Raw genomic sequence first — 72089 nt, 5'->3', positions numbered from 1 at the left:
TATATTTAATATTTTATTTAGAAGCTAATAAAATGTAATAAGTTTCAGGACCCCTCACTGGCACAGTCCCTCATCAGTAGGTGATACTTGTGGTGTTTCTCAGCTTGTCAGCTGTATCATTTGCTATGATTTACTTATCATCCTAAATAAATGTTCACTTTAGCACCTAATTTGTAGTCATACATTGATATTCTTTAAGAGGGCCCTGCAAATTGTGTAAACTTTACTCCTCTCTCAAAACCTATAACTACTCTTATCTATGGGTAAAAACTATGAACAACTCTGGCTTGCAGATGATGAAACTGAGACTCAGAGAGGTTAAGTTTCTTGCCCAAGAACACACAGCCAGCTAGTGGTGGAATACAGATTTGAACACAGGCAGTCTGGCCCCACTTGGAATGCTCTTTAACCATATATTTAATTGCTTTTTATTATTTTTACATAGAGCTCCTAGCAAACTTTTTGGGACAGTATGGACCTTTAATAATTAATGATTATTATTTTATAAATTAAAAACTGCTTTGGTAATAACAGGAATGTAGCGTTATCCTTATTTAAAGAAACTATATCAATTTGAAACTTACAAAACAGGTAAATTTGTAGCAGGCTGATTTTAGACAAGAGACTTCCATTTTAATATTAATTTCTGAAGGAGTCTGAAAGCAGCATTATTCTAAGTGTGGTCCACAGATCACCAGCATCAGGATCAGGATCATCTGGGCCCCACCCAAACCTAAGGGATCTAAACTGATGGGAGTAGAGGTCTCAGAAATGTGAATAGAGTGTCTTTTTGCACACCAAAGTTTGAAAAACACTGCTCACAGTAGTCCTACTATAGGTGATATTCTTCACAGATGAGGTGGAGGGAAAGTGAGAAAGGAATCTGAATCCAACGTGTTACTAGTAATACCTCCAAGTAAAGGTAAATGACAAATAAGAGAACTTCTTGGAGTGGGGTTTGAGGACGGATAAGTGAGTCCAGCTTAATGTAAAGGACTGCTACGTTAGCCTGCTTGTAGAATGTGGCTGGCCTGGCTCATTGGTTGAGCGTCACCAATTTGTAGCAGGCTGATTTTATACAAGAGATTTCTTTTTTAATACTAATTTCTGAAAGAGTCTGAAAGCAGCATTATTCTAAGTGTGGTCCACAGATCACCAGCATTCAGTTACATAAGACAAATTAAATTTACATAGAACTTTGAAGACCATAATTCTGAGAATAGAGCACAAACTACATTTTTAGGTACTGTTCTCAGTTTTAAGTATACTATTAATTCTATCAACTTTCAAAATCCTTTTTATTAAGTCATTTCATCATCCACATTCTAGAGATGGGGCAATCAAAGCTCAGATGTTAACACTCAGAAAGTCTGATTCTGGAGCCCGTGCTCTTAAATCCTATATAACAATAAATAAATAACCAATAAATATTTTAGAAGAGTAGTGATAGAGAGGTAAAATTGCTAATTTTCACAGGACCCTATATCTTGGTGTGTGTTTTCTGAGTCATTATCAAGATGAATGAATAGGACCATGGCTTGAAGACAGCATGAAATCACTAAAACGGGCCAAACCCATGTTATTTTACGAGGGAGAGTTTAGAGTGGTAAAAGCCTACTTGGATTTGCAGATGTTAGAGATTTAATCCCTCCTCCTAGTTCATAAACAGAAGCTTTGTTTCAGTTCTTCCCACACTCTCCTTCCTCCATCCTCCCAGAAAACATTTTAAGATCTTTACCCCAAATTCCTTTCCTCAGCACTTCAGCTGCCCAAGCCTACCAGCCAGCGCCAACATTAAGTTCTGACATTGTTCCAAGCACTTTAAGTCTGTCAGCTATTCAATCCTTACCACCCTATTCTTCCCTACATTTTACAGAATTGGAAATTGAGGCCCCAAGTAAGGTGCCTAGTGTCCCAGAGCTGGTAAGTGACAGGATCAGGAATCAAATCCAAGCAGCCTGGAACCAAGCCCACTCCCTTAACCACTTACTAAAACATTACCATTTATTAAGTGCCCACTGTATACCTTTACACAGATCAGCAGCTGGATACTTTGGAGTATTCTCAAAAGGAGATCTACCGCCTGTTGTGGTCAACAGGAAAGAAAGGGGCAGAGGGGTTCAACCACTTGTCCAGGCCACACAACTATAAATGGCCAAGACCAGCCTTTCTTTCTGGAACCCAGCCTGCACTTTCCCCACTCCATGCACAGCCTCCAGGAAATTTTATGGGTTATTTCTCCTGACAACCCTACAAGAGAATGACCATTTCTCCCACTTTTCAGGAAGCACATCCATGAGGCAGAGTCCACGTGAACGTAATCATCTGATGGTTAGGCAGATTCCATCTGGATCTTCTCAGCAAACCAAGGTGCTAGAAAAGGGGGAGGAGGAATATGCCTACCTGTCTCTTTCTCCCATCATGGGAAAACATGCTCCACACGAAACAACTTAAAACTTTAAGTGATATATGTGTAAACAGCACCAGGAGGTGTAGATCTGCACTGTCTGCTTGAGACGGAGCCATTTCTCCTTAGAAGGTCTTTACACTGATACTCATGTGAACTTGTTTTATATTTTTTCAAAAAAGCTTTTCTGGTCATCAGTCACTATATTGAGGTTTCATGCTTGCCAAGTTGTATCCACCTGTGGGGTTAGGCCATTTAAACGCGAACCCTGGCAGATGCACAGAATATTAACCAGGAGACCTGAGGCCCTTTGGTTCCCGGTCCCCGGCCACCTGCTGGGATGTCATGTTCTCCCGGTTTTCACATTGGAAAGCAGGGGCTTCCGGGAGCTTGAACTTTCCCTAGATTGGGCTTTCTCTCCCAACAGCTAGGAGCAACAGTAACAGCACACTACCCCACAGAGCCTCTTAAAGAAGATCCTTGTCATTCATTAACTTAGGATTCTGGCTCAGAAATGGCAACAAAAAACTAGCAGAAATCTGCGCAGATAACAGGAGCCAAGACGATTTGGTTCTGCAGGACCCTGAAGTCCCACGCACAGTTCTGCAGGAAACTTCGCCGTCCAGGCTCTTGCACAAGTCACCCTTAGATGGGGAAGCTCCCTCGCAGAAGGTTGGGGAACGGATAAGAAAAGGGGGGGACAATGTGCCAGGATATGGAGTGGTCCCTCCCTTCTTGGCGTCCAGGACTCGTCCAAGGAGCCTGTCCAGCGGCCACGCGCCCAAAGGAGGCAGTGGGAAGGGACAACAGCCAGCGCCCTCCCTGGGTCCCCCAGATTTCCACTTACTTGCTCCGAAGTGTCACCCCAGCTCCGCGCCTCTCCCAGCGACCCCGCACAGAGCGGCAGCCCCCAGCACAGCGCCAGCAGCAGGAGCATGGCGGCACTCGCCCGTGGGACTTGCGCGGGGACCGTGGGGATCCGGCAGCGGACGCGCTCAGGGGACCGACTCCTGCAGCGGAGGCGCCCGGCCCTGCCTCCCTGCGCCCCGGCCAACCCTCAGCCCCGCCACCCGCGCGCCACGCCCCCGGCCCGCCCAGCGCCTCCCGGGGTCCCTCCAGGCGGCGTCCCCTCAGCTCCAGGGAGGAGACCCTGCCGACCCGCCAGCAGCGCGCACAGCTTGCCCCAAGGGTCCCCTCCCCGTCCGCCTTCAGCCCGGTCCCCTAACTCTTGGACCCCGGGAGCTCACCCCGACTCCTTCGCCTGACTTCCTCGCAGCCTTCTCCTTCCAGCGCCCGTGACACCCCCATCCCCCCAACTCTTCGTTTCCTTCAAAGTGTGAAATGTTTCTTCATGGACTCACTTCATTTCTGCAGGAGGAAACTGGAAGGGCCAGACTGACCACCGTAGCCCACCTCCCTCATCTGCTATAGATATGGCTGCTCTCACCCCACCCCCCACCACATACCCCCCAACCCCTGCTCCCGCACCTGCCCACCTGTTACAATTCCCACCCGCCCCCCACCCGCTGGACTAAAGACAACAGCAGTCCTTCTTCCCTCTGCCAGGAGAACAGTACATTCCTCTTGGCCTCAGGCACTGATGCTTAGAAGCCAAATTAAGAGATGCTAATTAGTAGCCTAATGCAAAAAGTACTAGCAGTGTTGTCCCCATGTATGCAGTTCTGCCATAAGGGGACAGGAAAGAGGAAGCTAGAAGTGGCACCATGTAGTATTTCTAATTTTTTTGGTCATTAATCATGGAAATGAATGTCATTGTTATCTTAGTTACAAACTATTGGTGCTCTGTCCATCCTGTCATAGGAATAATTATTATCTACCAACCATCTACACATGGCCTTGTAGAGACTGGACCAGTGCACCATCTTTTTATCTGGCAGACACCGTGTAGCTGAAGCTGCTTGTTTATTTCATCTTCCAAAACACAATTACTCAAAAGACATGTTTATGTGCAGTAACAATTGCATCTACATCAATGAGCTGAATGACAGTGAGAGGTCAATGACGATCTCAAAGGCAAACAACAGAGCAATGGCTAACTCAAATAATGGAGCGTCCATTGTGTGGAATATTATGCAGCCATTAAATAATAATCATGAGGTCTATGGAAACATGAAAAATGTTTGTAATATAAAATAAAGGACAGGGGGTGAGGGCATGAGTGGGGGGGTGGGGGTAATGTGGGGATAAGTGTAATAACTTAATCAATAAAAAAATAAAATAAAATAAAATGAAGGATAAAATCAAATTATATAATAGTATCAACAGAATGGTTGTAATTAGGCAAAAATACATATGCATGGACATACAAACTAGGGGAAAACCAGAAAAATGAAAACAGTGGGTGTGCTAGTTTGTGGTGATAACTCTTGTTAAAATATTGTATTTATTCTTGTAATGATTTCTGTTCAACAGAGACATCAGGAGAGGGAAAAACAAATATGTTGCTACTGTTAAATAAAGGAAAGGAAAATCCCTGTAATTAGCAGTTAATCATTTAATAGCTTAACCACAGACTAATTTAAAAAACATGCAGCCAACAAGAAGCGACAGTAGCTGTTCCCACAAGATTTCTACAACAAAACCACAGATAAAGGAGAGCTTAAAACTAAGTCAAAGGATTTTTATTTTTAGAATCTGACCATGAGTTTTGAATGTGTCTCATGCCCCAGGCAGACTCAGAGGAGAGACCCAAATCTTCTGAACTCAGTTTGCCTATTCCCTCCCTTCTCAAAAGAAAAATACCTACTTGTGAACCAAAAGTTGAATTTGGGGAAAGCCAGGTTATTTGAAAGAGAACAACAGCTGTCTTATGTCAGTCCTCCAACACAACTGGGAGCACATCTTTGTCCTCCCTTCCTACCACCCCTCTCCCACTCCTCTCTATTTTTGGCCTTATATCTGTTCCATGTCCAATTTGTCCCAACTGGTTTCTGCAGAGGTCCAACATTAAGAAAAGTGAGTTTTATTTTCATCATCTTGCAGGACTCTCCAATTCTACTCTAGGCTATGGTGCTCCTGCCTTGTTAATGTTTGTTTTAAGGCCAGTTTCTCCCATTGGAACAGAAGTCTCCTGAGGACAAGGATTTTCCACAACTTGTAGCACTGTGCTAAATATAAGGTTATCACTCAATGAAAATTTGATGAACAGCATTAAGCCTTAGAGTGGGAGGATGGAGAAGAGACTGTTCTGTGACTGCTGTGTCCCACATGTTGGACCATGGCCAGAATGGAGGATGCTTTGTGCAAGCCCCACTTAGAGACCGTCGGATTGTACTTGGTATTCCTTCTGACATAAACCAATACCGCTCCCTTGTTTCCTGCTGTGTGCTGCTTCTTGGAACAGGTTGTTGACCTGGCCAATCATTAAAGTGATGAACAGTACCTGGGAGCATTCATGTATTAGTACTTGTGACTATTCCTTTTGCCCTATATCATTCTTTGGCACCTGCCAAGTGGCACAGGGATTCATTTTGTCTTGCAGCTGCCTCATATGTAAGTTCCCTTTAATAATCTTCATTAATCACCAGGTTGGAGTGGCCAGCCTCTTTTGGGGGTCTTTCCCTGCCCTCTGCTTAGGGAGGTGATTTTCAATCTTGGGCTTTTCCTGAGTCTGCATGTATGAACAAGGGGGCCTGGGCTCACTGTGCTGGGCAAGAGGAGGACCGGGCTAGTGTGTGAACTGGACCACTATCTAGCTACATAATTTGAGAGGATTTCTGAGCTTTCTAGGACTTGCAAATTGTAATAGCCTAGTCTTCTATGTGACATCTGAGCATCTGTATGACCAAACAGAAATGATCTTTAGAAACTGGATAGATGTAATAAAAATAAGACCCAGTAAGAATTTTCCAAGACTGTTGACTAACTTGGGCAATAATTTATATGGCCTTGTAAATAAGGATGAAAAAGTTAACTGTCCCTCGGGAAAGGGCACTGAAGTGTCTCCACACACACTGGTCCTTTGATGCCATGTTTTTCTCATTTCACCTCCAGGGGGAGCTGATTTTCCAATTTGAAACTTCTGAACTATGACTTAAAGATGGGAAAGACCCTGAAGGATATCTCACCCAATCCTAATTTTTCCAACAAAATACCTCAAGGGGCTTGCCCAGGACCACATATCAGTCAGAGACAAGTCACCAGCAAGGGCCCAGGGGTTCATTGACAGAATCTAAGCCCAGGGTTCAGCAGCAAGTGCAAGAATGAAGAGGAACTGCTCTGCCTGGGTCAGAGAGACCCTCTGTGCCAGCTCTTTCAAGGAAACATCTCCTCAAGTAACTGAAGGATGGGCCAACGATCCCAAAATTTTAGAACCAGACTCATTAGAGTTACCAGCTGTATCCTGGTCTCCCACTTGAGACTGCCAACTGATGGGCCCAAAGCCATGGCTACTCTAGCCAAGGCAGAGATTGATGAGGAAAAAGTAGCTGTCCAGCTGTTTTCTTTTTCTCCCCCTTAAATTTAAACCCTGACACCCCCTGGTTTCTATATCCAGATGCTCTGAAATTGAAGCCCTCCTCAAGTCCTCTGGGCCCCCTTCAGTCCCACCCTCACCCCCACTCTACCTCCTTTCTGAGTGTCTGTCAGGTCATTGTTCTATTTTGGGCCAGCTCTTTTTCGCCTTCTTGGTCTCATCTTTTTATCTACTTATATGACCTTGTGCTTCTCTTAGACTCCTGACAACTTTACATAATTGCTCTAGTTTCTTACAACCATAGTGGGGGGGGGGGGGGTTTCTTCCTTCTAAATAAAAGATATTAGAGAGCAAAGGGAATGCATTTGGCTTTGACTCTATGATTTCTCAGGAGTCCACAATATCTTGGGAGTCTAGTTATACCCACTTTTAATCTACTTTATCAACCATTGAGTTTTATCCAGAGACTAGAGGCCCGGTGTACAAATTCGTGCACAGATGGGATCCCTCGACCTGGCTGGCGATCAGGGCCGATTGGGGGGGGGGGAACGGCCTGGGGGAAGGGACTGCAGGAGGTTGGCCAGCACAGGAGGTTGGCCAGCTGCGAGAGGTTGGCTATGGGAGCACACTGACCACCAGGGGACAGCTCCTGCATTGAGCATCTGCCCCCTGGTTGTCAGTGTGCGTCAAAGCAACCTGTTGACCAGTCGTTCGGTCATTCGGTCATTCAGTCTTTTGGTCATTCAGTCACTTAGGCCTTTATATATATAGACAAGATCTGTGGAAGAGGAAATCCTATATAATAAAAGGCCAATATGCAAATTGATGGAACAGCAGAACAACCAGTCGCTATGTCGTGCACTGACCACCAGGAGCAGATGCTCAACGCAGGAGTTGCCCCCTGGTGATCAGTGCGCTCCCACAGGGGGAGCACCACTCAGCCAAAAGCCAGGCTCACAGCTGGCAAGTGCAGTGGTGGTGGCAGGAATCTCTCCTGCCTCTGCAGCAGCGCTAAGGATGTCCAACTGACAGCTTAGGCCTGCTCCCTTAAGGAGAGTGGGACTAAGCCATCAGTCAGACATCCCCCAAGGGCTCCCGGACTGCGAGAAGGCTCAGGCCAAGCTGAGGGACCCCCCTCCCATGTTCATGAATGTCATGCACCGGGTCTCTAGTAGAGAATAAAGTTTTCTAAAATCTTCTGACTGGTGATCTGCTGAGTTTATCAGCTCTTCACAAATGGTAGTGCATCATATTTTACTTTAATTATCTGCTGACAGATTTGAAACCCAAATTAGGTTTTGATTTCCTTATGGGCAAGGATTATCTCAAGCTCATTTTTATATCTCCAGTCTCTGGCACATGATCTGGAATATAGTTGGCATGCAGTATGTTTGATGGATGAATAAGAGAATGTGTGTCTGCCATTATTCTGTCCCATAATTGTATATGATCTAACTCAAGTTGTAGACATGGTCTATGACCTGGAAGAATTTACCATTTATATCTGAAGGTGAAACTAATAAACTTGTGAGAGAAGAGGGTGAGATTGTAATTGTGGAGTAGAATAGTTAGGGAAATCTTTCTGACGGAAGCGTACATTATTCTTTGCATGAATCAGATTTTGAAAGCTTGATGGAGAAGAAAGAACATTAAGGAGATAAGGGAAGGACAGGGCACAATATCAGAAAAGGCTTTGACATTGGCAAAATGACAACATAAAATACTGGGGAAAGGTTCAAATTTGGGGAGTTACCTATAGAATTATCTTGAGCTAAAAGGTGGGAAAGGAGAATGTAGAGGCCCCCAAATGCCAAGCTGCCATCCATATTGCTTCATGACAGTGTTTTCCCCAACTCCTTGCAAAAGGAGAAAAATGAAGTCATTGTGGTATATTTTTTCATAAAGCTTTTTTATTTTTTTATTTTGAAGAACTCTTCTTTACTCTAAGGTTTTTATCACTCCCATTAATGACAGTGTCTCACTGTGAGCCCTTGGGTGGAAGAGTGAAAGGGGGTTATGTCCCCAGGGAAAAGTGTATGTTGGGGGTGAGAGGAAGGAAGTCACTGGGAGTGACACATATCATTTGAAAAACCTCCCAGATGATTTAGAAATCCTGCCCACACACCCTACAAACATTGTGCCATACATCTGGAAATGATAGAAAGTATTACTATTTCTGTTACCCATGCTTGTTCCCCTTATCAATACTGTAAAGTGAATAGATGAATGCAAGTGCTTTTAAAAATATATTTTTTATATTGATTTCAGAGATGAAGGGAGAGAAACATCAATGATGAGAGATAATCATTGATTGGCTGCACCCTGCACGCCCCACAATGGGGATAGAGCCTGCCATCCGGTCATGTGCCCCCACCAGGAATTGAACCATGACCTCCTGGTTCATGGGTCTACACTCAACCACTGAGCCATGCCAGTTGGGCACAAGTACTTTTTAATGACATCAGTGCTATGGACTATGCACCCAGGGTTCATCTGGGCTGAGTGACTGTCTATAATTGTATATGTAGAAAGCTCTACAGATTAATGTAATGTTCCTAATAAGCAACGTAAACCTCTGGCAGCAATCTTTATCAAATCTGCACATACATCTGCCCTTTGGCCCATCAAATCCATTTTGGGAAATTTATCATACAAATAAACCTGCTCACATACAAAATGATGTAGGTAACACTTATTCATTACAGCATTGTTTCTAGTGCCCAGAGATTAAAAACAATCCAAAAGTTCATTAACAAGAGTCTGATCAAATTTAATGGGACATCATGATACTGGAAGAAATAATGAGGAAACTGTCTATGGATTGGTAGAAAGCATCCAAAATACTACATTATTAAGAAAAAAGAGCAAGTGTAGTACATACTGCAGGCTGTCTTTAATGTAAGAAAGGAAGAATATTTTTTAAAAGTATATTCAAAATTATATGTATTTGCATGAAGAAATCCCAGGAAACATGAACAATGAAGGAAAGAGGGAAGGTGGAGTGATGAGAGGATGAGTACAAGCACCATCCAGCAGAGGAAAGGAGGGATAGCTGGTTTTTGAGTACTGTGAATGTGCTACTTGCTCAGGATTAATCTCTTTGCTTACCTGTCTGTCTTTCTCACTAAACCAAGACCCAGTAGAGGACAGGTACCATGTTCTATTTATCTTTGCACATTTTGTCAGCATCCACCCCATCAGCCGAGCTTGAGAAATGTTTTTTGAATAAGTAAGGAAGACTCGGATGGTTAGCTTTCCATGTTGTGCTTTTCATTGGGAATTCCTAGAACACCAGTCTGCATGACCACTGAGTGATGCAAGACCTTAGATATAAAAAGGTTTTGCCTCTCTGGAGGTGCATATTTTCAAAGAAAAACAAAATATTGACTCCGCAACTGCCAAAGCATTTTAACCCACAATTATCCCTCTTTATTATTTATTCATCTTTGTAAAAGTTATAAAAACTGGAGAAAGACCACTGAATTTTAGACCCTCAATACAGGGTGTCCCAAAAACATGTATACACACTTTAACAGCCGGTAACTCAATTGATGTTTCTTTCTTTCTTTTTTAAATTAAATCTTTATTGTTGAAAATATTACATATGTCCCCCTTTTCCCCTCATTGACCCCTTCTAGCCCACCCCCATCCCCTGCCCCAGGCCTTCATGATGTTTCTTTCTTTTCAACCAGACTAAGTTTTGAACAAAGGAAATTCATCCTAAAGTGCTACTGGAAGTTGGAAAACGCAGTTGAAATACAAACAGTGCCTTTATAATTATTCAAAGTGTGTGTATTAACAGGTTAAATTTCACTCCTTTTCAGATTTAACTGATTTGAAATAATGGGTGAAGCCAGACTAAGCTTTGAACAAAAAACATTTATCTACCAGACTTTTTTTATGGGGATTCATAAAAGGTAAAGTTTACCATACAAAACCGGCAACAGTTGAGGAATTGAGGACGCACAAATACTGAATGAAATGACTCTTGATGTTTGTGATTCCATTGCTCTGCATTATCAGCAGTGCCTGGACCAGGATGGTCATCAGCTTGAAAACAGGCGTTGACAAAGCATATATATGTATATAAATTTCTGTAGATTCTTTTAAATTTTGAAAATGAACTGTATGTTAATAAACTCTGACTTTAATACCATTCAAAGTGTGCATACATTTTTTGGATACCCTATATAATACTCCATCTGGTTCTTAATCTTCTCTTAGAGTATTAAATTTTGATAGACTTGAATTCTACATGGTGAGAGATGCAAGTTCTAATCCACCAATTTCCCCACTCCTACCTCTGTTTATCTATTGCCCCTTCAAGGTTCTCCCCCCCGCCCGCCGCCGCCCCCCCCCCATATCTGCACACAGAAACTGCTACAATCATTCTCCAAACACACACTAAGAGCACTTCTCACTCTGAAACATGTTTAAAGTTTATAATATGCAATATTATAATGTTAATATTTCTGTGGTCATCAGAAGGTACAATGAGCATTAATTTTGCCTGATTTCCTAAAGGTGCACACACACAAAATCACAGCCAGTCCTTCACTCTCTCTCGGCATAAGCTGTGGATAGCTGTCTTTACTCATCTGCATCTGCATTGATGTGTAATGCAAAGCCAGGTAAATAGTGCTGAAGACATATTTGCCAGTGAATGATGGTTTGTCCCTACAGAAATGCTCATTAAACACTGAACTGTCTCAGTGCAAAGTTAAGAATCATTTTTCTTTTCTCCTTTTTTAAACTTTTGTAAATTAAATTTTTTATTTTTACTCATCTTTATTTTCTTTTGGAAGGATGCCTAGACCAACAAGTGGTGTCCTGGTTTTCTGGGTGTTAACCTGGGACCACAGGAAACCTGGCATAGCACAGAGGCTTCGCTGATGCTCTGATAGCGAGGGAGGTTCCGTGCAACCTGCTTCATGCCCACATCACTGCCCCACCCTGCTACCTTCTTTGACTCCCAGGCATGAAGACAGAAGCCAGAAAAGCCTGGAGTTGATCGACAGGGTGTGTTTTGTCCCTGAAGACTTGCCAAATCTTTTCCAGATGTTGAGAGATGGCCAGAGAGCTTTTGCAGAAAGCCACAGGTATGTCTTTGGAAGGGTTTGACTGAGGCAAAGGTGTTGGCTTTGTGGTTGATGCCAAGAGCTATATTGCAGTCCATGAAATCAAGACCTAGCAACAGAGCTGTCATCAGGTTGTTTTATGGTGCTCAGGGGCTTGTTGCCTGGCTGGCAGGGAGAGAGCCTCTTGCCTGTGTAACAGATAGCAGGCTTGGATCGCACAGGTGCAGACTTGCTGAACAAAAATATGTAATCCTTTTTTTTAACATCTCAAGGTTATCTTCATACTGAATTCCCGTGTAGAATGAACTTTACTCTTGCCAATTCATGATAAACCACCCATATACTTTTTAACCCAAAGATATGTTCTTATTGATTTTTAGAGAGGGAAGAAGAAGAAGAAGAAGAAGAAGAAGAGAGAGAGAGAGAGAGAGAGAGAGAGAGAGAGAGAGAGAGAGAGAGAGAGGAGAAACATTGATCAGTTGCTTTCCTTCCACACCCTAACCATGGATTGAACCCCAAACCCTACAGGATGATGCTCCAACCAACTGAGCCACATGGCCAGGACAACCACCCATATATTTTTTTAATCAAATAATTGTTTTCCATTTAAGTTTTTTGTCTTTCCATGTATTTGTCAATTGGTTCTAAGTTCCATAATCCATGAGGGAATGAGCAAGGAACCACTGGCCCTTGGTCATCACCTGCATTATGGACTAAATGTTTGTGTGTCCCCAAAATTTGTATATTGAAGTTCCTAACTCCCAATGTGATAGTATTTGGGGTCTTTGATATATTAAAAAACTCTCCAAACCCAACTGGAAATAAACAATCTGATTAGAAAATGAACAAAAACCACAGAAAGACATTTCATCAACAGGTTATATGGATGGCAAACAGATGTGAAAAGACAGTCGATATTGTTAGTTATCAGTGAAATGTAAATTAAACTGCAATGAAATATCACTACACACCTATTAGAACCACTAAAATTTTTAAAATGCTGGCAAAAATACAAAAAAATAGTTCTCTCAGAATTGAGAGTGGACATATAAAAATGGTACAGCCACTTTGGGAAACAGTTTGGCAATTGAAAAAAAACCACACTAAACATACATTTACCATATGATCCAAGAATCCCACTCCCAGGCATTGATCCCAGAGAAATAAAAACTTATGTCTACACAAAAGTGTGCATGAATATTCATAGCTGCTTTATTTATAAAAACCCAAATTGGAAACACCTCAACTATTCTTTAAGGGGTAAATTATGAAACAAACTATGGTACATTCAGCCTATGGAATATTACTTGGCAATAAACAGGAAGAAAGTGGTGATACATGAAGCAACTTGGATGGATGCCAGGGCATTATGCTGAGTGAAAGAAAAAAGCCAGTCCCCAAAGGTCACATACTGTATGATTGTTCATATAACATTCGCAAAAGAAAAAAATTATAAAAATAGAGAAGAGACTAGTGTTTGCCAGCGTTTGGGGACATGGTGAGAGGCTGAAGGAGGCAGGGACTGGATGTAATGTATAAAGGGTTTATAGCTGGAGGGACATCTTTATGGTGATGGAACAACGACAATTTCCCTGGTTTTGATATTGTGCGATAGTTACATCAGATGTGACCAGTAGGGAAACTGAATGAAGAGTACATGAAACCTGATGTATTATTTGAAGTATCCATCTTATATAAAAACTGCTGTTTGAAATTTTAACCCTGATAGTATGGCTTCTGTCTTAAATAATAAGGAAAATAAGACTACTCCCATTCCAGAGAGGCCGTAAACTATGCCCCAGACAGAGTTGTCAGTGCTGACACCCAGACAGTTGCCAGGCCTTGAGATATGGTCTCATGGCCCCTTCCCAGCACGCAGGCCTTCTTTCTCAGAAGGCCCGGAAGTCTCATTCCAAATTTGGGAGACAAAGGACTGGAAAAAATATAAATAAAGAGAGTTTCCTCCATATTGGGGGCCCAGAATTTGAAAGACACATTTTTCTCTGGGCCTCCACAGAATTTAATAATAAAATGTAACTCCTGTAGTCAGCACTGCAGTTCAGCCTTTGCTTCAGCAGGGTGCTGTAACTGTAGTCACTGGCCAGCTTAATAAAGGCTCCTAAATCTTGATCTGAGTCCCTGGTGGTCGTCTCCCTGGTCACCCCATTACATTATTGTTACAACTTTTGTGAATCTATAATCATTTCAAAATTAAAAATAAAGTTTATTATATCTTACATCCTGTGGGAAATAGGACTCCAGGTGGAGGAGGGGGCAAGGAGAGGAGGGAAGGGTGTTTTCCTGAAGTCTTCCAGACCTTGTGTGTGTCACCTTCTACCTTCTCTATTACATAGTCATCACCTTTCCTTATTATCTGCCTTAAAAAAGTAGGGAATAAAAAGGAAGTCATTCTATCTTGGCTCTTTTTATCAATTAGGCATGAAAAAACCCCTAGCAGAAACTGTTGGCCAATGAAAATCTGCTATATGGGGTCATGTCTCAGTTCTGCCACTGATTACATAACTTGACTTTCTAATGACGTATCTTTTTAAAAAATATTGGTTTCACTACCATTTAAAGAGAAATGCCAGTATATGCCTCCTTCTATCAAGAGTCTTCCTAAGACAATTTTATAAATATGAGAGACAGATGATTTGTTTCTCTTAATTCAACCCTATGCCAACATTACGCTAAGTGGTTTACATGCCATATCTTATTTTCTCCTCAGGCAATCTCCATCACACAGATAAAAATACAACTTCAGAATGATGAAGTAACTTCTCCAGGTTTTGAAATGCTGCAGCTGGGATTTATAAATCCATATCTGAACCTCAAAAAAGCTTATATTTCCTCATAAGGCTGCTGTGCTTTTATTGAATATTTGGTCTGTGATATTCTTCATTCTAATGTTTTTAAGTCATTAAATATGTCGCTGATACCTGGCCAGCATGGCTCAGTGGTTGAATGTCGACTTATGAATCAGGAGGTCACGGTTCAATTCCTGGTCAGGACTTAGGCCCTGGTTGCAAGCTCAATCCCCAGTAGGGGGTGTGCAGGAGGCAGCTGATCAATGATTCCCTCTCATCATTGATGATTCCATCTCTTTCTCCCTCCCCCTTCCTCTCTCAAATCAATAAAAATATTTTTTTAAAAAAGAAAAAGAAAATGTCACTGACTATGTAATTGAAACTTGTAATGGAGTATCTTTTCTAGATAATCAAGATAATTTTATGGCCTAACCAGTTTGGCTCAGTGGATAGAGCATCGGTCTGCAGACTGAAGGGTCACAGGTTCGATTCCGGCCAAGGGCATGTACCTTGGTTGCGGGCACATCCCCAGTAGGAGGTGTGCAGGAGGCAGCTGATCGATGTTTCTCTCTCATCGATGTTTCTAACTCTCTATCCCCTCTCCCTTCCTCTCTGTAAAAAATCAATAAAAAATATATTTTAAAAAAAAGATAATTTTATGATCACAACAGGGAAATACTCTCTTCTACACTTATGCCATGCATGCATGATATATTTTTAGTGGCAGATGTCCTGAGAGAACATCTGTATTAGTCTCCTGTGGCTGCTGTAACAAATGACCACAAATGTAGTGGTTTATAACAACCCACCTATATTCGCTCACAGCTCCTTCCTCCTGAAGGCTAAAGATGGTTTCGCAGGGCCGTGTTGCTTCTGGAGGCTCTAGGAAGGAATCATTTACTTGTCTTTTCCAGTTTCTGGAGTCCAACTATGTTGGCTCATGACCCCGCATCATTCCAACCTCTGCTTCCATCATCACATCTCCTCTCTGACTCTGACCCTTCGGTCACCCTCTTTTTTTTACAGGGATCCTCATGATTACATTGGGCCCACCCACATAATCCAGAATAGTTTCCTCATCTTAAAAATCCTTACTCGCATGTGCAAAATCCCTTTTGCCCTGTAAAGTAGCATATTCACAGGTTATGGGGATCAGGACGTAGAAATCTTGTGGGGTTGTTATTCAGCCTACCACACCCTCTGAATATTTACTTGGTGCCCTTCCCTAAAGCCTGCACCTTGCACATCTGAGGACAGAGGAAAGAGAAATACATTATATAGGGACTCTTTCAAAGATCAAGGACAAAATGACACATCATGCCACATTGCAAAATGAGTGCTACCCTCACTCTCCATGCAGGTCTTGAACAGATGTGTCCCCAAGTCAGTTTTGTGCCTCTTCACCCACCACCTTCCTCAAAAGCTGATGCTGGGAGGACTGAGGTAAGGGACCCCTTTGGAAAAGGTTGTCTGGCACACTCTGGTGTCTCCCCTCCCTACGAGGCTGGCTGAGCCATCTGTGAGGGGGAAAGGCAATCTGAGGAGTGAACTGCACACTGCCCGCGGTGTGTGAGGGAGATGCAATGGGGTCACCTGGTTTCCCCGCATGAGGACTGCAAGGAGACACTCAACATGACACCAGCAGAGGTGAGTAGATAACAAGAAGCCAGTGGCTGAGGGAGACACTCTGAGCAACTGCAGAACAGACACGGCCACTGCTGAGGGATTTGCAGTTGGAGATTCCTCCATCGGAGAACGTGTCCCGGGAGTCTGTTCAGGAGAGAAACAAAATCAGCCCCACTCACAGGACACCTGTCTTAATCAGGGTTCTCCAGATAAAGAGGAGTTGTACACATAAGAAAGAGACTTATTTTAAGGAATTGGCTCACGTGCTTGTGGAGGCTTGGTGAGTCCAAAATCTGCAAGGTGAGACTCAGGCAACTGTTGCAGTTTGAGTCCAGAACTCTCTCCGTTGGAGGGAGGGTGAGTCTTTTGTTTTATTCAGGCCTCAATTGATTGGATGAGGCCCACCCACGTTAGGGAGGGCAATTTGCTTTACTCAAAGTCTGCCAATTTACCGGTACATGTTAATCTCATACAAAACAGCCTCACAGAATAATGATTTTACTGGATAGAATGTGTCCGTCTGCATACAACAAAATACCCAATGAACGGTGGCCAACTTCTGTATTTATTTTTCATTTAGCGAGAATTCCAAACAGGTTGAGTAGCTTTTCAAGGTCATAGCTAATAAGTGGTAGAAACTAAAGTACAAACTCAGAGCCCCAAAGATCTGCTCTTCACCACTCCCCTAGATGGCTGCACGTGCCAGGAACAGTCTCAAGGCAGGCTTCGCATATAGAAGTATTCAGGTATATTGGTAGCTTGAGTGGACGATTAGTTTATTATAAATAAATAGCCACATCTCCTGTTTTATAAGTACAGTTAATCCATGATATTTATACATGATTCGCTCATGTATTCATTATGTGTTATGTGTCAGAATCAATCAATATTTTTTAATATGTGATTATTTAAATATGTTTTTGAAGAGGAAAACCACATAATCAAGCTCTAGAAATACTAGGTTATACTCATTTAATGCACTATAATAAGGCTTCTTATTATAGAAGTTCATACCCCCAATTGTATGATCGATATTTTGCTTTGAAGTTCTTCATCCCCTACTTTGCACCGGTCCTTGAGATCAGTTCAAAATTGGTGAGCACCTTTCGCCATCTAGTGGGGACACGTTTTGAAAAACATCTCAAGTGAATTTTATATTCATCTCATGCAAATGCCACTTCGAATAGACTTATACAAAAATAAAAGCAGAAACGTGGAATAAAACTGGGCTCTTTCTCCCCCATAAACTGTGGCTCCAAAAACCTTCTTTCAGCTTCTCCCAGATTGTTTTATTCACACGGCTTCTCCCAGATTGTTGTCCCCTTTTCCTGATTCCACACAGCAGCTTCCGACTGAAAACACTCCCAGTGTTTCCGAGAAGAGATCAGTCTCCTAATCAGTTGATCCCAAAGGTCTATTTCTTTCACAATATGTTGAAGGGGCTCCTGGCTAAGTCAGTATTGCTCAGGAAGAGGGAGTGCAGGGTCTATGGAAAGTGAAAATTTGTGATTGCAGTAACCCTTTGTCAGTTATTCACCGTTGCTGTTTAAGTAAATGTTGTTTGAATGTGCTATTCTCTGCTTGGTGGGAAGTTCAAGGGCCTCCCTGATATTTTCAAAAATTCTAGCCCGGTTGGTGTTGCTCAGTGGTTGAGCATCCACCCATGAACCAGGAGGTCATGGTTCAATTCCAAGTAAGGGCACATGCCTGGGTTATGGCCTCAATTCCCAGTAGGGGGTGTGCAGGAGGCAGCCAATCAATGATTTTCTCTCATTGATGTTTTCATCTCCCTTTCCCTTCCTCTCTGAAAACAATACATATATATAAAAATTCTGGAGCTAATTCTTGTTAACATTCATTTCTCAGTTCCAGCTTTCCATCAGTGGTAGACATTACTCTATACCAAAATCCAAATTCCCTATCCTATCCAGCATAGGAAAAGATTGCAATTTCTTTTCCCCCACCCCCTGCCCTTGAAATTAAGTATAGCCATGTGCCTTACTCTGACCATAGACCTATGAATGGAAATGACACATGTCACTTCCAGGTAGAAGCAATATACTCCTCTCCATTTTTTTTCTTCCTTCTCTGAGCCTGGACCTCTGAGTGAGGGCAATAGGTAGTATGTCCAAGAATCAGGCAAAATGTTTGTTGTTTTAAAGCCACACTTTCTAATTTTGTATTTTTGACTTGTAGTACATCTATCCAATTTTTAACATTTTTCTTTTGAAATTTCTTTATGTCTGGCCCCAAATTACATTAATCCCCACCTGTGCTTAAGAGGGAAGAAAAAGGATTTAGCAGAATAATAGAATATCCTCTTGAAAAATTAAAACAAATAATCCTTTAAAAATCTAAAGCAAAATGTCTTAACTTCACTATGAGAGGAAGCCATCAGAATTCAAATATGTGTTGAAAACTGACATTCTCCAGATTATGTCTCATCTGAACTAATGAACAAGCAGTAGAGGGTCAGATACAGTTATTTGTAAATTAGTTCACCTTTGACATTGGACTTTTAAAACTATACTTGCACAATGATTGAACTAGAACTGAATTTTATAAGTCTCTGATGGCTATTGCCACACTGTTAGCTAAGTCACAGTGACATACTCAGAGTCATGAACCTCAAGTTTATTGATATTCCTTAGAATTCTCATTGAGTACTAAATGAGTTACTGTTTTGCTTAAACATTATGAAATATAGTAAAAAAAAATTATCTTAAATTTCTTACCGATTTTCTAATACATGAAAGTGGATATTATTATGGCATTTGCAGTAGTGATTGCCATCCTATAAATCAGGAGAGTTTAAGTAACAGTGGATACTTTTAATTCATTGGATTACAGTTGCCCAGGCCGAGGAGGGGTGGGAGAGTCCCACGTTCAGGACCCAGTGACCTGAATACACACCTACACTGGTAGGGAGCCATGAAGTTTCTAAACCAGCGGTTCTCAACCTGTGGGTCTCGACCCCTTTGGGGGTCGAACGACCCTTTCACAGGTGTCGTGTAAGACCATGGGAAAACACATATATAATTACATATTGTTTTGTGATTAATCACTATGTTTTAATTGTGTTCAATTTGTAACAATGAAAATACATCCTGCATATCAGATATTTACATTATGATTCATAACAGTAGCAAAATTACAGTTATGAAGTAGCAACGAAAATAATTTTATGGTTGGGGGTCACCACAACATGAGGAACTGTATTAAAGGGTCGCGGCATTAGGAAGGTTGAGAACCACTGTTCTAAACATTAAGAGATCAAACATGGTATTCTGTCCAAGACCTTGGAATTTGGAGATAGGCTATCAGCATGAAAAGAGAAGACTGACCCAGGCTGCCCTCAGTTTGGTTGTTCTGAGGTCATTCAAAACATCTTATATAATAAAAGGCTAATATGCAAATAGACCAAATGGCAGAACAACCGGTCACTATGACACGCACTGACCAATGCAGGAGCTGCCCCTGGTGGTCAGTGCTCACCCACAGGGGGAGTGCTGCTCAGCCAGAAGCCGGGCTCACAGCTGGTGAGTGCAGCGGCAGTGGTGGGAGCCTCTCCTGACTCTGTGGCAGCGCTAAGGATGTCCGACTGATGGCTTTGGCCCGCTCCCCCTCTAGGGAGCGGACCTAAGCATCAGTCGGACATCCCCCGAGGCTCCTGGACTGCGAAAGGGCGCAGGCTGGGCTGAGGACCACACCCCCTGAGTGCACAAATTTCATGCACCAGGCCTCTAGTCAGATTATAAGAGATGAAGGGGCCATAATGTTGGGAATCATAATTATTTTTTAAAAAGTATGCCATAGGGTCTCAATTGCTCGGAGGCATCTTCTCAGCAGAGAATGGAAAGTTATGACAAGACTTTTCTGTGAGGGTTGGGTAGAGACACCCACATGGCTGGGAGCTCACTCAGCCAATCCTAGGCAAGGGAGGGAAGGATTGGATTACAGTTAGTTCTCTCATACCACAATCCAATTGTTCTAGTACCATTTATTTAGTACTGAATTCATTCCCCCACTGTTGTATTGCTTTAGATTTATAATATGCTCTATATGAAATGTATTTCTGGCTCACTATTTTATTGCATTAATTAGTTTGGCTCTATCCACTGAGCCAAACCAGTGAGGGCTAAAAAACATGTGTGTGTTTTTTTTGGCTTTTATTGTCTTCTCATCCTTAGAGTTTTCAGTTTCTATAAATTATTCTATGGAAACACTGACATCAATATTCTATAAAATGTATATATTAATTTAGCTAATGAATCACTTATTAGCTAATCAGTTATTAGTATTAACTATTAGTATTTCTAACAGTAGAGTATTCCATCTATTCATGTCTTCTTTTATTTTACCAGAATTTAAAATATTTCTTCATGTGAATCCCTCACTCAATTTTCTATGTGCTTTTGATACACTTGATTAAAAAGACATATTTGTCATGTTATTTTCTGTGTAATCACTAGTTAAGAGAAATGTAACTGATTTTGCAGGTTCACCTTATATCTTGCTGTTTGGCTAAACAAATGTACTTCATCTAGTACATTTTTTATTAGATTTTTCTAGATTTTCTAGAAAAGGAATAACATCTTCTACAAAGCAAATCTTTTGGTTTCTCTTTGTAAGAGAAAAGTGACTTTTCTGAAGTCTTTCTCACACACACACACATCCCCTGTCATGTTAAAAAAAAAATTGCCTCCTGCCCTAGCCAATTTGGCTCAGTGGATAGAGCATTGGCCTGCAGACCAAAGGTTCAATTCCAAAAAAGGGCATGTACCTTAATTGCAGGCTCCTCAGGCCCTGGCCCTGGTCAGAGGCAACCAATTAATGTGTTTCTCTCATATGGATGTTTCTCTCTGTCTTTCCCTCTCTCTTCCACTGTCCCTAAAATCAATGGAAAAATATCCTCGGGTGAAGATTAAAACAACAACAAATATATATATATACACACACACTAGAGGCCTGGTGCACGAATTCATAAATGAATGGGGTCCATTGGCCTGGCTGGCAATTGGGGCCGATTGGGGCCATCTCACCCAGTCCCTATTGGAGCCGATCGGGACCAACCTGCCACGGGGGAGGGACCGCTGGAGGTTGGCTGTAGGAGCACACTGACCACCAGGGGGAAGTTCCTGAATGGAACGTCTGCCCCCTGGTGGACAGTGCACATCATAGCAACCGGTCAACTCATCATTCAGTCAACAGGGCATAACGGTCACTTAGGCTTTTATATATATATATATATATATATATATATATATATATATATATATATATATAATACTAATACTTTCAGCTCTTTAATCAGAAACAAATTTGGAAATTATTGAATGGCTTCTCAATAGCTATTGAGATAGTGAAATAATTTTTAATATTTTTTAATGAAATTTTATTTTGACAAGTATTCTTGTGTAATATTAGCCTTGATTTCCTAGACAATCCACTCTCAGTTATAGTGAACTAGAGGCCCAGTGCACGAAATTCGTGCAGGGTAGGGTCCCTAGGCCTAGTTGGCAATCAGGGCCAATCAGTGTGTCGATCTGGGGGCGATCAGGCCCCGCCCCTGCTTTCCAGCCCCACCCCCAGCCGCTGCCTGTCACCTCCCTTTGTGGGGCAACCGGTGGGGCGATCAGGGGGTCCCCCGCTGGCACCTGCCTTGGCTGGGCTGAGGCCTGCTGGCTGGGGCAGCTCCTGCGTTGAGTGTCTTCCCTCTGGTGGTCAGTGTGCATCATCGTGACTGGTCATTCCACCTTTTGGTTGATTTGCATATTAGGCTTTTATTATATAGGATTATTTCATGGTACCAAAATGTTTTCCAGGGTCATATTCATTATCCTATATAATAAAAGCCCAGTGACTGAAACAATGGAACACCCAGGATGACCAGAGACCAGAATGACCATGCCCCTCACCCTGGCTTACCCCGCCCCCATTGAGCAGTTAGGGGTGATCAGGCAGGCAGGTAGAGTGGTTAGGGGTGATCAGGCAGGCAGGCAGAGGCAGTTAGGGGTGATGAGGCAGGCAGGCAGAGATGGTTAGGGGCAATCAGGCAGGCAGGTGAGCCAGCGGTCCCAGATTGCGAGAGGGATGTCCAGCTGCCAGTTTAGGCCTGGTCTGCAGGGATCCCCCAAAAGTTCGAGGATTGCAAGAGGGTGCAGGCTGGGCTGAGGGACACCCACCCACCTCCCCCATGCATAAATTTCATGCATCGGGCCTATAGTTTTTTATAAATAAATTGGTCCTAAACTTTGTGTATGTGTTGTACTTTTCAGATTTGAGGAGTGAAAACAATACCTGCCTCGTTAAATGAATTAAAAACCACATGCTCACTTTCTGTATGTTGTACAGATACTATATATCCAATGAAATTTTTAAAAAATGGTGAGACTCAATAGTCTTTTTTATGTAACTTTTCCATTTCTTTCTCTGTTTTTGGTCTGTTTGCCTCTACATTGTGGACCATTTAAAACATTTTACATTTCACATAAGGTTTCTTATAAATTTGACATATTAATCAATATCTCTATTTATTAGTGACATATACATTTATTTTAAAATATCTTTCATGTTAATCATTATATATCTCATTTTCATTTTTAATTGATTATTGTGTATTGTTTTTTAGAATTCAATAGATTTATCACTTTCTTCTGATTTAAAAACCTATTTCATTATTATCTTATTTCCCCAAAGAGTTAATTTCTAATCTTAGACTTATTAATCTCTTCTGATTTTTTAAAATATATATTTTTATTGATTTCAGAGAGGAAGGGAGAGAGGGGAGAGAGAGATAGAAACATCAATGCTGAGATTCATTGATTGGCTGCCTCCTGCATGCCCCCCCCCCCCCCCCCCAGGGGATTGAGCCTGCAACTCAGGCCTTTGGCTTGACTAGAATAGAACCCAGGACTCTTCAGTCCCCAGGAGGATGCTCTATCCCCTAAGCCAAACCAGCTAGGGCATCTTCTGACATTTTTTATTATTTGTCATGACATATATTTAACCTGATACCGTCTTTGTAATCCCTGTTTTTAGGTATTTGAAATGCCATAAATAGAATAGATTTTAATGCAATCTTAACTTTTAGTCTGTTTTTGTCTCATGGCTATAAAGTGTCATTCTTAGAGACAGTATATGATTGACCTTTTTTAAAAATAGTAACCCTCCATAATCTTACAGATAAATTTAATCTATTTCTATTTTATATTTCAAACTATTTTTGGCATGTGCTTGGATATAATAAATAAAATTATAGGGTTTTTTAAAATACTATCCTGCATATTTGAATCCATAAATTTCTCTTTTGGGGGATTGTTTTTTTACTTTCTCTTTTCATCTGGAAATGTTTTGGAAATAAACTTTAAACCATTTCCCTTCAAACCAAATCAGAAAGCTATCTCAGACAGCTGACCTATTTATTTGTGCTGTGTTCTGTGCAATCCCCACAGTGACTCTGAGGTGCAAGGGAACCTGCTGAGTGTCGCCAGACAAGGATCTGGTGGGAACCGCCCTATATCCTCATGTTTCAGAGGCCATGGCCGACTCTCTTTTTCCATGTGGGTGCAAGTTTCCTTAGAGAGTGAGGGTTCCCAGCAGCAGGTCCATGATTAGATGCTAGATCAGGGAATTTCAGGGAGGAAGCCATGAGTTGCATTCCGGGGAAGGAAACTGCCAGAAACATCCTGACAGTTCCCCCACTGACCAAACTGGGGTGCACAGCACGGGCCTTGTTGAAGCAGATGTCTGCAGGAGAGGCTCAGGAAACGGGCTCATCAAGGAGACTATGTTGGGGACTACAGGTAAATTCTAGTCTAAATTCATACCTGGGACAATGGATCCCAATAATGGGCGGCAGGTTGCTTCCCTTGGGCTCAGTCCTGAAGAGCAAAGGCTTTGGGGTCAGGCCGACCTTGATCCTTATTTCTACTTACCAACTGTGAGATGTGGAATAAATTATTTAACCTTATTTTCCTCCATTGTAAATGAGGATAAATACAGCACACACATCACATGACTCTTTTATAGATTTTAAAAAAAATTTAAAGATCATGAAAGTAAAAGTGCCTGGCACCAGGCAGGGCTCAATAGATCCTACTTGACTTTATTATTCTATCCCAGTGGTCGGCAAACTCATCAGTCAACAGAGCCAAATATCAACAGTACAAGGATTGATATTTCTTTTGAGAGCCAAATTTTTTAAACTTAAACTATATAGGTAGGTACATTGTTATTAACTTAATTAGGGTACGCCTAAGGCTTAGGAAGAGACACACTCAAGGGGCCAAAGAGCTGCATGTGGCTCGCGAGCCGCAGTTTGCCGACCACGGTTCTATCCAGACTGTGAATGGGAAGGAATAAAACACTCTGCTTCCAGGCTGGGCTTCCCCGGATTCTGGGACTGGGGAGGACAGACTTGCCACGGACTTGAGCAAAGGCTGATCAGGGCAGCGGGAAGGACCCCGCTCTTCATCACACTTCCATGAAGCGTCCTCACCGAAGAGCGGCCTTTGTATCCGGCGCCGCTGCCCGCCCAGTTCTCCGCGTGTGATAGGTAGTCAGTTACCAAAGAGAGGGAAAACACTGACCAGGAATGCGTTGCTCAGAAAAGCATTCAGTTTTGTCTTCCATTTTTGCTAAATTCCTCCTTCTTTCATTTAAATCAAAGGATTTTGTTTCCAGAAACTTCACTTAGCTTTTTTTTTTCTCTCTCTCTCTGCCTCTATTTCTCACTACAGTTTCTCTCTTGGTCCTTCAAGGAGGATGGCACTTATCTTTAGGCCTCTCCCATTTTAAGAGGAACAAACATCCGCAGAGGCGAAAAAAGAAGGAGTAGAAGAAGCAGAAGTGGAGGCAGCACGTCATCCGAGCCTGAAGGGTTCTCACAGCCCAGGGACTGCCTCTGGCCTTGCTGTTTGAATAACCTCTGGGTTTGTCCAACCCACCCCCTCAGCTCGAGTTTGAACTCCAGAACAAATATTTGTCCCGTGTTTGAACAAAGTTTGAGAGCTTTCTTCCTCTTTTTTCTACTTTTTAAAATCGAACTGTACTCCTCTGCTGTTCCTTTGAACTCGGTTGGGTGAGAGGGGAATTCTCCCCAGACCCTGCACTGGAGCCCTTGGCCAAGCTGCCCAGCAAGATGCAATGGCTCACGAGCTTTCTCATCTGGTTCTTTCTTTCCGAGGCACAAGCCTTCGAAATCCCCACCAATGGACTCCCAGAAGTAAGTACTTGCAGAAGCCTCCTTGCTCTTGCCCATACAGATGCTCAGGAACTAGCCTGTTGCTGTTGCTCTTCAAGGACTGTCTTTTGGGTAGAAAGGAAATTTATGATAAACTCATCTGAGTAGAAGTATTCACTGTTATAATTACTGGACTGTATTTACTTTTTAAAGCATTAACAGTTTCAAATGAGATGAATGAAGTCAAGCTCAATGTGCTGTCCCCATCATGTAACATTTATGGAGTACAGCTGCCTACTTGTTATCTAAAAAAATGGGAATAATAATTGACCCACCTCAAAGGGTGTTTGAGAATTAAATGACATATGTAAATTATCTAGCCCAGGGCAAACACCAGAAAGCACCTAATAATTATTAGCTATGATGATGATGTTGATGATGACATGTCATTATCACTCATACAGAGAATAAGAAAAGTCATTATCAGAGCACTATTGTTTTTCATACCTAAGTGGACAATGATTTCTGTGATAAGAGCATGTTAACTATTCCTGTTAAAGAGGAAGGTGGCAAGTGGGCTGGTGGAGTGCAGGAATTATTCCCAGAGCTCAAGGTCTCCACTTTGGTCCTTTGGCCATCCCTACATAAGGAAAACCTTGGACTGAGTCATTTTGAAAGTCATACAAAAGCTATTTTGATGAAAGCAACATGTATTATGGGAATATCCTGGGAGATGCAGCAGATTGTAATACTTGCAGAGTGGATTGTCTACAAAAAATGCCAAAAAACAGGATAGCCTATTTGCCGGGGTGGTGGGGGGAGGGGGGATCACTCTGTCTGTTTAGAAACTTCCATACTTCCCAACACTTTAAAAAACACCGAGTGTACTAGAAACCACTGGAATTAAAGCCAACACATCCACATCTGTTTGTGTTTTTTCTATCACTTCTTACTGGCATTACTTTTATATTGACATTCTTAATCCAGTGGATAATGGTTCACATTTATCCAGGCAGACACTGTTGATGCCCCTAAGATCTACCCACTACTTCCCCCCAGACACACACCTGAACCGTGGGTTACTTTTACCCCTACCTTATGTCACATCATCTTTTGGCAAACTCATAAATTAATTTCTTCCACTTAATAACTAGCAAACATAAATATATTAAAGAAATATTCATGTAAAAATGTGAGACTGCCTAGAGCAGTGGTTCTCTACCTTTTGGCCCTTTAAATACAATTCCTCATGTTGTGACCCAACCATAAAATTATTTTCGTTGCTACTTCATAATGTAATGTTGCTACTGTTATGAATCGTAATGTAAATATCTGATATGAAGGATGGTCTTAGGCGACCCCTGTGAAAGGGTCGTTCGACTGCCAAAGGGGTCTCGACCCACAGGTTGAGAACCGCTGGCCTAGAGGTATAGGAAATAAGATAAAATAATATAATTAATACTTTTATGCCTGTCACCAGCTGCTTATTTTACTCTCAATTTTTTTTATTAATAGAAATAAACATCTTAAATTCTTTTTTAAGTTTGCAGAATATGAAGATCTTGTGGAACTGGCTCCAGGCAGATTTCAATTTGTGCCCGAAAACCGGAGGCATCAGGTACAGTAAGCCTTAAGTTCCAAAAGGGAAAAATAAGTAAAAGAGACCATGATTGAAGAAGTAGGAGAAGGATTAAAATACTTTTTGCTAGATGTTCTCAAGAGCTCGTAGGTATTTTAAGCAGAAAGGAGCCCAGTGGTTTTACACGCAAGTGGGAGCATTTTCAAGGTAAAAATCAAGAGAGACTTCTATGCAACTGTCCCTGAGCCCCCAAACCATAATGGCCACCTTAGTCCCTTGAAGGATATACAGCTATGTGTTTTCTTTAAACTTGAAGATTATGGGATGATTTTACTGCCTGCTAAGGAAGAACTTCCTCTTAGGGGGTGTTTCCCATCCCAGTGGTGGCAGGTATGGCCCACTTGCAGCCACACATTCTCTTTCTTCTGGTCACTGCTCTCTGGGGGTGTAGCTCAGGGAGCATGGGAGTGGCTCAGAGAACTGGCCACACTGCGGCCTGCACTCTGGAGGCAGCTTAGACAAGATGCTCTCATTCGTGGGGGTGAGTTCTCCAGGAGCCAGGAAGGGTTTGGCTTCTTCCCCAAAGAGCCTACATGCTGAGAAAGGTATTTATGGAAACAACGCTAAGCTGACCGGTGACTTATTTTGTTTGGGTATGAATTTTTGACTTTCCAGAAGTCCAGGTTTTTTGTAGACCAATAATATTAAAACCCAATAGGCGAGCCCTCATGTCAGGGTCTTCATCTACCCATAAGAGAGAAAACTTAGTCAATGAAATTTCACTGAAAAGTCTAAAGGAAGGCAACTGTTGACTCATTATGTCATGTAATACCTCTTAAAACCTCAGTTCACCCCAAATCAGGCAACAAGCTAAGCTTATATCCAACACCTGGATTATTATTTTAAACTTCACCAGATATGAAATATTCATCCATCACTCTGAAGCCACTCAGCTTTCCATGCCCACAGGACAATCTTTCCTGTGGATAATTCCCTAGCAGGGCGGTTCAGGTACAGAGATTCCACACGCCAGTCACCATGCTTAGCTCCACCAAGGAGAAAACACATCAAAATCCCAACTCCCATGTAGCTTAGTCTAATGGAGGAGACAGACACATATTCCCACTATCTTCCTTTGAAGAAGAGCTATGCTGCTATGAAATGCTTAGTAAAGGAAGCTTACCTGGTCTGGGGATGAGAGGGGGTCAGAGAGAACTTCACTGAGAAAATTCTGCCTGAGCTGAGATCTGAAGGAGGAATAGGAGTTGTGACATTGAGGGAGGGGACAGAGGTGACCAGGAAGGGGGAGCATTGCAGGCAATGGAGATGGCATGTCCAGAGCCCCATGGTAGAAAAAAAAAAGCACCCAACAACCATGCAATTGAATAAAAAATCAATCATACAAATAGGATGAAGGAGAAATATGCTACTCAGCATGAGTTTGGTTGGATATTTTCATTTAAAAACATTTGTTTTAGCATTATATAAACAGTGATGGGCATGCAACCCAAAGGGGGCTGAGAAATTTGTTCAGAAAAACACACCAGTGGGAAATAGTATCCCAGAATGTTTGATATTTATGTCTTGGCTCCAATGAATAGATTATAGCTCAGGATTGAGGGGGGGTGGGGGGTGGGGGGTGGGGGGGAGGTAAAGGGGGGGGGGAAGAAACACTTTTTTTTTTTAACTGAAGAAAGCAGTTTTTGCCCTCAAGGTAATAAGTAACACACTTTTGAAGAATGATTATCTAACTTCCTTTCACAGAGAAGTATTTCTGGAGAATCTGGAGAAACCATGGTAAGTTTACTTTGATTTTGTTAAATATTGATACCTGAATGATTTTTCTGTTACCTATTATCTAGAAATCATCACGGTTACCTCCTTTGTCTCCATCACCGAGAGCATTTACCTAACTTTCGAAATACCCTCTTGCCCAATTCTGTTTGGAAGTGTGTCTAAAACTCAGCATGAAAGAGAACCGTGTACAAGCAACCAGAGGAGGTGTTACCAAGAGTTGAAAATGCCCTTTCTCTTTATTTTCTTAAGTTTTGCCAACATAGATTTCATCCAAGCATATATATTTATTCCAGCTTAACAGTTTGATTTCAAATATGACATCTCACAGCTCTCGAGGTAAAAGAGTGTGGGAAAGGAACTCTTAAAAATGAAATGACTCGATTCCCTGAGATGTTCAAGGTCGTGTTTCCCGTGGCAAGAAAGTATCAAAAGGAAGTGGTTTGTGTTGGCTTCCTGCTCTGAATTGACAGAAATTGTGAAAAGCACAGGTTTAAGGAGTAGAAAGGACAAATAACAGCCTGGGTTTTATCTTAGTTGGATGTTGAGTTGAAAGGTTTCATCTTGAATGAGAAAGCTTGAGGGATGACACCTAGTGTTGAAATAAGCAAATCCTTTTGAAGAAAAAAAGCAAAATCTAATGGGGCTACATTGCCATAGTCCTGAAGCAGCTTGCAATCCTCAGGCACCTCCAAAAAACGATGTGTTTGTAATCCCTTGCCTTGAGCATGCTCATAAACTGTAGCCTTTTACATCGGGGCTGCCTTAATTGAGTAGAGAAGGACTGGCAAAGGGGGTCCAGAGCGCTGGACCAATAATTGCATCAAAATCATATTTTTCTTGTCCTTCTATTCAGTTTGTTACTCCCACCTATCAGTGTTCTCACCTATCAGTGTCTTTCTTTGGGGAAGGAGAAGAAGACTGGGAGAAGATTAAATTGTAATACATAAAATCAAAGAAGGTAGACAGCAGTATGGAGACCATATGTGTCTTCAACCTCACCATAACCCTGGCTGCACCCCACTCTGGAGGTGCAGCCAGGGACCCCTTCCACCCCTGCAATGCTGTGTCCTTTCTCTCACTATGGCCCTGCATTTGAAGTTATTGCTAGGACTTTTCCAATTCAATCTTGCTTCCCACAACCGTTTTCTACTTGTGTTCTACCTTTAAAAATCATCATTAATAGACATATAAACCTGAAAGGCGTATCAAGATATCTCAAAATAAAGGCAGACTTCTGCCTGGGGGGTATTTCAAGTTAGGAGAATGCTTAATAATACCCACCTGAGATATACACTTAATAATGCCCTAGGCTTGTTCATAATAAGATGTACTACTCTTAGCATCAAATACATAGTGAGGTTCTGTGTAATTATTTTCTGAGTATAGCTATGCTTTCTTGTCAACAGGAAGATGTTGATCAAGTGACTCTTTATAGCTACAAAGTCCAATCCACTATTACTTCTCGTATGGCCAACACCATGATTCAGTCCAAAGTGGTGAACAACTCCCCACAGCCTCGGGATGTTGTGTTTGATGTTCAGATTCCCAAAGGAGCCTTCATTTCCAACTTCTCCATGTGAGTAACTCCTATGTGAGCAGAAATTGGATATGCTCTACTCACAGAATCATAGTAGAATGGGCCTTAACGGTCAGCTGCTCCAGTGGTTCTCACTCTCAGAGCTTTGGACCCACTGGATGTCAAGGGTCATTGTGGAATGGGTTCTAATAATTTGTTTCTGTTAAAAATATCAGAATTTGCGAAGGATTTGATTTTCATTTCTAATAAATTAAAACAAAATTAAGCTATCTCTATAGTAACAACCTCTCACTTTACTTGCATTTTAATGTACTCTCTTGGGGGATAGGGGAGATAAATATAAGAAATTGCTCTGGCTTTCAGGAAACCATATATGAGTGTGTGCAGAGCAGTTCAGTGTCATCTGTCTTATGTTTTTCTATGGAAAAAAAATATGAGAACCATCGATTAAGTCCAATCATCAGTCCAGTGATTGAATTCCACTATTATACCCCTGAAAAGTAGATTATCCAGGCTTGATTTAAATATCTATATTATAAAAGGCCAGTGGCTGTAATGACCAAGCGACCGGTCACCAGGAGGTCCATGGAGCACCTCTCCTTCCCTCCCCTCAACCCACTGTTCGTGGCAGTGGGGTGGGGCTCACAGCTCATGCAGCACAGCAGGGTGGGGCTCATGGTTCACGCAGTGAGGTGGGCCTCACAGCGTGCGGGGTGCGGAGGGGCTCACAGCTCGCACAGCAAGGCGCAGCTCATGGCGGTGAGCTACTCGCACATGGTGGGTCTGGGGTCCCATGACCCGCCAGTGCAGCGGATCTGGGTCTCGCGCAATTTCATGCGCTGGGCCTTGAGTCTCTTTAATAATAAACTTGCTACTTCCCAGGGCAATCCACTCTATAGTTGATATGTCTGTTAGAATTATTTCTTATACTTAATTGAAATCTGTTCTATTTTCTACCCAGTAACTCGAGTTCTACTACAATTTTTTATAAATTCTCTACAAAATACATAATGAAGAGTTCTAGAAGGAAATGACATACTGTCTGAGATTGGCTTCAGAATAATCAAGATGAAGAGGGTGGGGGTTCAGACAATTGAAATTAGCTGAAATATTGCTAATGGTGTAGTTCAGTGATGGATCCATGGAGTTGCTTATATTATTCTTTTTATTCTTTGTATGTTTGAAGATTTCCACAACAACAACAAAAATGTTCAACCACTGCAATACCTTTCAAACAGTGAAGGCCAGTTACTTTGTCCCACTGGGCAGCTTCATTTATCGAGGCTAAATGTTCCCTGTTCCTTCAAGTGACTGGGTGGCTTTCTATCCCTTGACCATTTGGGTGGCCATCCCCAGCGTGTGCTCCACTTGGCCAATGTCCTTTTCCAGTTGCCTAGAAGAGAGACAATGCTCTGCATACATTCTGGCTGTTTTTTTATTAAGACATTAGATTGAGTTACTTCTCGTCTGCTTTTGTCTTCTTTATACCAATATAATCAATATAACTGTGAATAATAAAATAAAGGATTCAAATACCATGCATGTTAACTTCTAAAAACTGTAGAGCCAATTAACTATATTTTCTAAACAAAACAAAGTATGTAGAAAAATGCATTATATGACTTTGAATAGGTATCCTTTGAATTGGCTTAGAAAATTATTTTTAAAACATTTTTAGTAAGCTTTTTCTAGAAAGCAAATATAGAATGAAAAGCTTTTATGTAGGGATATTATGTAATATTATGTCTGAAAATTTATATTTAAAACTATTTTAATATATTTTTATTTTTAAACCACAAAACCAGAACTCATTCTAAGTATATCTTCTTTCTATTTTTCTCTCCATTTTTCATATCTCATTTCATAGAAGATTTGAGGTGATGAAAGACAGAATTATGTATATACATTTATTTGGTCTCTTTCTACACAGGGCTGAATTTATAAGACCAGAGGAAATAGTTGCTTATATCACTACAATTTAATAGGAGTTGTGCAGACCGCCATATGCAAAATATTTCTTCTGCCTTTTCTATCAAGGTTCCAAATATTCTACCAATAGAAATGATTTACTTTTGTCTCTAAAACTTTTTGGTCTTTGAACCTTAGAATGATTGATAGAAATAGTGCTAACCTGGCACGTGGGGTACAGTTCTAGTTCAGTCTCTGACCAACTGTGTGACCTTGAACAAGTCACTTGTCTCCTTGGCTCTGATTTCTCTCATCTAAAGAGGCAAACATAGAGGTGTGCCTCAACAAGTATGCTATTGGTGCTTGGGGCAGGACAATTTTTAGAAAAACTACCCTTCACATTACAGAATATCTAGCATTCTTGGTGCCCTCTTATCACGCCCTCTTTCAGTGATCAGAACAACCAAAAACATTTTCACACATTTCTAAGTTCCTTCTTGAGGATAGATACTACCCATTTGAGTGCCATAGGCTCCCTTTCATTTCTAAAATTCTATAATTCAACTGCTGTAACCTATCATTTCTTGGTATGGATTATATAACAGCCAGCTAAAATTCAGGTAGATAGAGATGGAGATGTAAAGAGAGGATAGAGGTCCCCAAGGGAGATGTTAGAGGAGTAAACACAAACTTTGCAAAAGGGTTCATTCACCAGCACCTTTCTCCAGCTTTCTTTACTCTCTGCCACCCTTGCAGGAGAGCAAAATGCCCGCAAGCTATGGCAGACCCTTAACTCATAGAAGATTGATCTTATGAACCAAATGTAAGCCAGACTAACTCGTGACTTATCAGTTACCTCTTCTAAGCACGTTTGTGATTCAGAAGGGACACCAAAAGCAACCGAAGTGCGCATCAATAGACGAGTGTATAAAGAAAATGTAGTACATATAAATGATGGAATATTACTCAGCCATAAAAAAGAATGAAATCTTACATTTTGCAACATGGCTCAGTGGATAGAGCATCGGCCTGCGGACTGAAGGGTCCCGGGTTCGATTCCGATCAAGGGCATGTACCTGGGTTGCGGGCACATCCCCAGTAGGAGATGTGCAGGAGGCAGCTGATTGATGTTTCTCTCTCATCAATGTTTCTGACTCTCTATCTCTCTCTCTTCCTCTCTGTAAAAAATCAATAAAATATATTTAAAAAAAAAAGAATGAAATCTTATTTGCAATGATGTGGATGAACCTAGAGAGTATTATGCTAAGTGAAATAAGACAGAGTAAAACAAATATGATTTTACTTCCATGTGGAATCTAAAAAGCCAAATAAATGAGCAAACAAAATTGTAACAGACGTATAGATGTAGAGAGCAGACTGATGATTGCCAGAGGGGAGGGGATTTAGGAGGCTGGATGAAAAAGGTGAAGGAATTGAGAAATACAAATTGGTAGTTATAAAAGAGTCATGGAATATAAAGTATAGCATAGGGAATATAGTCAATGATATTGTAATATCTATATACTAGAGGCCTGTTGCATGAAAAGATTCGTGCAATAAACCTTCCCTCCTCCTGGCTGTCGGCACCGGTTTTCCTCCGGCACCCTGGACCCAGGCCTTTGCTCCGGCCAGAGCCACCTTCCAGCCCGCCAGCCCTGGGTCCCCTGCGGGAGGGCCGGCTGAGGACAGGGCGAGTGACCAATCGCCGCGGTCCGCCCACCAGCCCCAGGTCCCCCGCTGGAGGGCCGGATGGAGGTGGGCGGGTGGCGGGGATCACGCATCCTGCCCACCAGCCACAGGTTGGGTGCCTGCAGTATGCAAATTAGCTGCCATCTTTGTTAGCGGTTAATTTGCATATCGTGCTGATTAGCCCATGGGAGGTGTAGCGAAGGTATGGTCAGTTACCAAGTTTGTCTATTATTAGATTAGATGGTGCCAGGTGGGTACTAGACTTATAGGAGGATCACTTCATAAATTATATAAATGTTCCATCACTAAAAATTATATAAATGATATAAATGTATACCTGAAACTATTATAAAATAATATTGAATGCCAACTATTAAAAAAAGTTTTAAATTTTTTAAAAGGTTACCCAATAAGAACAATACCTTATCTGCAGGGTAAATTTTGAAAATAAGGAACATTTTTAACACAAGCAATAGTAGTAAGGGAAAGCTTTTAGGATGATGGGAGACTACATGTACTTCTTAAATCACACTGTCAGATGAAGAGACTCCTGTGTATGAAATATGTAAATGTCTCTCTTCCTTTTTTTTCCAGGTACAAAATGATCATTGCTCCCATTCAGTAAATCCACCTTGTTGGCATGTTTGCTTGTTTTTGGTTTTTTTTTTTGTTAGTTTTGCTATTTTTGTTTGCTTTATATTCAGACCAACTGGTGGCTTTCTGTCATTTTCTAGGAGTGTAGACGGCACTACATTCACTAGTTCCATTAAGGAGAAAACCGTGGGTAGAGCCCTTTACTCACAGGCAAGAGCAAAAGATAAAAGCACCGGATTGGTGAGGTAAGGCCCGCGCCCCCATCCCACTGCTGTCCCCCCAGTCCCTTCCTCAAGAGCACACAGCCTTGTAGTCAGATGGTAGAGTTAGGTGCTCCAGTTTCTATTCCCTAAGGCCTCTCTGCAGCAAATGAGCTATCCTTACCTAACTTGCAGTTGGATGTTCTGTAGCTAATGTTGATTTGCTAAAAGAGTATATAGAGGAAGCATGTCAAACTCAAAGGCTAACATGGGCCAAATAAACAAGGTTTAAGTTTATGTGGGCCACAAAAAAACAAAAGTTTCAATTATCATAGAAACGTAGGTTTATTTTGATAGAGACATGCTGAATACAAAGGGCTGAAATAAATGAGTAATCATTAACACAAAATAGACCATTTTATTAAAAATTAATATATTTTTTGAACATTAACTTACCAGACACTGAATAACTGCACAAATTAATAAGTGTAACGCAAGTAAACCTAATTTTCTTGTTCTCCAAAAGCAAAATATTTCCTGTGGCACACACCAAACAAGTCAATCCAAGACTAATGACTTGGCAATTGCCTGCTAATATATTTGCTGATAGTATTAGTTGAGAGAAATGGTGCGCCTGTGAGTAAGGCATGTAAGGCACAAAAGGAAAATGAATGCAACAAGATTATAATAATCAGTCATTAGCAAACATTGTAGTTTGTTATTAATATGTATAACAGGATATTGTAAAAATTAAGTTACGAAATTTTTATCAAAACGTTTCTTACATACCGTTATATTGGCTGGGCCTCAAAAATATTCCTTGTGGACCTCATGCGGCCCACAGGCCGTGAGTTTGACATGCTTGGTGTAGAAAAACTACAGAAGTACTGGTGATCTGATGACAACACTTACCATGTAGAATTGACCCTTGAACAACACAATTTAAACTGCTTGGGTGCACTTACACCAGGATTTAAAAAAAAAAAATAGATACAGCCTGCCCTTTGCATTCACAGATTCAACCAACCCAGAGTAGAAACAATATTTTTGCATTCCCAACTGAGGATTCCCAAAAATACTGTTTTTCATGCGTAGTTGGTTGAATCTGTGGTTGCAAAACCCATGAATAGGAAGGGTTGACTGTAGAGTCAAAAGTCACATGCTGATTTTCTACTCCTAACCCCCTGCATTGTTCAAGGGTCAATTGTATTCAGAAATAAAGGTTTGGAATTTGTTTTAACTATTTATTCTGCCTTATTTTTATGGAGTAAGGCTTCCACCCTCAACAGGGGAGCCTCTCAAGCCAGAAACTTCAAAGGACTTTTCAACCAGTCACTTCTCACACTGCCTATCTAATCTGCCAGATCCTGCCATCCACTTTTCCTTCATCTCTTCCACCTCTCTACATCCCCAAATTTACCTTTATTTAAAATATTTTCATTTCATTCATTCCTTTATTCATTCAATGAAAGTTCATTGAGCTCTGTACCCAGTTCTGTCAAAGGCGACAATTCCACAGCAAACACTGCAGCTAGCAGAGGAGACAGCCAAGGAACCTATAGTATAGAGGTGGCTCTCATATATATAATATATATTATTTTAAGGGGCTATTACATATCCTATATAATAAAAGGCTAATATGCAAATTGTCACCTTAACCGGGAGTTCGACCAGGAGTTTGACCAGGGGGCGGGGCCAGCTGGCAAACCACCATGGCCCCTACCCCCAGCCAGCCTGGCCCAATTGGCCCCAATCAGGATGGGCCAGCTGGACCCCACCTGTGCACAAATTTGTGCACTGGGCTTCTAGTAATATATAATGGAGTAAGTGCTCATGTAGAGAGGGTAAAAAACCTTATGGGAGCTCAAGTGTACAGTTCTGTCTGGGAGTCCAGAAAAATCATCACAGAGGACCTGATGTTTGAACTGAGCACAATTAGATTGTAAAAATTTATCCAGATAGAGAAAGGAGAGAAGAAATCCCAAGCAGAGGAAACATCTCCAGTGTTGATCCAGGTTGATCGGGTTCTTTTATCTTTAGGATATCATTTTGCCATCTTTACCATCACTTTGACCACATCGTCCACTCATTTGTTATTTTTCGCTCTACAAATATTTATTAGCAACCGAAATTCTCCTAGGTACTGCAGGTACAACAGACCATAGAGCTCACGTTCTAGTTCACTCCCCAGATAATAAGGCCTATGGTCACATGCTGATAGGTGTGCACCAGGCCATGCTCATCTTTTTCTTCAGCCACCTGGTATCCCAAGCTGACTTTCCAGAGTACTTCCCCAATCCCCAATGGGCTCATTATCACAATCTCACCTTGCTTAGTTAGTCAAGTTAACTTTTTAAAAATATTAATTATGTATCTTAATGTTCAAATTACCCTCATTTGATAGTTTCTCTTTAAAACCATAAACATTTCAAGACCAATGATGGCATTGGGCTTGATATGTACATGACTAAGTAAGGCCTTATGCTGGAAATACATATTCAATTTGATGAAATAATAGATGTCTTCTTTTTGAAGATTTTCAGAATTAAAGAATTTCTAAAATGAGACTACAGTGCAGCAGAGGAAATGGGTGCTCTCTTTGGAGTTATCTAAACTTCAGTGTGAGGCTTGGCCCTACAACTGACTACCTGTGTGGTCTTCAGCAGGTTACCAGTTCTCTATTAGCCTCATGTGTTATTGTCTGATAAATAAGGGTACTAATACTCATCTTGCAGAGCTGCTTTGCAAGCTATGATGACATGTGTCAAGCTTCTGGCACACAATAGGAATCAGTACCTGGGAGCTTTTTGCAAATGACCCTCAAATCTGTAAGAAGCTCTAGAACAGCGGTTCTCAACCTGTGGGTCGCGACCCCTTTGGCGGTCGAATGACCCTTTCACAGGGGTTGCCTAAGACCATCCTGCATATCAGATATTTACATTACGATTCATAACAGTAGCAACATTACAGTTATGAAGTAGCAACGAAAATAATTTTATGGTTGGGTCACAACATGAGGAACTGTATTTAAAGGGCCAGAAGGTTGAGAACCACTGATCTAGAAGAAAAGATCAGGTAAGAGGTAAGAGAGGAGACTGAAAATGTTAATGGAAATGAATTTACATGGACATTTTAATATACTATTCGTTTTCATGAACAATTGAGTCATTCAACTACCCTTGCCTAGATTCTGGGTCTTGTGCTTGGTCATGCATGTGATAACTTACATCAGGGGCTCACATCTTCAGGAGCAGGGTTCTTGATATGGAGAACTTTAAAACCGAAGTGAACATCCGACCTGGAGCAAAGGTGCAGTTTGAACTTCATTATCAGGAAGTGAAGTGGAGGAAGCTGGGGTCCTATGAACACAGACTTCATCTGAATCCAGGACGACTGGCCAAACACTTGGAGGTAAGTGTGGATTTGCAGGGTGTGCAGTGACATCATCCTCTTACGGTTCTATAGTTCGCCACCCTTTATGGTGTTTGATGCCACTCAACTCTGCAAGACAGTTTGGTGTACTGAAAAGGTTATGAGTTTGGAGTTCACCAGGCCACTTCCTTACTGATTTCAATGTCAGCTTGATTTCTTATTTGCTATGTCAGTTTCCTAGCACTGCTGTAACAAATTACCACAATCTGGGGGCTTAAAACCACAGAAATTTATTCTCTCACAGTTCTGGAGAACAGAAGTCTGAAATCAAGCTGTTGGCAAGGCAGCACTCCCACAGGCTCTAAGAGAGAGTCTATTCTTTGCTTTTTCCTGTGTCTGGCAGCTGCTGGCATTGTTTGACATCTGGCCTTGTGGCCACATCATTCCAATCATCACCTCTTCTGCATGTCCCAAATCTCACTCTGCCTTTTCTCTTATAAGAACAGTTGTCATTGGATTTAGGAACCACTGCATAGTACAGGATGATTTCATCTCAAGATTCTTGCTCCAGCTGGATGCTTAGTGGTTAGAGTATCAGCCTGCGACTGAAGGGTGACAGGTTCACTTCCAGTCAAGAGCACATACCTCGGTTTCAGGCTCAATCCTTGGCCCCAGAGACAACCAGTTGATGGATCTTTGATGTTTCCCTCTCTGTGTCTCTCCCCCTTCCTCCCATCCTCTCAAAAAAAATCAATGGAAAAAAATATCCTTGGGGAAGGATTAACAACAACAACAATAACAACAAAAGATTTTTAGCTGCATCTGTTACCTTTTTCCAAATGAGGTAACATCCACAAGTTCCAGGGACTTGATATAAACATATCTTTTGGGGGACTGTCATTCAACCCACTATACTGGCCTTCTGACATGGGACAAGTTATCCTGAGTGCCCATGTTTTCACATATTTTTTTTTTTTAATATATTTTATTGATTTTTTACAGAGAGGAAGGGAGAGAGACAGAGAGTTAGAAACATCGATGAGAGAGAAACATCGATCAGCTGCCTCCTGCACATCTCCTACTGGGGATGTGCCCACAACCCAGGTACATGCCCTTGACCGGAATCGAACCCGGGACCTTTCACTCCGCAGGCCGATGCTCTATCCACTGAGTGCCCATGTTTTCACATGTGAAAAGGGAACTATCACATATCTTGTCATCAGGCTAAAGAACAGTATGACAATGTCAACTGAAAAGCGGGAGCTATTGGAAGTCAAGAAGCAGTGAACAAAGCCTGAGGAACTCGGCCCTGGGTTTGAAGTGTGGCTCAGCCACTTACTAACTAGGTCACTCTGAATCTCTTTTTCTTCATTTGTAAAATGAGAAATAAAAAGTAAGAACAATAACAGATAATAATAACATTGATGAGAGTTAAGTGAGCTTATACATGTGAATTGTTCAGCAAAGCACTTAAAGTATACATAGAGAAATGGCAGCTGTGACTATAGTTTTGCCAAGGATCATCAAGAGGGATTCCTCCCTACTATTAGCTCTGCTCAAAACAAGAAGACAGAAAAGAAATAAAAAAGCCCAGGATGTGGGGGAAATTACCTATTATTGACAGATCTACAGAGTAAATGCAGAATCATTTAATAATGGCTTCCCTTCCATTTTTTCTTGTCCTAATAACATGAATTCTCTTATAGAATAGAATAGAATTAATCCCAAAGAAATGAAGCAATAGAAGGTGAGCACTCAGTTGCCTGAAGGGACTTCAGCCTCTATGGTAAAATGCATTACATCCCAGAGAATTTAAAGAACATGCAGAAGTGATCATAGGACTATGCCGGGTCATCTTTGGGAAAACTTGAAAAAGAGAAAACCACCAGAGGACTTAGCAATTGTACTTCTAGCGCAAAAAAAACTTGAAAGATATTTTCAAGCATTGAGTAATTTTCTTTGCCATCTCTAGGTAGATGTGTGGATTATTGAACCTCAGGGGTTGAAATTTCTTCATGTTCCTGACACATCCGATGGCCATTTCGATGGTGTGCCAGTCATATCTAAAAGAGACCAGAAGGTAATCACAAGCACTGCATGTTGCAGAGAGTCCAAGTGGCCTCCAGACATGGGTTCTGCCCTCCTCATGCGCCCTGGGGAATAGAAAAGTAGTCAAGTGTTGAACTGAGGTGTTGAGCAGTGATCCAGAGCAAAGTCTAGGGCAGTGATGGCGAATCTTTTGAGCTCGGCGTGTCAGCATTTTGAAAAACCCTAACTTAACTCTGGTGCTGTGTCACATATAGAAATTTTTTGATATTTGCAACCATAGTAAAACAAAGACTTATATTTTTGATATTTATTTTATATATTTAAATGCCATTTAACAAAGAAAAATCAACCAAAAAAATGAGTTCGCGTGTCACCTGACACGCGTGTCATAGGTTCGCCATCACCGGTCTAGGGTCTTCCACAGAATGTTAAAAAAAACAACTTCCAATTGTTTCATTGCATTTTGACCAGTGACTGTCTTTTTGGAGTCTCATTTCCCCCAAGTCATCTTGACTGGTAACTAAAAGACAGCTTTCACATAACATATGGTGGATTTACATTAATCTCAGCAAGAGATATTCAGCTTAATGGCCAATAATAACCAACTATGGAGGAGTTAAATTCCTCTAAGAACCTTTCAGAACTAGAGCTGGTAGCTATTTCTTTCTGGGGGGAATGGATGGATTCTTCGAATCTCTTCAAGAAGGCCAGAGGGGAAGGGGGCTGGGGTGGGGTGGAGCAGAAAGAGATTAACCAAAGAACATATATGCATAGCCCACAAATGAAGACAATAGTGTGGTGAAGGCCTGGGGTGGAGTAGGGGCTGAGTGGAGGGTGGGGAGAGGAGGAGAATGGGGGACATCTGCAATACTGTCAACAATTTTAAAAATTAATTACATTTTTCAAAAGGCCTGAAAATTAAGGATTACCATTGCATTACAGGTGTGCTGGCCCCTGTCATTTTCCCAAATGTGGGAAACCTGACTGCATAATTTGTGCTAATGGGGGACTGCGTTCGCACTCTCCCTAACCTAAAAAAAAAAAAAAAGGCCTGAAAACCTGGTCAACAGGCTGCCAGAGACTCCCCTCACATGCCTTGGCACTGTCCCTTCCTTCAGTAACAGTACTACTGATGCTGCTGGGGTACAGAACGTCCATTGGGCCTCTTGTGGGCACAAGAAGATGCAGCTGTCAACCTCTGGCCTGCAGAGGGATGGGGACTGAGACCTGGCTCTGACATTACTGTTCTTTCTAGGCCCACGTGTCCTTCAAGCCCACAGTAGCACAACAAAGAAAATGCTCTAACTGCTCCGAGACTGCGGTGGACGGAGATCTGGTGGTGGTGTATGACGTGAACAGAGAGGAGAGTGCCGGGGAACTTGAGGTGAGTGAACACAGGCTCTAGGAGAGCCACCTCACTGAGGCCAAAAAAGAACCTCTTGCTGAGCAAACCCCCTGGCCTCTGGGTAGCTGCTAGCTGCCAAGGCAATGTCAGAGCTGCAGAGAAGGGACTAAAATCGTATCTAAGCATTATCTCTTCACATCAAGAAACCTGAATAAAGGGTCACTGGGTCTCATGTCCTTGTCCCAGAAAGGTACTTTTAGGCCTCATATGAAGAATAATAGAAAATAACGAAATGGGAATTTTGCATAAACTTTCAAGGCTCTTTGCAACTAGACTATCAAAGAAAGCACGGAGTTCATGGGCTGGAAGGAAGGCACAACCAAAGGCTAGAGAAAGATCTGGGCCAGTGGTGAAGTCCAGGATCAATGAAAATTTTCCTTTTCCTTTTGTCATGTCTTAGATGTGTGTTTGTACTTCCCTTGTGCTAAAGTATAGCCCTTGGAGAACATCCAAAACTTGTGCTTCTCCAGGAACAGGGAGGTAGGAAGTATCCACAGCTACACACCCTGCAGGGGAACCTGTAAGATTCTGGTAGAAGCAACCAGAGGGCAGTAGAAAGAGAATGAGGGGAACCAATCTTTACGACCTGCAGCCGAAGACTAAGAGGTAATCAGGCATCCAGCCAGAGTGGCCTCCCATTCACCTCAAGAACAATCCAAACTCCCTAGAGTGCCCATAAAGGTCCTTTCAGATCTGCCCTGCTGACTATCCACCCGAACTCCCTAGATCAGTGGTCGGCAAACCGCGGCTCGCGAGCCACATGCGGCTCTTTGGCCTCTTGAGTGTGGCTCTTTTACAAAATACCACGTGCGGGCGCACACGTACAGTGCGAAGTTGACTTAAAACTTTAAGTAAAGTTTATTAAGTTAATTTTAGGGAACGTTGTGGAGTGAAAGAAAATGTAGTGTCGAGGATTGAGAAAGGTATGTTGAGATGGTTTGGACATATAGAGAGGATGAATGAAAGGAGATAGATGAAACAAGTATACAAGACGAGTGTGGATGGGAGAGTTGGAAGGGGTCGACCTCAGAGAACGTACCTCAATCAGATTGAGGACATTTTTAGCAAAGGCCAGCTTAGGAGTACCCTAATTAAGTTAATAACAATGTACCTACCTATATAGTTTAAGTTTAAAAAATTTGGCTCTCAAAAGAAATTTCAATCGTTGTACTGTTGATATTTGGCTCTGTTGACTAATGAGTTTTCCGACCACTGCCCTAGATGCTTGAATTCTGTGGTCTCATTTTGCTGAACCATTTACAGAGCCCAAAGGTGCCTATTCACTCAGTCACTGCACTGTCTGGAACTCTCTACTACACCCCTACGTTGGCAGGCTAACTCCAAACTCACACTCAAGTCCAGTGTAGATGCCATGTCCTTGGGAAAGACCCCCCTTTCTGAATTAGATGCTTCTCCACTGGGCATTCTTAGAACCTTCATTTTCCTGATGGTAGCACTTAATACCCTGAGCTGAAAAGTGCCTCTTCACTTGTCTGGTTCCTCCACTGGCCTGTGAGCTCAGGAGGAGGGTGGCTCTGTCATTCCCTGTTGGCTAGCAGGGTGCCTGGAGCAGAGGCTATCAACAAAGACTAGGTGGAGTGGAGGGGAGTAGAGAGGAGAGAGAAGTGAAACACCCTGGGGAGGTAACCTGCTAAGAGGGCTTGGACCTTCACAGGAAAGGAAGGAGGGAACAAGAAGAAGGGAGAGACGGATGGACACCAAGCTGCCACCTCTGTTCTCTTCTGTACAACTGTCATGCGTCCTGCTCACCATGACTCACCTCTCCTCTCGTTCCCAGATCCCCATCCTCCTATATTCCAAACATTGGTAATGGTTTAGTAATGTTCTGTTTTTCAGGTATTTAATGGCTATTTTGTCCACTTTTTTGCTCCTGAAAACATGGACCCAATTCCCAAAAACATCCTCTTTGTCATTGATGTAAGCGGCTCAATGTGGGGAGTAAAAATGAAACAAGTAAGTACCCCTTGTTGGCTTGGTACCTAGATTCTCTACCTTCTTTGAACCCCCCACCCCCACCCCTCAACAATGCAATCATCCAATGCACCTTACCCCCAGGGCTTGTCTTAGATGGCTTGAGCTGCCATAACGAAGTGCCACAGACTGGATGGCTTGTGAATAACAGAAATTTATCTCAGAACTCACCTTTTTGAAATATTTTATCTCAGTATAACCTCTTCTCCCTGATAACACTTCTGCTTCATAGTCTTCTGGTTCCTCTGCAAAACATTTTACTTTAATATCTTGCCATTGTTCATGAATTACTTTGAAATCATTCTGTACTTATCTTCTCTAATTACACTGTCATGCTTTGAGGGAAGCCACCTGTCTCATGTCTTCCTGTTTGGAGCTCAACATAGGCTTATTTAGCATTAAATGGGGTAGATGTAAGTCTAAAGAACAAACAAGGAAGTTTCTTATTTTACTCATCAATCCATTCATCTAACCAAGTTGAACAACTGACTGTCTATTCATTCATTCATTCATTCATTCATTCATTCATTCAGTAACCATTTCTGACCATCCAAGTGTTCACGACTCTTCTGGCATCCAAAAGAAGGGAAATTCATGCCCCGCCCCACCTCCCTTGCTCATACTCCAACACCAGGTTTCTCATCAATGGCATTATTGACACTTTGGATTGGATAATTCTTTGCTGGTATGGCCACCCTGTACATTGCAGGCTGTTTAGCATCCAGGGCTCTCTGCCCACTAATTGCCAGTAGCACCACCCCCTCAGCTATGACAATCAACATGTCTTCAGACATTGCCAAGTGTCCCCTGGTGGGGAAATTCCCCTCAGTTGAGAACTACTGCCCTAACATAGCAGTTTATTCATTGCTTCCTTCCTTCCTCCATTCATTTAACAAATATTAATTAAGCATCCAATACATGGCAGGCACTTAGTTCACCAGTAACAGAATCCACCAAAAACATTTTTAAGAAATCATCCCTACCCTCCTGGAGCTTACAGAACTTACATTCTGGAGGAAGGCGGGTAGAGAATAAGCAATAAACATAATAAGTACATTTCAAGGTATTTTCAATGGTGTTGTTGTGGGGGAAAAAGTTTCTTTTTTAAAAAAAAAGAGTGTATTAGGAATCAGAAGTGTCATTTGCAGGGAGGTTTTGATGGTTTGAAGAGAAAGATGAGAAGCAGTAGTTTAAGAGAGTGGGTGAGTCGGTGGACTTGTGAAATACATTTGATTTTCAGGCACCACTAAGGCGGAACCTGAAGTTTGTGATCCTTCAAAACAAAATAAGTCAGTACAAGTTTGTCTCAAAATGCAGATGACCCATGCTCAGCATAAGTGTTGAGGTGGATGTAAGAGGCTTTCTATAAGAATTATAGCTTGCGTCAGTACCTGAAAGATGACTAGGATGGATTCTTGGTCTTCCCTCTCTTCTCAGGCTCAGAGCTTATTTAATGTGACCCTTCTCCTCTCTCTCTTGAAATAGACAGTGGAAGCAATGAAAACCATATTGGATGACCTGAGAACTGATGACCAATTCTCTGTGGTTGATTTCAACCACAATGTGCGAACCTGGAGAAATGATTTAGTCTCAGCTACTACGACACAAGTTGCAGATGCCAAGAAGTATATTGAGAAAATCCAGCCTAATGGAGGTAAGTGGGTTTAGCCTGAAGCCCAGTGAGAAACATCTATAGGATTTGAATCTTGACTCACTGAAGAAATATTATTTCCTACTAGTGTTCTTTGCCCCATCTGCAATGGTCTGTCTTAAATAATACATTTATTATTAAATGATGAATACTAAGTTCATTGCAGAAGTACAATACATAACCCATCCCACACAAGTTTTTAATTATTCTAACCTTCCTCAGAAAAGAGTGTCAGTAAATGACATTTGCCTTCTCATTACTTGCAAAGCGTAAAATGTAACTGCCTTAGGAGGAGTGTTCAAGTCTACCATCAAGGCTGGGTTAGGTACCTTCAATTTTATGTTTAACAAAATGACAGAATGCTTTGAAAGGGCCAACTCATCTCTAAGGAAGTAGTTTACACTACAAAGGGAATAATTTACTCCACAGGGGGACCTTTACTGGCCTGGGCAAAATTGGTGTCACTTGGAAAGCAATCAAATGATTTGGGTACCGAATAAATTATTCTTGAGTAGTTACCAGACAAATGAACCTGAACCCAAGATGTGATTGTTTCTGTGCAAAGAAAGAGTATATAACAGAACATTGTTATATTACTTTATATTGCTTTATCAGGCACAAATATCAACGAGGCGCTCCTGCGGGCCATCTTTATTTTGAATGAAGCCAATAACATGGGACTGCTGGACCCCAACTCAGTCTCTCTGATCATTTTGGTTTCTGACGGCGATCCAACAGTAGGCAAGTAGCACTTCAGTTTTCTAGTACAAATATTTCTGCTGCCATTTCTTGGGAATGTGATTCATTTACAGCGGGAAATCTAATTGCATTTAGATATTAAACTGACTTTTTAAATGATTTTAAACCCGTGCTTCTATGAAAAAAGACTTCTTTTGACCCTGAAACACTCATCCTGTTTAGACCAGTGCCTGGACATTTTTCAGTGATGTCCTTGAATGCCTCAGTGTCACCTCTGTAATGTGGGGAAACTTTAATTTTTATTGTAATTGTGTGCTATGACGATTGCTAATACAGTACATACTAGCGAAATGCATTTATTTCCTCAACTTAAGGTATGGGAGATGGTGAACGGGCATATGTGTGGTGAGGATTGATCCAGGTCTCCAATTGTACCTCTGGAGTCCTCAGTGATATATTTTTTATTGTTCTCCACACTTCCACCAGCCCCTCACTGCAACCAGAGAAATTACTCTGTCCAATACATCCTGTATATTGACCATTTTTCTTATTCACAAAATAGCTCAGCATCCCCCTGCTTCTATCATGTATTATTATTTGTTTTGTCTCCTTACACTGACAAATATAAGGAAGAGTGAATGCTTAATTGTGTTTCTGTCTGTTATGTGGACAAGGACTGTATCTAACCTGTTCCTGACAGCTCAGTGGGAGGAAAACTGGTGACATGATCATGATGATGGCATCCTGAGCTTTAGGAAGACAAAGAGCAACCGTTTTATTAATGGTGAAACTAGAATGGCAGTTGTTATGTATTTGTTGCAGATTCATTGTTTTTTTCCCCACCTTGGATCAGATTACTTGAAAAATGAACTTTAGAATAAAATCAGAAGGAAGAAAAAGCAATAAAGTAAAAAATTAAGTCAGTTTCTCACTCCTGTCTCTCAACCTTCCAGTTCCTGTCCCCAGAGGCAGCCACTCATTACCAATTTCTTGTGCTATGTATCTTTCCAGAGATATCCTATGCATGTCTGCCTACTACATATACATACATATACACATATATTTGAATACATGCACACATATATACATACACACATGCATGCATATATACAAATACATCCTACATATATCAATTATTATTGTTTTCCCCTTTAAAATGTTTCTTTAAGATTATTCAAAATAAATATATAGTTGCCTGGTTCTTTTTAATAACTATATAGTATTTCACAATTTGAATATACCACCATTTTTTAAAAGTTTATTTTTATTGATTTTGAAAGAGAGAGGAAGAGAGCGGGACAGGGAGATAGAAACATTGATTGGCTGCCTCCTGCATGCCTCCTACTGGAGATCGAGCCCACAACCTGGGCATGTGCCCTGACTGGGAATCAAACCAGTGATCTCTTGGTTCATGGGTTGACACTCAACCACTGAGCCACACAGGCCAGGCGAATGTACTATAATTTAACTAATCTCCCTATTGTTGTACATTTGTTTCTAATATGTGGCTATTTTCAATTATGTTACTACTAGACGCCTGGTGCATGAAATTAGTGCACTGGGGGAGGGTCCCTCAGGCTGGCCTGCACCCTCTCGCAGTCTGGGAGCCCTCAGGGGATGTCTGAGTGGGCCTAAGCTGGCAGTCAGACATCCTTAGCGCTGCCCTGGAGGTGGGAGAGGCTTCTTGCACCGCCACTGTGCTCACCAGCCGTGAGCCTGGCTCAGGGCTTCTGGCTGAGTGGCGCTCCCCCTGTGGGAGTGCACTGACTACCAGGGGGCAGCTCCTGCATTGAGTGTCTGCCCCCTGGTGGTCAGTGCACATCATAGCGACCGGTCATTCTGCCGTTCAGTCAACTTGCATATTAGCCTTTTATTATAGAGGATGTACCATTGCCCATACTTCATTTCAACATGTATGAACACATCTGTAAGAAAAATTCCTAGTAATTGAGTCACTGGATCAAAGAGTGAGTTTTTAATTTTGACAAATTTTGTTAAACTGCTCTCCATGGATATTCCAAAAACTGTATAACATTGCCTCCTCATTTCTTTTCTTTCTGTTTAGGTGAACTAAAGTTGTCAAAAATTCAGAAAAATGTAAAGCAGAACATACGAGACAACATATCCTTGTTCAGTTTGGGGATAGGGTTTGATGTTGATTATGATTTTCTGAAGAGACTATCCAATGACAACCGAGGAATTGCTCAAAGGATTTATGGAAACCAGGACACATCTTTACAGCTCAAGGTAACATTTTTTTTTCTGTTTCTTTCTTTTCTCTTCACTCAGAAATAATTCAGTTAGCAATATCTGATACCTAAAAGAAGATGGCCAAATTTAAGTGAAAATTGTCATAATTTCAGCTATACTTGGTTGCAAGAAAAAGAAAGTGTTCGTGCCTTTCTCAGGCACTCCATTCTACTTGTACACCTGCATTAACTGTGGGATGAGAGGCAGTAATGCGATGGTCACTTCCCTACTTTTTGAAAAAGTTTTCCGAGGCACCAGCAGAGCTTCTTATGGCTTTACAGTCCCACCAAGCAGTTCGTCCTTTTTATCAGCTTGACCGTGTCTTTCCTTTAAAGTACCTTGGCATCTTAGATATCAACTTTTTATAATGCAACACAGATCAAGCTGCAGCCTATAAGTTTCCTTAAATATAAAGAATATGAATTACTTGTTTACTTTGACTAAATGGACAAGAAAAAGATGTAGGAGAACATATTTTACCCCCCTCTCTGTCAGTACCAGTTATCATCTATCAATGGTGGGCACAGAATTTAAAATTGGTAACAGATAGGGATAAGTTCTAATTTGGGGAATATCAACCCAGCTGGCTTTTCTGATTCTGAGTGTTCGTTAGCTATTCATGCTGGTCATGATAAGAAAAAAATGCTGGGCTCTTATTAAGTCAATTGTAATATTCTTAGCAGTCTTTATCTTCTCTATGTCTCAGTTCGTCTGGTAATTATGAGAATTTTTCTTGTCCCATAGTTTTCCACAGAGATCCTGTGAGAATAAGAGATATCTGTTAAGCATTTGAAGAATTTCAGAGAAAAATGCTTTAGACCTATAAAGTGGCATGAAAAGAATGATTTCTCTCTCTCTCTTTTTTTTTTAATGAATTATAGAAATTCTACAACCAGGTCTCTACTCCATTGCTCCGGAATGTTCAGTTCAACTATCCCCACACGTCAGTCACGGACGTCACTCAAAACAGTTTCCATAACTATTTTGGAGGCTCAGAGATTGTGGTGGCAGGAAAATTTGACCCTGCAAAATCAGAGCAATTACAGAGCATTATCACGGCAACTTCGGTACTTCGGCTTATCTGCTTATTCTAAAAATACTAACTGGTCCCCTGGATACAATCCATCTTGTGTATTAATGGGCTAACACTGCATCCCAAGAACCGTGTATGTAGAATGAAAGCAATAGTGACAGGAAAGACATGAGATTATCTATGCCATCTAGCCAACTATTGTGTGAATTCTTACCTTTTTCACCCCAGACCAATTGGAAACTTCCTCCTTTTGTATCCTTTTTAATTATTTTACATTTCCCATAGAGTTGTAGAGTACCCTGGTTCACTCACAGTAGGTAGGTATGAAACACTGTGAATTGATTAACTATAATTCTGCTCCCCTGGTGTCTTTGAACTGAACCTTGCATTGTCCAGGCCAACACAGAGTTAGTCTTGGAGACCCTGGCCCAAATGGATGAGTTGGAGGATTTTCTATCAAAAGACAAGCATGCAGATCCTGATTTCACCAGGAAATTGTGGGCCTATCTGACCATCAACCAACTCCTAGCTGAGCGGTAAGAAGTACATACACCACAGGGATTTGCAAAACTGGATGATTTGCCTTGAGATTTGGAGGTAATACACGAAAAGATTAGAACCAAGAAATGCAGCAAATTAGTGCAGGGTTTAGATGATTAATTTCCACAGGTTCCAAGCACTTCAACTAAAGCTGAGTCACCCTTATTTTCTTTTGTTTTGAGGTTTAGCATGCATAGAGTAACGTGTATAAAGTGCATTGACCTTAAGTGAACAGTTTAATGAATTTTTATATTCATTATCCATGTAATCAGCACCCAGATCTGGGAATAGAAGACTTTTTTCATCTCTGAAGTTTCCCTTATTCTTCTTCCAACTCAACCCCCACCACCACCTCCAGCAGAAATCACTGTTCAGCCTTGGCCGGGTGGCTCAGTTAGTTGGAGTGTCATCCTGTATACCAAAAAGTTGCAGCTTCATTTTCCAGTCAGGGAACATACCTAGGTTGTGGGTTCAATCCCCAGTCGGGGCATATAGAAGGCCACTAATCAATGTTTCTCTCTCACATTTCTATCTATCATCTATCTATCATCTATCACAGGGGTGGGCAAACTTTTTGACTCGAGGGCCACAATGGGTTCTTAAACTGGACCGGAGGGCCGGAACAAAAGCATGGATGGAGTGTTTGTGTGAACTAATATAAATTCAAAGTAAACATCATTACATAAAAGGGTACGGTCTTTTTTTTTTTAGTTTTATTCATTTCAAACGGGCCGGATCCGGCCCGCGGGCCGTAGTGTGCCCACGGCTGATCTATCATCTCTTCTCTCTCTCTAAAATCAATAAGCATATCCTTGGGTGAGGATTTAAAGAAAAAAAGAAATTACTGTCCAGATTGTGTCACCATCAATTACTTTTGTCTGTGACTGAATGGGTTATTGTCCAAAGAGAAATCAACAATTATGTGATTACTAGAGGCCCGGTATACGAATTCGTGCACAGGTGGGGTCCTTCGGCCTGGCCAGCAATGGGGGATTGGCGGGAGCTCACTAACCACCAGGGGGCAGCTCCTGCATTCAGCGTCTGCCCCCTGGAGGTCAGTGCATGTCATAGCGACCAGTTGATTGACCAGTCATAACAGTTGCTTAGGCTTTCATATATATAGATGATCTCACATAAGGAAGGGCTCCCTAATAGTCATCTGTTTCATCCCTGGCTTCTCTGCTGACCTGCACTGAAACTCTCCAATATAGAAACTATATTTCTATGGGTGGTTCTTTGACCACCTGCTTCAGAGTTACATACAGGTGTTGGCTAAAATTATCATTCCTGAGACCACTCCACCTGCTCTATCAGATTCTCAGGGAAATGGAACAGATCATCTGAACTGGGTTGGAGAAAATGAATATAACTAACTACTCACAGAGAAAATCCATGATGTCAATAAGATTATAAAACAGACACATGGCTGTAAGCTGTGGCTTTGAAGTGAGCAAGAAATATTTCTGTCCCTTTACAGAAGCACACTGGATGCATTTAAAGGTAGCTAGTAAATTGCTGCAAAAGTTAAATATTGATTTTCAAAAAACAATCCCTGTAAAACAAACCAGTGCTTGCTGGAGGGTGGGTGGGAATGAATAGGTGAAGCACAGAGATTTTTAGGGCAGTGAAGCTACTCTGTATGATCCTATCATGTTGGATACATGTCATGCATTTGTCCAAATCCATAGAAGGTGCAACTCAAGAATAAACCCTAATGTCAACTGTGGACCTGCGTGATAATGATGTGTCAATGTAGGTTTATTGATTATAACACATGTGCTTATGTTGGGGATGTTAATAATGGTGGTAAATCTCTGTAATTTCCACTCAGTTTTGCTGTGAACCTAAAATTGCTCTTTAAAAAATCATGTCTATTTAAAAAAAAATCCTTAGGACTGCATGACTAGATAAAACACTAAGTTAGTTCTCTTTTTCCTTGTGGTCCCCAGGGTCCTGGTTGGACACTGGAAATGATGGAGTTGTGGGAGTTTACCTCAGCCTTAAATAAAGTGATGCTCTATAATATCTCTATTTCTTGAATACAGAAGCCTGGCTCCTACTGCTGCTGTCAAAAGGAAAATTACAAAAACAATCCTGCAGATGTCACTGGAACATCACATAGTGACTCCACTCACTGCCATGGTGATTGAGAGTGAAGATGGGAATGAGCGCATGCTGGCTGACGCCCCTCCACAAGACCATTCTTGCTGCTCAGGTCAGTGTTTCAGTCTGGTGGGGAAACACTAAGGGTCAGCTTCCATAGGCTTAATAAAGGTCCTCGAACCTCTGCCCCTCTCCCACTCCCAGTCCACCCTAGCTCCCAGGCCTATGTATGTATCTCCTTCCTCCTCCCCCTGCTGAGCTCCTCCTGCCAATTTACTTTAAGGATAATTTATTGCCTTGATCTTCAAACATTTGTGCTCACATGTTTTCCAAAGGAATTTTAAAAACTTATGTACCCCTTCATAAGTTTTAAAAAATCAACATTAAAATTTATTTCACCTTATTTAAGTACTTGCAATGAATTCAATGCCTGGCATATTGTAAAGGTTGAACTTTTAAAATGAAACTGTGGTATAACTCTTTTAAGTGTAGCCAATGAAATTGAATACCTGGTTTGAGACTTACCATCATTCACAAAAAAATACGTGAACAAATTCTATTTTCATTATTATAAATTTTATAGTGTTCTTTTTTTTTAGTCAAACTTATATTTCCATTCCACTTCTCTGGCAGAATCATATCCTAACATATTTTTATGCTTTAAAGTCTTTCATTGATAATCCTTTTCCTATGCAAAGGAAATATGTATACGAATTTAAATCTTTTCAATTTCTTGTGACCACAAGATTCTGAGTGTTCAAAGTTTTCTTCTGGATTGAATTTTATGAAAATTACTATGAGTAGACAATTTGTCAAAATAATATACTTTAAATTTTTATATACATAGAATGTCCTATTTTCTTGAAAATCATCTTTTAATGTGGCTGACTGTATTTTTCAAGTATATATGGTAAATGTTATTCATTAGTAGATTGAAAAGAGACAAGATTCAGCATCAACTCTACTTTTAAAAAAAATTATTGGGGTGATATTGGTCAACATGATCATATAGATTTCAGGTGTAGGTTTCTATGTTACAAGATCTGTATATTGCATGTGTCTAACTCTACTTTTTTAAAAAAGTGTTCTATGGGTGTAAGTCCTGATAAACATTATAAATTTTGATAAGTAGATAGAAATAGAAAGCACTTAGTTATGGCAACGTCATTCATTTACCTGAACTTCTTTGAAATTACATGACAAAACTCACATATGGATCTATATTGAAATATTATTTTTTAACTTATTTTTATTGTTCACAGTATTACAGATGTCCCCCATTTGGCCCTCCTCCCCCCAGCCCCTATCCCACTTCAGGCCTTCACTATTCATTACCTGTGTCCATGGGCTAATTCTTTGGTTAATCTCTTCCCGTCTGTTCCGTGCATCCATGCCTCTGGACCCATTTTGTTTATCAATTTATTTTGTTCATTAGATTCCACATATAAGTGAGATCATGTGATATTTGTCTTTCTCTGGCTTATTTCGCTTAGCATAATAATCTTTAGGTCTATCCATGCTGTTGAAATGGTCAGAGATCCTTCTTTTTACAGCCTAATAGTATTCCATTGTGTAAATATACCACAGCTTTTATTTTTAATGATATATCAGATGACAGCTTGGGCCCTACTCTAGTTCTGTTGAAAGTAAGAATTGGAAGTTTTTTACTTTCGAATGAATTTGTTTCCCAGTCATTGGAGTAATTGTTTTTTTGGCACTATACCAATTTTCAAGTGGACGCTTTGGTTTCCGGGAGGCTTTTGGTGAGGGAAAGCAGGAGAAAGTATGCCTTCTGTTTGCAAACTAGGAGAAAGGGGTGTTCTTAGGAAAAAGTGTATGTGAAAGCTGAGAACCTAGAAATTTTCTGAAAATTATCCCTGATCTCTGTGCCTTGGGGAAAGTCCCAAGGCATATCCAAGGAGGCTGTAGCCAAGTTTAAAAGACTTTGGTTTTTCTCCTGCTTCCTTCCTCTCTTTCTTGAGGACTCCTGAAACATAGTCTTGAAAATGACCTACATATACTAAAGGGGACATTTTCTGAATTTTTAATTTTGTCCAAGTTAGATGCCAACTACACCAGGGTGGCCTGGGATTCAAAGAACTCTGACTTCTGGGCTCCTGTTACATTAGTCTGGGGCCTCACAGCTAAATTTCTCTAGATCAGTGGTTCTCAACCTTTCTAATGCCGTGACCCTTTAATACAGTTCCTCATGTTGTGGTGACCCCCAATTTCATTGTTACAAACTGAACATAATTAAAGCATAATGATTAATCACAAAAACAATGTGTAATTAGATATGTGTTTTCTGATGGTCTAAGGCGACTTCTGTGAAAGGGTCGTTCGACCCCCAAGGGGGTCGCGACCCACAGGTTGAGAACCGTTGCTCTAGATAAACTGGCATATCTAGGAAACATTGTATCACCTAAATAAAATGCCTAGGTGAACTGGTATTTGTTTCTCAAAGACAGGAGACTGACTGGATATCAGAAAGCAAAATGAAGTTTTGTAACCAGTAGGATAACCTCTTTGGGAAACTACGTTGCTCAGATTGTTTTTTGGTAGGTGAATAGGAATGTATCAGGATGATGTTGACCATAATCCGGGACTTCTCCAGCGGCTGGACTGGACATTATCCCTGCAGCCTGTGCTGAAGACATGAGGTCCTTCCCCAGCTCCATGGGGCAGTTCCTCTGCTGCAACCCCAGCCCAGGTCCAGGCTCTGGGGAAAAAACCCACAGTAGGCCCACAGCACAATGACAGAGGAAGCCTTATGAGAGAGAACTCAGGAATAAAAAGGATGGGAGGAGACCTTAACTGAGAAAGACCTTAGCTGAGAACCTCTGGGGTCTGAATGAATAATTGTTGAAATTGTAAGAGACTTACAAGGAAAAGTAAGCCTGGAAACTAACGGATACAGGTTTTTCTACCCAGGTGCCCTGTATTATGGCAGCAAAGTTGCTCCAAGTCCACTCCCATCTTGGGTCCACCCGTCACCAACGCCAAGGATCCCAATGCTTGTGAAAGGAGCTCCTGTACTTGAGAGCACTCCTCCTCCACATGTGATGAGAGGTGAGAGAACTTCAACATGGCTTTCACATCCTTGGTCTCAATCAGATCATAATCTGTGGGGCACATATATCTACCTATATATATAAAAGGCTAATATGCTAAGTGTCTGACCGTTCCGCCGTTCCACTGTTCAACCAGTAGCTATGATGTGCACTGACCACCAGGGGACAGATGCTCAATGCACAGGCATGGAAACATGGAACAGACTGATGAATCTCAGAGGGAAGAGGGGAGGGGAAAGGATGGGAAGAGATTAACCAAAAATCTTACATGCACACTAGAGGCCCAGTGCACAGATTTGTGCACCGGTGGGGACCCTCGGCCTGGCCTGCAGGGATTGGGCTGAAACCGGCTCTCTGACATCCCCCGAGGGGTCCCAGATTGTGAGAGGGTGCAGGCCAGGCTGAGGGACCCACCGATGCATGAATCTGTGCACCAGGCCACTAGTATATTATAAAAGCCTAAGCAACTGTTACAACTGGACAACCAGATGACCGGCCAGTAGCTATGATGCACACTGACCACCAGGGGCAGACGCTCAATGAAGGAGCTGCCCCCTGGTGGTCAGTGAGTTCCCACAGCCAACCTCCCACAGTCCCTCCCCCCGAACCCCTCAACCAGCCAGCCCCGATCAGGACTAGGCAAGATGGCCCCAGTCAGCCCCGATCGCCAGCCAGGCCGAGGGACCCTATCTATGCACGAAAGTGTTCACCGGGCCTCTAGTATGTTAATAAAACCACTGTGCCTTGGTAAACTAGGTGACTTTTATAGGTATCACTGCCTTCCATTGAAAGAGGAAAACTCCATGTTAGTCAGCTTGGCCACCATAACTAAATACCATAGACTGGGTGGTTACAACAACAGAAATTTATTTTTCACAGTTCTAAAGGCTGAAGTCCAAGATTACACTGCTGGCAAGGTTGATTTCATTTGTTTTGGCTTGTAGGTGGCCACCATCTTCCTGTGAGTTTACATGATCCCTGGAGAGAGAGATGGCAGGCAAGCTCACTGGTGTCTCTTCTAATAAGACACTAACCCCATCATGGAGCCCCACTCTCATGATCTCATCTAAATTACCTCCCAAAGCTTTTCCTGTGAGCCGCCGGGTAGAGAGGAGTATGGCCTTCTCCTCTCCCTGCCGTGGTGTGTGCTTCTACACTGATACCTGTGTACTCTGAAAAGGGGGAAACATCTGGCAAAAATGTCATTTTGCCTGCTGTGTTCAAGACTCCCATTCAACCAGATATTGTGAACTTTGTTCACATCAACTTGCGCAAAAACAATAGACAGCCTTATGCTGTCAGTGAATTGTCAGGTCATCAAACCAGTGCGGAGTCCTGGGGTATGGCAGAGCTGTGGCTCGAATTCCCAGAGCCTGAGGTGGTGGAACTCATTGTTCTGGCCAGGGTGCTTTTGGAAATATGTGTCATGGGGGCTGCATGTTTACAACAACCAAAACCTGGCGCCGTTGGCACCTCAGAGTAAACACAACATAGAAACGATACGCCACCTGCTCTGCCCTCGCTGCCTCAGCCTTACCAGCACTGGTCATGTCTAAAGGTTACCATATTGAGGAAGTTCCTGAAGTTCCTTTGGTGGTTGAAGATAAAGTTGAAGGCTTCAAGAAAACCAAGGAGGCTGTTTTGCTTCTTAAGAAACTTAAGGCCTGGAATGATATAAAAAAGGTCTATGCCCCTCAGCAAATGAGAGATGGAAAGGGCAAAATGAGAAACCGTTGTAGTATCCAGCGCAGGGCACCTCGCATCATCTACCATGAGACAATGGTATCATCAAAGCCTTCAGAAACATCCCTGAAATTACTCTGCTTAATGTAAGCAAACTGAACATTTTGAAACTTGCACCTGGAGGGCATGTGGGCCGTTTCTGCATTTGGACTGAAAGTGCTTTCCGCAAGTTAGATGAGCTGTATGGCACTTGGCGTAGAGCTGCCTCCCTCAAGAGTAACTACAACCTTCCCATGCACACGATGCTCAATGCACACCTAAGCAGAATCTTGAAAAGCCCAGAGATCCAAAGAGCCCTCCAAGCACCACGCAAGAAGATTCACCACAGAGTCCTGAAGAAGAATCCACTGAAAAACCTGAGAATCATGTTGAAGCTAAACCCATATGCAAAGACCATGCGCCGGAACACCATTCTTCTCTAGGCCAAGAACCACAAGCTTCAGGTGGATAAAGCAGCAGCAGCACTAGAAGCCAAATCAGATGAGAAGGGGGTTCCAGGCAAGAAGTCTGTGGTCAGGAAGAAAGGAAAGAAGGCTGTTGGCCTTAAGAAGCAGAAGAAGCCTTTGGTGGGAAAAAGGCTGCAGCTACCAAGAAACCAGCCACTGAGAAGAAGCCTGCAGAAAAGAAACCCACCACAGAAGAAAAGAAGCCTGTGGCATAAACTTACATTTGTTTATTCCACAATGGTCAAATCACTTTGGACAGCTAATTTTGAATAGAAATATGATCAAAGGCAATGAGAAGAGAAAAAAAATTACCTCGGAAAGGTATCCCACCTATAAAATGGGGATGATAATACCTCCCCTACAAGGTGGTTAAAAGGTAAGTTCCTGGTTCCCAGTAGAAGCTCAGTAGACACTGGCTACTCTTTGGTCCATAGACCCCAGGCCCTAGGAATCTATAAAATCAGTCATGGGAGCCTTCAATCTACTTTAACTCTAATTAAGATTTAGGATGCATAGACCAATTTACAGATGATGTTTCATTCCTGTTGCCTAGAAGCCTAGAACTATGTCAACTCCATGTGACAGCACTGAAACATTTGCTTATGAGAAGGTTTGATTGGTGGGCTCTGGGTTAATTAAAATGACAAAAACAATCATTATCTTTAACAAAAACAGTTTCCTTCAAACAAAATGTTTCAAAACTCCATATTTGTGTAGAAGAAGGAAGAAGAAAGCATAACTACGTGATTTTTATTTTTTATTTTTAAAACGTTAAGAACCTTTTGTTCTGTTTTTAAATGATGCCCTCTAGTGCCCAGCTCCAACACAAAATCAATTAAGCCAAGTACTTACTGAACACATAGCATGAGCTTGGTGGTGTCAGGGACACAAAGAAATACAAGGTTTTGTTTCTGCTCGGATAAGATTATTCTCGATTCTGCGTTTCAAAACACACACTTGAAAATGAAGGAGCATATCAGAGTGCTTGGGAGAATAGGCTTGTAGTCAGACAGCTTGGCTGTGAGTCATGGCTCTGGCACTTACTAACCCCACGGTGTGCCCTTGGGCAGGTCGCCTGTCCTCTGCAAGGAGAACGAGTTGAATTAATGTTTGTAAGGAGCTTTGCGATGGTATCTGGACAACAGCAGCCTGTCAATGGATGGCAGCCAACTCTTCCAATTTTATCCTAGAAAACACAGCCACTGCAGTGTTCAACTCAAACCTTCCTCTTCAATCCCTTCAGTTACCGAGGCTAGAAGCCTGACAGAGCTAAATTGTTCTTCCCACTGGTTACCAGATATGGTAGATTTTACCAGATGTCTCCAGAATTTTTGCTCCTTTGCCAATCCCATTCACCATCCTAGTTTCTTGATTCTAACATTTCTTGCCTGGGTTACTGCCATTTTAGCTGCTAAATGACCTTTCTATGTCAACTTAATTTATACTATAACCACATTTTTCCTAAAATGAGGGTCAAATCATTTATTCTCAAAAACATTTAAAAGTTATCCAACAGAATAAAGGTCCGTTCTTTAGCACAGTGTTCTGTGGTCTCCATCACCCACATTTTTAGTCTAATTTTTTTCTATATTCGTCAACAACCCATCCTTAGTAAGTCACATTGAGTTACTTTCTAAACAAATCATCAACTTTTCTACCTCCCTGCCATTCCTCATTCTGTCCACTCAATAAAATATCTGTCTTTCCTGTGTCTTAGTCTTCCCCTCTTCTCCTCCTATCTTTAAGACTTAGTTCAAAAGCCAAGTTCTTCATAAGGCCTTTCTCAACTTTGTCAGGTTGAGTCAATCACCCTTGTGTCTTCATTCTCAGAGCATTGTGCTTGGGCCATTATTGTACCATTTACCTTATTCTAGCTTACATTTGTGGTTCTATCTGCTTCCCTAGAAGAAAAAATAATGTTCTAACTGTTAAAGAACAAAATTAATTCATGACATTTGTTAAAGCATGGTGAGGAAGATTTTATGCAATGGGGTTTGGTGGTGGGGGAGAGAGATTTCACTCAACTGCAAATACAGCATGGGAAAGTGGGACTTTATAGATAAGGAGTAGGGTGGGGGTCAGTGGATGAAAGATTTCTAAGAGGAAACAAGCATGGGAAGGGGGTTTAGGCTAACACCCCCAACAGGATTCTTGCTGAAGGCAGGCTGGTGTGATCAGACATCACTTGAGGGGCAGGGGAAATAGTGAGGGAGATCAGATATGGAGGATGGGGTTTCTGGTTAAACTGACTTGGAAGGATCCTTGCTAAAATAAACAATGCAGAGATCAACATGGGAGTCCAAAAATTAAGGCCTAGTTGACAAGTTCAGGGGAGCCTGAGTAGAGTTTGGTCAAGGAGAGAATCTTTGTCACTCCTTCATTACATCCTTACTTTCCTGAAGGCCATGACTTAGCTATGGCTGCAGCAAACGTGGCCAGATTTAGTGTTTTGCACATAGTACCCCACCCCCACTAAATATTTGTTGAATGAGCAAACAAATAAGATCAGTCAAAATAATGATGTCTAGTAACAAAGGAGTACTTTCTTGGGAGCAGCTTGATCCTTCATTGCTCTGGATTAACACTCATCTGTATGCCAACAAATAATATTGTCTTCTTTATTTTTATGTACTGTGTATGCCTGATTAATAAAAGACATATCTTATCTATCTATATACTCACTGTATATATATTTACACATATGTAGTATACATGTGTAATATATATATATATATATTATGTATGTGTATGTTTTATTCATTTTATCTCTAGCCTAACGCATATGTGATAGTTACAGGATAAGTATCCAATATATTCTTAACATAACTTAAACTTCCGATGGAGACTGTATGAGAAAAGGACAGTGGGTATGGACCACTGGGCCCCCAGTGTCTAGAACAGTACCTGGCATATATAGAAGCACTAAAGATGTTTAGGAATAAAATACTTTTCAAAACTCTCTTCCCTTCTATGATTTTTAAAAATTTTTAAAAATATTTTCTTTGTATATTTTCCAGTTGAAAATGACCCACACTTCATCATTTACCTACCAAATATTTGCTTCAACATTGACTCAGAACCTGGAAAAATCCTCAACCTTGTTTCTGATCCAGAATCAGGTAAAAAAAAAAAAAAAAAAAAAAAAAAGGTATTATGTTTAAATTAGAGAATTTGATCTTTGCCACCCTACACTATCACTGCTTGGAATTTCTTTCTCACCTTAATATAAGTCCTATATTTTCCAAACTTGGATAATTAGTGAGAAATAAATTATAAATATATTCCTAAGTGTTTCAACTATTACTGATAAAATACACTCCCTCAGTATGAACTAATGTTTTGTAATAGAATTAAACTATAATAAAGCATAGTTACATAGTGAGAGCTACAAAGAAGAAAGTGTTATGTAAATCCTAAAGCAAAGTAACAATAATTTCCCATATTGTCAAGTTATATAAATTTGTATTATGGTACCCACATAATAGCACACAAGAGAAAGCTTTTTTTTTTTTTTTTTACTGTAGGGATTTTGGTCAATGGACAACTCATTGGTGCTAAGAAGCCCAAGAATAAAAAACTAAGCACCTATTTTGGAAAACTGGGATTTTATTTTCAACGTGAAGATGTGAAAATAGAAGTTAGCACTGAGACCATCACCTTGAGCCAGGGCACCCATACGTCGTTCTTATCCTGGTCTGATACAGCTCAGGTCATTAATCAGAGGCAAGTATTCTTATGTGTGGATTCAGGCCTGTCCTTGACACATAAATAAATCCCAACATCCACGACATAAACATAGACCTTAAAATCATCATTTTAAATATGAAGGAGCTGGTGTTCAGAAACATTTTTGTTGCCCACTCCCCTGCTCCTGGCAGCAGGAATCCTGTGTTTTGGTCACCAAGTATCTCAGTGCTAGCCTCGTGCCTAGCATATAGTAAGTTCTCAATAAACACATGTTGGGTAAGTGAGTGAGTCCATCAACTGAAATCCACAGCTGACTGTGTTGGTTATGCTCAGAAACTCTATGATTGTATCCTAGGAGTAATATTTTCCCACGAGAATCTGTTTAAGCAAACATATATTGACAGAACTTCAGAGCTGGGAGTTAAAACAGCATTTTGTGAAAAAACCATGGAAAAGGTTTTAGAAAACTAGTGGGATCGTACTGGGAGGAATGATAGTTCATATTAGGGGTGAGAAGGATGACTTTCTAAGAAGAGTCTGTTCTGGAATTAATTCCATTTCAACTTTCCCACTAGGGTGCTGGTCTCAGTGAAGAAAGAGAAAACTGTGACGATTACCCTGGATAAGGAGATGTCGTTCTCCGTGTTACTTCATCGTGTTTGGAAGAAGCATCCAATCAATGTAGACTTTTTGGGGATCTACATTCCCTCCACAAACAAGTTTTCACCTAAAGCACATGGACTAATAGGTAAAATGTTGATCAACCATCTGACAAGTGCGGAACCACGCTAGGGCTTGATTATCTATGGATAACGGTGATTAGAACTTGGGGAAGTGACAGGTGTGGACTGAAAAGCACAGTATGTATGTTCTATGCCCAGGTCCTAATTTATAACGGTGTCTGAGTGGTGGCACAAAGAGGCCATTGCCATTGGAAGAAACATTAACTGTTACTCCCAGTTTCTCCTAGAAACGAGGCACAGCTGGCCATGCAGGGCCACAGGAGGAAGGACAGGTTTAGTCAGGGAAGCAGGAGCAAGTGATAAGTTCACACAAAAGCCTTCATAGGGGTTTCCATGGAAAGACAAGACAGAGCAGGGTAGATTAGAGTTAGCTATTGTGAACAATTCCTGTGGGCTTTTGGGCTATAGAATGGTCTCTAGTTCCGGGGCATCTGGCCCTGGAATGATTTCTTCTGGGTTATACAGGCCCGGTAGCAGAGATGTGGCTCTGGGTTGGTTAGTTGTATACCCAAAGCATGCTCCTGGTGGAGTCCTTTGCTGCCTTTCAGAATTGGCTAGCCCTGGGGTGGGCAGTTTCTCCCCAGCCAGACACGATTTTTAAGATGTCAAACATCCTAATGTATAGAAAAGAAAAAAACATGATCAAATCAGCCCAACATAGAGGTGCAGGGTGACTCAGTAATGTTATCACCAGGACCTTTGTCCTTCCAAACAAGGTTTCCCCAGAACCGGGATTTCATCATCATGAACTGGGCAAAATAAGAGATGGGGCAAATAAATCTTAAGTTTTATGCTGAAAATTTTTTTCTAATTAAAGAGGGACAAACTGGCTTAGGACGTCTGTGATGACAAGCAGGGTATCTAGGCCAACTTTCCCTACTTTTAAAAGAATGGTTCCAAAATAAGCACATGACACCACAAACAAACCTGTGTCTGTGACGTAAGCTCTGCTCTCAGGTGCTGACCTTCACCCCCTACCCCAATCAGGGCATTCGATTTTATTTCTGATCCAATAGATCAGCCTCATATGTAGAGTGACCATGGGGTGAGCAGCCTGGTCACTGTACATCTCCCCCATCGCTGTGCCCTTTTCTCTGAGTAAGTCTTTCTACGCCAGAAATTCTGGAGGGAGGAGCACCTTGGTAGCTTGGATCAAATGACCAGCCTGTCTTTTTATTTATTCTTGGGTTACACATAAAACACTGTCTGGACTTTATTTCACTAGGCCAGTTCATGCATGAGCCGACGATACACATCTTCAATGAGCGACCTGGGAAGAACCCCGAGAAGCCAGAGGCGAACATGGAGGTGAAAGGACATAAGCTGGTTGTCACCAGGTAAGCCTCAGATGCATATGACAGTGACAAATAGGGCTCCTACTAGGATTGGACTCACACAGCATTACCTGTCACACCAAACAACTCATCAGGAATAGGCACATACATAACATTTGCAGAAGGACACTGCCGCTCAACCATCTGAAATGAAAATGATGACTACATATATAAACATGTACATGAAATGCCAAAATTAATTAATCTGTTGTTCTCACCTTCCTACATTAAAGCCCCATGCTCACTAGCTGGATAATTGAAAAAGCTGACCAAAAGAGGAAATTGTATAAATACCCACACGCCACCGTGCTAGAGAATGTGTATTTTTATATTCAAGCTAGAGCCTTCTTCTTGAGTGTGTGAGGTGAAGCCCACACTTCAGAGCTGTGTTCCCGCCTCCTTTCCGTTTCTAAGTTAATCTGTACTCCTTACCTTGCTGGAAAAGTCATATTGGTCAGTCTCAGTAAGGGATATTTGAATTATCTAATATCTGGACTCACTGTTTCTGTCCTTCCAAAACTCAGCCCAGACTCAGATGACTTGGGGAATGGGGAAGGGAGAGGGCAGGCAGATATGGTGGTGGAAGGGGCACAAAGAACAGCAAGGGGGAGAGCAGGTCTCCTTTGGAGATATGCAAGCTGGCACGCTTTGGTCTGTGCCCTAACCAATCGCACCATTTTCCTTGCAGAGGCCTGCAGAAAGATTACCGAACAGATAGAGTATTTGGAACAGATGTTCCCTGCTGGTTTGTACACAACAGTGGGAAGGGTTTCATCGATGGACACTACAAGGATTACTTTGTGCCTCAGCTCTATAGCTTCCTCCAATGGCCTTAAAGGTTTTTAGTTTTGGAAATTAAATGTATATACGTTTTCCTCTGCCCTTTGCATTCATTCTTCAGTTTGAATAATATTAAGACCTAACCAGATATTAAAACATCTGAAGAAAATAAATGCTTTGCAAAGAAGCTTTAGGATTTTGTTGTGTCTTCAGATGCTAAGGTGAGTTCATCAAAGCGAAGCAAGGAAAGCTGCTTTGGCAAGTCAAGCTGGCATCCAGGCAGAGCCCTAGATTTGGTATTTACTGGGATTTCATTGTTCTTAAATGTCAGATCCTCAACTTTGCAGGTTGAGTACATTTTTGTTGTTAGTGAAGTGAAAAATTCAGCTATGAGGTTATATGGTGAATGTGGAATAAGAACAGGGGAAGTGACATATATTATAAGGAATTGGTTCACATAATTATGAAGACAGATAGTCCAGAATCTGCAAGATAGGCCAGCGGTGCAGGAGACCCAGGGAAAGCTGATATTCTGGTTCAGAGGCCATTAGGCAAGAAGAATCAATGTTGTAGATGAAGTCCAAAGGCAGTCAGTGGGGGGAGAGTCAGTTTTTGTTACACTGATTAGATGAGGCCACCCGCATTAAAGAGGGCAATCTGTTTTATTCAGTCTACCTTTTATTTTATTTATTTTATTTTTTTAAATCCTCACCTAAGGATATTTTTTCCATTGATTTTTTTTGTATTTTTATTGATTTCAGAGAGGAAGGGAGAGGGAGAGATAGAAAAAGGCCTGGGGGCTTTGGCCAGCAAATCGCCGCTCTCGAGGCACATGCCGCTCTTTGGCCACTACAGTGTGGCTCTTCCCCAAAATAACACGTGCGGGCGCGCACGTACAGTGTGATTGAAACTTCGTGGCCCATGCGCAGAAGTCGGTATTTTGTGGAAGAGCTGGTGTTTTGTGGAAGAGCCACACTGAAGGGGCCAAAGAGCCCCATGTGGCTTGCGAGCCGCGGTTTGCCGACCACTGGACTATGGTGTTCCCACTGATTTTTTTTTTTTAAAGCCAGAGTGGAAGGGAAGGAGGGAGAGAAACATTGATGTGAAGAGACATCAAGTTGTTGCCTCTCACACGCACCACCAACCAAGGCTGGGGATCAACCCACAATCCAGGTACATGTGCTTGACTAGGAATGGAACCCATGACCCTTTGATGCACAGGCTGATGCTCGAATGAATGAGCCACACTGACCAGGGCTGTCTACATTTTTAAATGTAAATTTCATCCAAAACATGCTCATAGACACACCCAGTAAAATGTTTGACCAACCCTCTGGGCTCCCCTTGGCCCACCTAAGTTGACACATAAAATAAGCCATAACAAGGCCTTAGTTGACCAGCCTCATTCTGTTAAACCAGCCCTTCTCCAAATAAGATAAAATATGATTGGGTAGGTGTCTTCTGATTAAATTAAATCCTATAACAGTCCTGCCTCCCTAACATTATTCTGAGATCACCTTGGAGACTTCATTGATCTCAAATTCTTCATTCATTTAAAATTGCTCAGGACAAGGGCGGGGGGGGGGGGAGGGGAACGGAGACATATGTAATACTCTTTGTAATACTTTAAGCAATAAAACAAAATTTTAAAAAATTGCTCAGGACATTATCTCAGATGGCTAATTGTACACAGTATTAATGTTACTATGACTTCTGTGAGAATCACCGTTCCAAATGCTCTGAAAGCTCCTCTGTCTGTGAAGCAACAAGTTCCACACAAATTTAATAGATTCTTGACACTGAACCTTCCTTAGCAGTGCTCCTTGCAGACCTTGATTTTATTTGTACTTAAGCAATTCCTAAGAATAATGTCATTTAATTTTAAACCTTATATGGTTAGGTTTATTTCAAAATAAATTAACTAGCAAATTATGTCCTAACAAAAGGCTAATGGCATTTATAAGGCAAAATAAACAAATTTAAAGTGAAATCAGGTGACTGCATTGGTATAGCAGATTTTGGTGACACAGTCCAAGTATTACCCATTATAATTTTGTGCTTTCCCTTGTTTATAACTTTCTTTTAAAAATCAATTCCCCCTTCTCATTGCCAAAAAAAAAAAAAAAATCAATTCCTAAAATGCACACATTTTCAAAGTCCAAATTGATAAAAAACATTAAAAATTTTTTAAAGTATTTTTATGAAATTTTCTCTCCATAATTTGATAAATACCATTTTTCATTGTAGAATGTCGACAAAACTACAATACCCAACCTATATTTGAAAAAGCAATTATCTTTTGACATAACTGTAAAGTATTAAACAAATATGATTATTTCTATAATCTAATCTCAGTACTAAGGAGATAAATGGCATTGCCTTTAGTTTTATTCTATAAAAATTGATCACCTATGAAATGCTTTTTAAAAAAATCTACATCTTTTCCATTTCCTATTTGAAAACGCTAATACTAAAATGATAATATTCAATGCAGACTTCAAAAGTGGGTTCTTATAATTGTTACTTGGTAAAAATTTTTACTTTAAAACTTTTATCTTTAGATAACTTTGATTCCTAGTATCTTAAATATGCTCTGTTTTTAAAATAGTTGGGGTGTATATTTACATACAGATATTGAACAAGAATGCTATCAAAAGCAACTAGATTTAAAATCAAATCCATATTATTCAAATTATCAAAACTATTAGTAGCTGGTGTTTTGAAATTCAGTGCCTGTAAAAATAACTTTATTAATATGGTTCATGTGTTTCCCTTGAGACCAGAAATCTGCCTTCTCTATATAATTAATTTTGAATTACAAATGAATAATCAATTTTGAATTCCAAAGAAACCAAATTAATGGGAATCATTGGAAAGAAAGGAACTATTAAATTGTCTATCTCTCTTTTTAAAAAATATATATATTTTATTGATTTTTTTACAGAGAGGAAGGGAGAGGGATAGAGAGTTAGAAACATCGATTAGCTGCCTCCTGCACACCTCCTACTGGGGATGTGCCCGCAACCAAGGTACATGCCCTTGACCGGAATCGAACCTGGGACCTTTCAGTCCACAGGCTGACGCTCTATCCACTGAGCCAAAGTGGGGTAGGGGAGGGAGGTTGGGGTTAATGGGGGGATGAGGACACATTTGTAATACCTTGACCAATAAAGAAATTTAAAAAAAATTGTCTATCTCTTGATTAATTTCTGAAAGTATGTTTTCGGTGATGAAGGAAAACTTGACAATTGCCTATATTATGTTTATTTTGTGGAGCACCTTGCAACACACTGATAATCAATATTGAATTTTGTATAGAGCTGGGGTATAACAGGGCTGGTATTTGTCAGATACATTAGTCATCTTTATCATTTATGCAGTCTGTCTTCAAAGCTTCTCCTAAATATCAATCTAAACAGTTTCCATTAAACCAATTAAATATATATGCCTTATTGTTAGGAAAATGAAAGTCTGTGTTCCAGGAAAACCAGACTCTTGGCTCAGATCATTCCTGTCATAAATTTGTGTTTATAATATACTGAAATTTAAACAAGATTTCTGAGAGTTGGGAACCTGGCTATCCAAAGCAACAAATCAAAAAGGGAAATTAAAGAGTGCCTCAATGTATGGTAAAAGTGAACTACGAGCCCTAACCGGTCTGGCTCAGTGGATAGAGCGTCGGCCTGCGGACTGAAGGGTCCCAGGTTCGATTCAGGTCAAGGGCATGTACCTTGGTTGCGGGAACATCCCCAGTAGGGGGTGTGCAGGAGGCAGCTAATCAATGTTTCTCTCTCATTGATGTTTCTAACTCTCTATCCTTCTCCTTTCCTCTCTGTAAAAAATCAATAAAATATATTTTTAAAAAGTGAACTACGAATCAGGAGTTATTTTAGTACTTACTGGTCTTATTCAAATGATTCTACATGCTTCAAAGAATCAGTTACTATCATAAAAAGTGGCATCTTCTCTTTAGCCTTATCCCAATCAGAAGTGAGTTCAAAGACCCAGTGGGACCCAGTCCTTACAAGGCTGTTCACACTGAGTCCCCGCTGCACGTGAAGCTAGGGTCTATTCCTTTTCAGTTGTGTGAACTATAAATTTCCTTTTTTTTGTACATAAGCAAGTGTGAGGTGGGTTTCCAGTCTTTTGCATCCCTACATAACATACTGTTCTACTTATTTAAAAATGTATAGTTCAACATTGTCAGTGGGATTGTAAAATGGTACAGCCATTTTAGAACACTATTGCAGTTCCATAAAATGTCAAACATGGGCCATAACCGGTTTGGCTCAGTGGATAGAGCGTCGGCCTGTGGACTAAAAGGTCCCAGGTTCGATTCCGGTCAAGGGCATGTACCTTGGTTGCGGGCACATCCCCAGTGGGGTGTGTGCAGGAGGCAGCTGATTGATGTTTCTCTCTCATTGATGCTTCTGACTCTCTATCCCTCTCCCTTCCTCTCTGTAAAAAATCAATAAAATATATTTAAAAAAAAAAAGTCAAACATGGTATCTCGAGTTACAATGTTACTCAGCAACTCTGTTCCTAGAAAATGAAATATTCACATGGCATCTTATACACAAATATAGAAGCATTATTCATAATAGCCCCAAAGTAGAAACAACTGAAATGTCCACCAACTGGTAATGTATTTAAAAAGTGTGGTATATCCATACATGGAATACTGCTCATGAAAAACTGAAACACGCCACAATATCAAATAACTTTGTAAACGTTATGCTATGTGAAAGAAGCCAGTCATAAAATACCACATATTGTGTGATTCTATTTATATGAAATTAGAGGCCCAGTGCACAAAATTCGTGCATGGGGGTGGAGGGTACCTCAGCCCGGCCTACACCCTCTCCAATTTGGGACCTCTCGGGGGATGTCCAACTGCCTCCTGCAATCCGGGACTGCTGGCTACTAACTGCTTTCCTACCTGCGTGCCTGATCGCCCCTAACCACCTCTGCCTTGCCCCGCACCCGGGATCCAGGATTCCCTTCTCCTGCTGGTCACAGGCACCTGGGACCCGGGCTTCCCTCCCTCTGGCCGGCCACAGGCACCCAGGACCCAGGCTAGCTTTGCCTGTGCCGGCCGCAACCGCAGGGGACCGTGGGCGGGTGGCTTCCATTGGTGCCAGGGACCGCGGGGCGGGCGGCTTGTCCCCCTCCCAGGCCACAGGCACAGGCGCAGCCGCTGGGACCCAGGACCAAGGGGTAGGCAGCTTGTCCCTCTCCCGGGCCTCAGCCCCAGCCGCTGGCACCTGGGACCGCGGGCAGGTAGCTTGTCCCTCTCCCGGGCCACAGCCTGGCTGGTCCCATTCCTCTCTTGCGAGATCATTTGTGCCTGGCTAGCCCCCATTCCTCTCTCCCCAGTGTTGAGTGTCTGAGCCATTATGGCGTGAGGGCGTGATGACCATTTACATATTAGCTCTTTATTATATAGGATGTCTAGAATAGGCACATCCTTAGAAACAGAAAGTAGACTAGTGGCTGCCAGGTGCTGGAAAAAGAGGGAGAATAGGGAGTAACAATGGGTACAGGATTTATTTTGGGGGTGATGAAAATGTTCTAAAATTAGATAGTGGTGATGGTTTCACAACTCTATATTAAATACCACTGAAATTGTACACTTTAAATGGGTGATATTGTATGGTGTATGAATGATATCTCAATAAAGCTATTATATTTAGTTTGACTTTTTAAAATGTAATTATATTTATAGTTCAATGTTACTACTAAAAATATAAGCTTAGAGTATATGAAGAATTTCCTCTAATTATGATTTTAAATTGCCTTATATAAAACATTTTACAATAATATTCTTTTAATGCAAATTTTAAAAATCAGGGAAATATTATAAAGAAAACAAAAATAAGAACAAATTTACATAGTTTGATATTTCATAAGACATAATTAGATTTCCTACAAGTTTAGCTAAACAACTATACAATAATATTTACAGAAATCCTCTGTTCTATATAAAAGAAATACCCTAACACAGTAGAGTCTCATAATGCCTTGGCGAACACCAATTTGATGCTTTAGTATTTTAATATGTTCAAAAATTTTCAAACTCAAGCAAGTTTAGAAATGTCTTCATATTGAATTCCTTCAACTCTGCGTCCTTTTAAAGGGCCCTATAAATGAAAATTGAAGTAAAGGTTAAAAACACACATGTACTTAAAAGACATGAAAATGACACTACACTAAGGAATACAAATTTGTCTTTTCATTTCCCTAAAATACAATTAAAGTAGCTAATATTTCTGTATGTCTATGAACTTTTAAAACATTCTATGGCATTCTCATTAAGAAATTACCATAATTTTCTTCAAAGATATTTGAAACATGTTATCACTAGATACTGTGGCAGCATCTGCTAGCTGTTCCGTATCTGCCTCCTGGATAGAGAGATGTCCTAGCTCCCCGTATGGTTAGGTGTGGCCATAAGGTGGAGCTCCAGCCCACGCAAGTGAACGGAAGTGATGCCTGCCATTTCCAGGCCCAGGCCCAGGCCAGGCTACCTTCCACCTGCAATCCAATGCTCTCCTTGGTCTGCCTGAAGCAAACTCAATTATAAAAAGCCAATTACTGAAGACAGTAAAGTCACAAGTTAGAAGGGTTGTGGGCTCATAAATCACCCTTCAGAAAAGAGCTGTTCCATGATCAAGAAAACCTATTTTGGACTTTTAGAATGAAAAGTAAAATTTTTATAATATTGGTTCCATTATCAATTTGAAGGTGGTTTATTTTATACCAGATATCACTATTTTAAGCAATACAGATACTCAAACAGGTTTGTATATTTTCATCTTCTCTTCATATCCAACTACTAGTAAAAAGGGGAGGGGAAAACTAGATAATGAAAGTACCAGTCATAAAAACTGTCACAACCTGGGAGCTAAGAATATGGACTCTGGACCCAGACTGCTCAAGTTCAAATCCCATCCTCAGCAAGTGACTAAACCATTTTGTGCCTTTTATCTAGGGAAGTAATAATAGGCCTATTATAGTGGTTTTCCTCTTCCAAAAGTAAGTGCTGCTCTGCAATTAACTAGAAAGGCTTTTTATTATATGGATTTCCTCACAGGTTTTATCTCAGTACAGCTCTGTAAGCAATTAAAGCATGAGAAAGGAAGGTGAAACTGTGGGGTTTAAAGTGAGGGAGGGAAGAAAGTACTTCTTAAAAATCAAACAAACTATAAACCAAAGGTATTCAGATGGAACCTAGAATATCCTCCACGGTAATTAGATGTTTTGTGTTTCCCTCAAATGAAAACATGAAGCAGGACCTAAATTGGGTAGTATTATGAAATTAAAAAGTAGAAGAGGATTAACACTGCCACAGAAATATAAGATTTCCCATAACCGTATACTGATTGAGCCAGAGAGAAAAACTTACTCTTAAAAAGATTGATAAAGTCCTCAGTGGAAGATCATACTCCCTTTTCCTCCCCCACCTCTCTAGTTTAACATAGTGACAGGTTCTAGGTTAGTATTGTCAGGAACAAGAAAAAAAACGCTTAAACTACTTAAAATGTGATTTCTCTCAAATAAGGAGATGCTTTTTCCAGAAAACATTCCTGAGACAAATATTCTCTAGCCAGTCAATGATGGGGTAGGAGCCTATGAATTCCTTAAGATAACAAACATAAAACTTGGCAGTTATATACAATTGTTGATAGAGTTCAGAACTTTTATCAGATAATAGACCCGGGGTTTATTATCCCCCTAAAATATTAACACTTGCTGTACTGGAGAAAAAAGGAGATAAAGATATATAATACATAGATCAGATTTTAAAAAGAATTAGCCAGTTAGGACAAAGCATGTTTCAGATCGTTCCTCCTTCAGACAACTTAAGTCTCCCTTTGTCTCATGCACAGACCTATCACTAAACTATCAATTCTAAATCAATAAGCAATTTTTGTATGTCAGATTTCTTTAAATTAATTATTGTATTGATTTTTGATACCTTTAATCCTTTATAAAAGGACATTTTAAAAAATTTATCTCTGTGACTTTTCCCCCATTAATTATGACTACACATTCCCCACTAATTATACCATGCCAAATTGAATTTTATATTAGACTAGAGGCCCGGTGCACAAAAATTTGTGCACTCGGGGAGGTCCCTCAGCCCGGCCTGTGCCCTCTCGCAGTCTGGGACCCCTCGAGGGATGACCACCTGCTGGCTTAAGCCCACTCCCCAGGGGATTGGGCCTAAGCTGGCAGTCAGACATCCCTCTGGCAGCCCGAGAGCCTCGGGGGATGTCCACTTGCCAGCAGGGAGCAGGCCTAAGCTACAGTCAAACATCCTTAGCACTGCTGAGGAGGTGGGAGAGGT

At 41.2% G+C, this 72089-nt stretch overlaps 3 protein-coding genes and 2 pseudogenes across 4 annotated transcripts in view; 3 read left to right on the top strand and 2 right to left on the bottom strand.

Moving 5' to 3' along the window:
• ITIH5 (inter-alpha-trypsin inhibitor heavy chain family member 5) overlaps window positions 1-3425 on the bottom strand; it is an 82914-nt gene extending 79489 nt beyond the window's left edge. The window contains exon 1 of the mRNA XM_006088407.3: window positions 3255-3425. Within this exon, the coding sequence (XP_006088469.1) occupies window positions 3255-3344 (90 nt within the window). The 5' untranslated portion in view covers window positions 3345-3425. The remainder of the gene's footprint in view (window positions 1-3254) is intronic.
• Window positions 3426-25495: 22070 nt separating this feature from the next.
• ITIH2 (inter-alpha-trypsin inhibitor heavy chain 2) lies at window positions 25496-63992 on the top strand. The gene is made up of 21 exons (XM_006088406.3): window positions 25496-25579; window positions 27081-27155; window positions 28881-28913; window positions 30320-30489; window positions 34782-34886; window positions 38090-38252; window positions 40186-40293; window positions 41518-41646; window positions 43525-43641; window positions 45145-45313; window positions 45926-46051; window positions 48075-48256; window positions 49141-49326; window positions 49689-49828; window positions 51878-52047; window positions 54867-55004; window positions 60213-60314; window positions 60720-60918; window positions 61458-61630; window positions 62851-62962; window positions 63648-63992. The coding sequence occupies exons 1-21, from the start codon at window positions 25496-25498 to the stop codon at window positions 63793-63795; spliced, it is 2829 nt and encodes a 942-aa protein (XP_006088468.1). The 3' UTR covers window positions 63796-63992.
• LOC111825955 lies at window positions 41148-41292 on the top strand (annotated as a pseudogene).
• LOC102424283 lies at window positions 55651-57490 on the top strand (annotated as a pseudogene).
• Window positions 63993-69267: 5275 nt separating the features above from the next.
• The window catches only part of KIN (Kin17 DNA and RNA binding protein), a 33229-nt gene continuing 30407 nt past the window's right edge, over window positions 69268-72089 (bottom strand). Inside the window, exon 13 of one of the 2 annotated variants that reach the window (XM_006088405.3) lies at window positions 69268-69879. In XM_006088405.3, the coding sequence (XP_006088467.1) occupies window positions 69817-69879 (63 nt within the window). In that variant the 3' untranslated portion in view covers window positions 69268-69816. The remainder of the gene's footprint in view (window positions 69880-72089) is intronic. The other variant, XM_023753555.1, reaches the window with a different exon arrangement.

This window comes from Myotis lucifugus, unplaced genomic scaffold (assembly GCF_000147115.1).
Source record: "Myotis lucifugus unplaced genomic scaffold, Myoluc2.0 scaffold_47, whole genome shotgun sequence".
NCBI classification, from domain to species: domain Eukaryota; kingdom Metazoa; phylum Chordata; class Mammalia; order Chiroptera; family Vespertilionidae; genus Myotis; species Myotis lucifugus.
This window is presented reverse-complemented; position numbering and strand designations above follow the sequence as displayed.

Coding starts and splice junctions, on each gene's coding strand:
- ITIH2 (XM_006088406.3), top strand. CDS start 25,496: ATGCAATGGCTCACGAGCTTTCTCATCTGGTTCTTTCTTTCCGAGGCA. Junction 40,294..41,517: donor TATCTAAAAGAGACCAGAAG/GTAATCACAAGC, acceptor TGTTCTTTCTAG/GCCCACGTGTCCTTCAAGCC. Junction 48,257..49,140: donor ACACATCTTTACAGCTCAAG/GTAACATTTTTT, acceptor AATGAATTATAG/AAATTCTACAACCAGGTCTC.